The 72,089-nt window shown below is 37.0% G+C and overlaps 1 long non-coding RNA gene and 2 pseudogenes across 1 annotated transcript; 2 read left to right on the top strand and 1 right to left on the bottom strand.

The window, feature by feature from the left end:
• The first annotated feature begins 3,351 nt into the window (after positions 1 to 3,351).
• Positions 3,352 to 3,450, top strand: LOC132305745 (small nucleolar RNA R71; annotated as a pseudogene).
• A 32,155-nt stretch (positions 3,451 to 35,605) lies between these two features.
• Positions 35,606 to 37,687, top strand: LOC132303169 (uncharacterized). The gene is made up of 2 exons (XR_009481103.1): positions 35,606 to 35,949; positions 37,491 to 37,687. It is a non-coding gene; the product is annotated as an uncharacterized LOC132303169 (long non-coding RNA).
• A 20,859-nt stretch (positions 37,688 to 58,546) lies between these two features.
• Positions 58,547 to 58,645, bottom strand: LOC132305683 (small nucleolar RNA R71; annotated as a pseudogene).
• Positions 58,646 to 72,089: the final 13,444 nt, after the last annotated feature.

Below are 72,089 nucleotides of genomic sequence, written 5' to 3'. Positions count from 1 at the left end.
TTCCTCCATACTAATTTTAGGTCTAAACAGTTGCATACCTAGTTAATATAGTTTAAACGAAGTACTAATTCACTGTACAGTCCCAACACGCACAAAATCACACAGTATGAAGTTTATGGCCAAGAGCAGGCTCTAAAAAACTTAGAGCCTACTCCTTTTATGTTAGAGCCGGCCCCTTAACTTAGGGAGCCTGCTCTTTGCAGCATGGAGCCTGCTCCATGCCCCTTGGAGCCGGCTCTATGCCCCTTGGAGTCGGCTCTTTGTGTGAGGGAGCTGGCTCTCTCATTTTGAGAGCCTACTCTCTCCGTTTCCGGCGTGTTCTGCATTTTTCCACTTTATTTTCCTCGCATCCGGCGACACCCAGACCTCTATAAATATTTTAATACTTGTTCTAAGGTTCCATTAATGTTCTAGATTAACCCTAAATCAATGGTACACAACCACGGCATGAATTGAACACACCGGTTGAAAACAAGGACAATAGAACTTTTAGTTAGAATTTTTGAAGCAATTCAACACAAATTCCTTCTCTGAACTTAAATACTGATTTTAATCCTTGTTTTAGGTTTAAATCTTAGACCCAGATTAAGTACAAGGCATAAATATGCATTAAAGATCTAAGTTAAACAAAACTTAAACGCAACAATTGGAGGAAACAAAACAGAGCAATAACGATGTAACAAAACAGTTCATACAATGAGGTTAAATAAAATTCAATCATGCATAAAAGAGTTGTTATATGCTTATTTAAATCTTTTTTAGCCTTTATTTAATTCCTGGAGTCTAACTAGGCATGCACAGAACACGAATTAAAGGGAAGGAGAAGAACAGAGACTTGCCTCTGATTTTCGGTTAGAAAACTAAAACTGTCGTCTCTGAATGTTCCATTAATCGTCCTAGACTGTAGTTCCACCTCTGTTGCTATTGGTTTCACCTATGAGCAACCTCTCCTTCCTCCTCCTTGGTCCAACCTAGCCTTCCTCTCCTATCTCTATCTTTTCCCCTCTGTATCTCACTGACTCTCTGTTTACAGACTTGTGCTTATGTTTTTCTAAAACCCTAAACCCCAGTAATCTTATGTATTTATAGGCTCTAAACAACAATCCTACCCTATGTAAAATTAGAGACAAAACCCTAATTTTAAATCCTACACCAACCCTAAGTCGGCTACGTTCAACCATAAAACCCTAGCTTAAAATATTCCATAGTTAAACCAACATAAAAATTAATTAAACAGTTACCACAAATCAAATAAACAATTAACAATCAAAGGAAACAATTTAATCAACTACGTACATACAAACAGTTTAAACAATTAACTAATTAAAAATGCACACAAAATAATTTAATTAACAGTAATTGATCAAATAAAAATACAATTTAAATTAATTAATCAAATAATCAAATAAAAATACAAATTAAATAATTAATTAAATTCCAGGTCTATCCTTTAAATATTAAGGGTATTACATGATATTTCTCTACAACATTCACTTCTTCATGCTTGTCAAATGAATTGGGGGTCGGATTGAAGATATTCAACTTCACCTTCATGTGGCCAAATGAGATCTCCATTATCCTCGTCCTATAATTAATGTTGGCATTCGCGATTGCCAAGAAAGGACAGCCAAGGATAACGGGAATTTGGCTCTTAGGATTCAGGACCGGTTCCGTGTCAATGATAACGAAATCAACGGGGAAGAAGAATTTGTCAATCTTAATCAATACATCCTCAATGATACCCCTAGGCTTTTTGATGGATCGGTCGGCAAGTTGCAAAACCACCGATGTCAGTTTCAAGTCTCCTAAGCCTAATTTGACATATACCGAATATGGAAGAAGATTAACACTTGCTCCTAAGTAAAGAAGAGCCTGATTAATGATATGATCTCCAATGATGCATGAAGTGGTAGGTGAACAGGGGTCCTTAAACTTCAGAAGAATGTTATGCTGCAAAATTGAGACCACTTTCCTAGGTGCTTGGCTTTTGTTCTTCCTCTTTTGGGTGCATAAGTCTTTCAGAAACTTGGCATAAGCTGGAATTTGCTTGATTGCATCCAAAAGTAAAAGATTGACGTTCAGTTGCCTAAACACATCCATAATTTCATTTGTTTTGGCCTTTTGCTTATCAATTGGAATGGATCATTTAAAGGCATCCGGGAATGGAACTCTTAGCTCAAAAACCTTTTCAGACATTTTCTTTGAAGTCTCTTCAACACAAGAAGTTTTGAGATCATGTTGCAAATTTTTCTTTTCAAAATCACTTTTCAAGATATTTTCATTTAAAAGATCATGCATATGCAATGAAGGATGAATATGATGTGAAACGGGACGGGTGTCAACTTGTGGTTGCACCGGTTCACTCTCTTCATTGGACATACCCACTTGGTTGTCCACAATCTTCCCACTTCTCAAGGTAGTCACCGCATTGACATGCTCTATTGTGTGACCTTCCGATGAGGAATGAGTTTCCACAGCACATTATTGCTTTTGTGGGGCATTCAAAGGCATTTTCCCTTTCTCTCTAGCATTTAAATTACTAGTTATTTGCCCTACTGGGTTTCTAGCTTAGCAATGGATTGAGAATGAGAATGAAGCAATTGAGTGTTCGCCTCTAGAGTGCCTATAGTGGTCAAAAATTTCTCTTCAAAAGTAGGACTCCTAGCATTTCCTTGAGAATATGATGGTTGATTAGGAAAATGAGAATTAGCAAATTGATTTCCCTGTGATTGAAATAATGATCTAAAACCATGGGAACCCTGACTTTGCATTAGAGGTGGAACATATTTCCCTTAGAAACCACCTTGGGGAGGGTTTGAGCTTTCCCATTGGTTTCTCCAAGAGAAATTCGGGTGATTCCTCCAACTAGGATTATAATGATTTCCATAAGGATTGTTCCCTTGATTAACAAAAGCTGCATTGACTTATTCATGATGCTCATTTTGCACATATCCATGGGGACAATTGGAAGTAGAATGTAAAACACTAGAATAATTCATTCATGTCTTATTGGATGTATGATGGGAATGGTTAGGGACGGAAGATACTTGATTTTCCGAGTTTTGGTTGATCAAAAATTGATCAAACCTTTGAGATAAGGATTTCATCTCGGCGGCTATTTCATTGGAATGGTCAACTTGATGTAAGCCAACACTCTTCCTTCCACTTGAATTCCTACCCTTCTTGGAAGATAAAGTTCAATGCAAGGAATTTTCACTCATGCTCTCATAAAGACGCCACACGTTATCCTCATGCCTATCAATATAAGAGCCACCCATGGAAGCATCAACCATGCCCTTATAATTATTCGATAAGCTCTCAAAGAAATATTGAACTAATTGTCATTTGGGCATGTCATGATGTGGGCACTTCCTAAGCAATTCATTGAATCTTTCCCATGCCTTATAGAACATTTCCCCATCCCCGTGTGAAAACTCTCGAATTGAGGTTCTCATGGCATTGGTCTTAGAAACCAGATAGTACTTTTTCAAGAACTCTTGTTGCATTCCTGCCCAAGAAGTTATTGAAAAAGGCCTAAGATTGTCAAACCAATATTTTGCCTTGTCTTTAAATGGAAAAAGTTTAAGTCTTGAGACCTCTTTCGGCATATCCGTGTATCTCACGATGGAACATACTTCAAGAAACTCATCCAAATGCTTGTAAGGTTCTTCACTTGGAAGTCCATGATAGTTAGGAAGCATTTGAATGGTTTATGGTTTGATCTCATAGTGGTGTGCTCTAAATGGTGGCAATTGAATGCATATGGCCGCATTGTATTCATTAGGCACATAGTGATCTCTTAAAGCAAGGGGAGGATTAGCAATTGGAGGTGAAACATGGGCACCTTGATTGCCTTGAATGATGGGAGGTGGTGGAGCATAGATTGGCCTTAGCATTCCCAATGGAACTTGGCCTTGTTGTCATGGTGGGTGAACGAATGGCCTCGGCATGCCTAATGGTACTTGCATGTTATCATGATGCACATTGGGGTGGAGGATACCTTGTTGGTCTATGTGACCAAGGTTTTCCACATAGTCCTCATTATGTCCTTCCATTGATGAAATGGATTGACTAGAACTTCCTCTTCCCCTAGGGTTTCGAACAACGGATTCAAGATGAAAATTTAGAGGGACAAGAGTAGGTTTCAATGATCTACGACCATGCATGCACAACAAAATACAACAAGCAACAAGTAATTAACAAACACTTCACCTTCGCAACAAATCAACAATCAACAAACTTCCTCCACATACAATGATCCCATACTCCCATGCTATCAACGATATGCAAAGAAAAGTAAATTGCCTCTATTTGGGCTCATAATTTATCTAAGAATTGAAATACAAGCCTCCATGCGGGCCGATAATTTAACTAGAGATTGAGTTAAGAAAGAGCTCATAAGGGGTCTTTTAGCACTTCAATTCAATTTTCAATTTTAGCCTTGCAAATTTTTTAGATTTCAGCTTTTTCCGTGCTTTCGCTTAGCTTTTTGCTTGAAATGCTCCTTTACTCACCTTCTTTTCAATGCACCTAGTCAAACAAGAACCAACACAATAAGTAACCAAAATGAAAACAATGTAAAGACACGATCAAAATAGTACTAATTCCTAATTGATTCCACAAATACGATGTTGCCTTCAATCAATCCCCGGCAATGGCGCCAAAAACTTGGTGGGTTTTAAGGCGTCGCACCCCAAATCCAAAGTTTGTACACCAAAAGATAGTGATGTAGAGCTATGATGAATGTGGCCAAGTTTTACATTTAGAAATTGCCACTACTACCTTTCACTAAAAATATAGTTAGGGCAAGTAGGGATCATCCCAAGGGATTGGTGGGTCGTATTAGGTTGTGGAATTGAGATTAGGGTTAGTTGGTCGAGTGATCAAAAGATTGGTTGGTGGTTGAATTATACTAAGATGCAATTTAAACTAAAGTAGACAATGAAATGTAATGGAGGGAAAATAAGAGAGAGATCTTGGGGTTTAGAGATCACCACTAAGCATAGCTTTTCTACACCCTTAATGAATGATTAATGAGGGGAAAAACATGTATTGCAACATTGAATGTGTGTGTGGTTGTTTCAATAAGCATGGATGACAAATTAAGCATATATTGTCTAAGCAACATGGTGGATAGCACAATATATCAAACTAAGCATTAATCTTTTCTTTAAGCTCACAATCCAAACACATCACAAGGTTAGAGATATATGCTACTTGCTTTCATAAGTATGGAACATCAAATAACAAGCATGGATTGTCTTCCCATTTAAGACCTAAACTACAACTACACTACAATTAAGCTAATGACATGAAATTAAACTAATTAAACTAAGGGAGAGGCATGAGTATGAACCATCAAACAAACCACAAGAACATTCCATTAAGCACTATGTCTTGACAATCTTTAGATTTATAGCATTAATACACATAGACATGCATCAATAACATAAGAAATAGAGATAAACACATGAACATCTATTCTAGCATACATAGACATATGGATAGAATGAAATGATCAATTGGAAGCATTAAACAACATAAATCATTGAATAAACAAGATCTATATATATAAAAATGTCAAAACATGTATCACAAAACAAATCCCCTCAAAAATAAATAAATCAAGATGTAGAAAGCATGCTTAGGGCTAACTCTAGCCACAAGAGGATGTCTAGCCACTCATGGATGGTGTCCCCCAACCTTCAAAGGCTAACTCCATAGTAGAGATTGCTCCTCTTCTTGGTTAATGGAAGAACTCCAAGCTTGTGTCTCTAGCCTCCTTCTTTCTTTTCTTCTTCCATAAGAATATGAAAATTATGTCTCTATCTACTCTCAAGTATATATCTCAAAAAATGGCTCATATTCCTTATATAGGTAGGTTAAATATCACCCCAAATGAGCTGGGCTCGTAGACCAATATTCTTTCCAATGATTGGATATGAGACAACTTTTAGTGAGCTGGAAATTGGATTTTCTCGGGATTTGGGAAGTTCGATCGATCGAACTTGTGGTGAGATCGATCGAACATGGCTGAGATCCATCAAATTTAAGCTGAATCGATCCTCTATGGCAGCGCCTTTTTGGATAAAAACAAATCTGAGATATTTTGAAGATATTTTTGGGAAAAAGACAAATGTGGTAGGTAGGGTGGTACAAGTGGATAAGATGGAATTTTTTTGATCAATCGGAAGAAAGTTAGATCGATCGAACTTTGTGGGATCTTTGGAAAAGGATAAAAGAGCTTGGATCCATCTTGAAATACTGAGATCGATGAACTTTTGATCGATCGAATATATTCTGAGATTAATCAAACATGCTGAATTTCTTGCACTTGCTTCCTTTTGCTCCCACTTTGTTCCTTTCTTTGATTCATCTCAAGATTGCTTCAATTATGCTCTTATTTAGCTGAGTTAGCTTATTTTGGGGATAAGTACCTGAAAATGGAAATAATACAAAATTAATCTAAAGTTGGAAAATAAGATAGATAAAGGATCTAGAATACCTAAGCTTAAGGGGTTTAAATGCGTACTTTTCAATGCTCATCATGTTGTAGATCCGTAGGGATAATCTGTTGTACGCCAAGTTCAAGAAATGTGAATTTTGGCTACCGAAAGTGAAGTTCCTTGGACATGTTGTGTCAAGGGGCGGTGTTGCAATGGATCTGTCGAAGATTGAGTCGGTGATGGATTAGAAGCATCCAAAGATAGTGTTTGAGATTCAGAGTTTCCTTGGCCTAGCCAACTACTACCAAAGATTTGTTCGGGATTTATCTTGTTTAGTGGCACCTATGACTCGACTTACCTGCAAGGGAGTCAAGTTTGTGAACGAGGCATGTGAGTTTATTTTTTAGGAATTGAAGGTCAGGTTGACTTCGACCCCAGTTTTGATCATTCCTGAACGTGGTTTGGGTTACATGATCTTTTACAATGCTTCGCGGGAAGGTTTGGGTTGTGTCTTGATGCAAACGGAGCGGGTGGTTGCTTATGGGTCTCGACAGTTGAAGACTCACGAGTTAAACTATCCGACACATGATTTAGAGTTAGCAGCAGTTATTTTTTCCCTAAAAGGATGGAGACACTATTTGTACAATGAGAAGTTTGAGGTTTTCTCCGATCACAAGAGTCTCAAGTATCTTTTCTCTCAGAAGGATTTAAACTTGTGACAGCACAGATGGGTTGAGTTTATGGAAGATTATAACTTTGAGTTACAGTACCATCCGGGTAAGGCCAATGTAGTAGCCGATGCATTGAGTAAGAAGTCGCAGGGAATTCTTGCTGTCATTTCTATTCACAGATAGAGGATACTAGAAGAGCTTGCAGATCTTGGTTTATAGTGTTATTATAATGACCTGGTCTTTCCTCCTTTTCCATTTTCGGTGTTTTTCTTTTTTCGTCTTTTTCCTATTTTGTCTTTTCCTTATTTCGTCTTTTAGTCGTTTTTCATTTTTCCTTGCATAACCTCACTTGTTATGCTCGGATTTGATTTCGATTTTGCATGCATTCATGATATTTGATTTCCATGACATTGGTATTTTTACTTTTCTTGAAAAGCATGCTAGATTAGTACTTTTCTTGTAAAGGGCATGAATGCATACTTTAGTGTAATTATTTATAACTTTTGGGATTTTAGTGTAATTATGTAAAATAATTATTTTTCATTTTGGGGACCTTTTCGCAAATTTATTTTGGAAGATATTTTAAAAAAGGACCATTTTGTAATTTTTGGAAAGTGTGACAAGTGTCACACCTCATGGAGCCATTTGTTGGCATTTAGGTGAAGAGACTTAGCACCATGACTTCTTGACGTTTGGTGGGTGGAGATTCATCCATGTGTTGGCCTTTGATTAGTGCACATGTAGCCTTTGATTTGTGACAAGTGTGGGCTTGGGATTTAGTCTTGGAAGGGGCATTCGATTATTGACAAGTGTAGGATCAAGGTTTAGTCTTACATTGTGTGTGTGAGAGAAGTAGTGCAAGAGCACATAGTGAGTGGAGGATTTCTAGCCCTTCTACTCACCATTTTACACTTTACCTTCTTCATTTCATTATCTCTCATGAACCCTAGCAAATCCACCATTGGAGGAAAGCTTAGTTCATAGCTTCTCCCTTTAATTTTGGCTTACTTCCTTTCACCTTAGAGTAAAAACCTTGGGAGAGAAAAGATTCCTCTCACTCTCCTCTTCAATAACCCTAAACTTTGTTTTCCATTTTGTGCTTGGTAGCTTGGATTATAGAGATTCAATTCTCTATTGAGGTAGGGGTGGTAGTATGTTTATATTCTAAGTGTTTTATAGTCCGTGTGGTTTAATATATATTGTGTACATGCTTTTAATATGATAGTATTGCATATTATAGGAAACCCTCACTTTTTGACTTAGGGTTTATTGATTTAAGCATGTATGATATGTGTAAACCATGTGTAGGAGGATTATATAATTTAGTAGCATGCTGAATTCTAGAAATTTCACATGTGTTAGTGATGTGGGACACTTGTAGAATTATTGATGTTGTATGCAATCTCTATTGATATGAATTGCTATATTTGTTATTACAATAATTTTATGCCCTTGTGAATTACTAATTGTAATTATCTAGGAGCTTATTGTTATGATGTTGATAATTGGTATATAGAGCTTGTTATTGGGGCAAGACTTGAATTGATACATTTGTGATATTGTATTGTGCATAATATCATGATGTGAATTTGTCATTTGGCATGCCACTCTAGATTTGGAACCCTAAGACATGGTTTGTATGGTTTCAAAATACTTGTGCATGGGAGGTGGTTTGTATGCCTTATTATTATATATATATATATATATATAAGTTTTGAACTTGATATATATTTTGGAATCTTTTGGGACATTGTTACATATGACATGGCTAAAGTTTGGCTTTACTGCAAGAGGTATGAGTTCGCCCCAATAGAGATAGTGCGCACTAGGATGGTCTTCCCAGCGGGTTAATGCCTGGAATAACCGTATTGATCTTGGTTAAGTCCGAGATGTGATGTCCAAGTCTTCTATTACTTGTTTTGGCATTAAATTTCAAGTTGACAACCAATGTTTAATTGTAACTTGAAATTCTTGTTATTGGTGAATTGATGTTATTGAGTACATTGATAATTATTTGTGTTGCTAAACAATCATTTAAGTTAGTTTAAGATGATCCCTTAGAACACCTCGAACATAGATGTTAAGTGGAATGATCCCTTGTATTCGTCTATATTGATCTTGCAATGATATTGCAACTTTAGGGTATACGCATATGCTTCTCCTACAAGTAACTTGATTACTCACCCTAGTGGTTTTGGTTGTTTTTTAGGTAAGGAGATTATGTTCATGGATGCTCATCATCCTTAGAGGCTTTTGAGCTATTTGAAGCATTTTTATATATTAACATGCAAGTATTAAGCATGACTTGACTTTTGATATCATATTTTGAATGCCATGGGTGTATGGTACTTTTGGAGCTTTAGTAGCTTTCTTCATATGTAATAACACTCAAATGTTTGCTTTTGACATTTTAAGTATGTATGTAAAGAGGCCAAGGGCCAAGCATGTATACTTTTGTACTTGGACACTTTTGGTATCAACCTTTGCATCAAAAGTGTATTTAAACTAAGGTTTGAGGTTTGACATATGAAAATCTTATAAATGATGTGTATGAGGCCATAGGCCATTGTTTTATATTTATTTATTCATATCAAAGTTGTTGACATGTTCACCTTCTCAAAACTCATGAAAAATCAGTTTTACGTGTTCATTGTGAACCAAAACATCATGGGATTCAAAGTTGAGGTTGAACCTTCCTTTTTAGCAGCTTTTTGTGGTGTTTCAGTGGACTAAATCTTCATTTCGGTCGACCGATGGCAAATGGAATTGCCAATGCACAGTAAAATCACATTCCAGTTGCCAAATGCACTGTTCATAAGCCATTTCGGTCGACCGAACCTTTATTTCGGTCTACCGAAGCAACACGAACCTTTTTTTCATGATTTCAGGTCTTAGCAGTTCCATTTTGGTCATCCAAAAGTCCATTTCGGTCGACCAAAGTAGCCTGATCCCGAGCCTAGTCTCTGTGGAGTTCCAGCACTGATCATCTAACTTCAAAGGGTCATAACTTCTTCATTTCTAATCCAAATGGGGTGATTCTTAAGCCTAAACTCAAGTATTTTGAGTCATATTTCCAATGGTACCAATCCCATTCTCAAATTCCAAACACAGTGGGAGTTATGTATGTTTTAGTGAAATAGTGTCAGTTTTCACTTCAACCGGGACGGGGCATTTTGTGGGATTCTTAGCCAAAGTCTATGAAACCTCTTGGAATGTTGCAAAATGATTAGATTAGGTTGGATTAACCTTGTTTGACTTGTTTAGAGTCAAGTTTCTCCTTTTAATAGTGAATTAACCTTTTTGCCCCTTAGATAGCAAATTTTGTCCTTTTTGACCTTTGTTTCCGTTTTTGTCCTCTTTAAGTTCCGTGACCTCATGGAAGGTCACATTTGTGTCTTAGGAGTGACTCCTATCTCTAGAGACCTTGGTTTATCATTTGTTTCAGCATTTCAAATCCGTTATCGGATCAACTTTCGGTTCATCACTGACGCACCGGGTTGAAAAACTTGGGCTGTCACAGTTATTAGGATGTTTTGCCAGCTATTTTGTTTAGCCTTATGGCTCAACCAGCACTTATTAGTAGATTTATTAAGGTACAGTTGGAGGTTGGAGAGATGAAGGCCATCCATGTTCGAATTTCAAGTGGCGAGAATGTAGAGGGTTGGACCTTACATTCAGATGGTGGTCTCAGGTACAAGGGGATGATATTCATTCCTTTGTCTTATCGTGAAGATGTTCTTTAGGATTTTCACCACTCTCTGCTCGTAGTTTATCCTGGTGGTACAAAGATGTATCACAATCTGCGGTGACAGTTTTGGTCGGAGGGTATGAAACGGGATGTTTCACATTTTGTGGCTCGATACCTTACTTGTCAGTATGTGAAGGCAGAGCATCAGCAACCGGCAGGATTGTTGCAACCATTACCAGTAGCTAAGTGGAAATGGGAGCATATCACTATAGATTTTGTAACGGGACTTCCGAGGTCTCAGGCAGGGAATGATACCATTTGGGTCATAGTTGACAGGTTAACTAAGATGGCACACTTCTTGCCCATAGCAGTGACAGATAGTGCAAAAAGACTGAGTGGACTGTATGTGAGGTAGATTGTTAGGCTTCATGGAGTTTCTGTATCCATTGTTTCGGATAGGGATCCGGGGTTCACATCTCACTTTTGGCAGAGTTTTCAGGAGATTCTAGATATGGGGCTTCATTTTAGCACGGCATTCCATCCTCAGACTGATGGTCAGTCGGAACGCACCATACAGATATTGGAGGATATGTTACAAGCTTGCATCTTGGATTCTGGGGGTAGTTGGGAGGACTACTTGCCTTTGGTTGAGTTTGCCTACAACAAGAGTTATGAGGCCAGTAGTGGCATGGTACCTTTTGAGGCATTATATGGCAGACCTTGCAGATCTCCCGTTTGTTGGACCGAGGTTGGTGATACCGTTGCCTTGGGTCCTAACATTGTCATTGAGACTACAAAGAAAATCAAGTTGATTCGGCAGCAGTTGGCTACCGCACAGAGCAGACAGAAGAGTTACACTGACAGGAGGAGGCGATCCTTGTCTTTTGAGGTAGGGAACCATGTCTTTCTTAAGATTTCTCCACGCAAGGGGCTTCTGAGATTTCGATAGACTGGCAAGTTATCTCCTAGGTTCATTGGACCAATTGAGATTTTGAAGCGCATCGGTAAGGTTGCTTATCGTTTGGCGTTACCACCAGACCTAGATAGGGTTCACGACGTCTTTCATGTCTTTATGTTGAGGAAGTACGAACCGGACCCATCGCATGTTCTGCGGTGGACTGATGTGGTTGTTGATGAGGACGTGACCTACGAGGAAGGTCCGATCTAGATTCTTGATTCACGGGAGCAGGTCTTACGGACCAAGACCATTCCATTGGTCAAGGTCTTGTGGAAACACCACGGCATTGAGGAGGCTACCTAGGAGCTCGAGCAGGAGGTTCGCTCTCGGTATCCCCATTTGTTCTTCCTTTCAGGTACGTCTTGATTTTAGAGATACAATCCCTTTAAGGTGGGGAGGTTGTAATGACTCGGTCTTTTCCCTCCTTCCCTTTTTTCGTATTTTTCTTTTTTTTTTCTATTTTCATCTTTTTCCTATTTTGTTTTTTTCCCTATTTCGTCTTTTCCCGTTTATCATTTTCGTTGCATAACCTCACTTTTGTGTTTGGATTTGATTCTGCCTTTACATATATCTATGATATTTAATTTCCTTGATATCTACTGAGGATCCCAAAGACGGCATGGGCCGGATCTAACCCACATGATGAAGAATGGGCCGGGCAAATGACATAGGCCCAAACCAAGTCGTCATGAGGCAAGCCCAATGCCGAAGAGTAAGGATAAGGGCCTAGATGACGAATGGATCAATGGATGCAAAAGCCTCAATGATGGGCCTGATGGAGGAAGTTAGTTAGGGATCTTCTAGAACATTGTAAACAATCTATAAATAGGTAAAAAATGAAGAAAAAAGGGGATTGAAATTCTTGAAGTGTAATGAAACTCTGTCAATTTAGAGAGAGAAAATTTCTTGCATCTTCAATGGCACCATCCATGGGAATCGATGAGAATTCGTTGATGATTCACTCAGATTGATTTGATCTAGTGGTATAGCGCTTGAAGATGAAGCCTGATCATTGAAGGTAGAATTAAGATCGGTGAAATTGTGATCGAAGAAATTGGCATTCGATCTACGCAGTTCTGATTTGTGCTTGTTTTAGAGAGTTGTGCGGTCCAGAGTCGCTGAAATTGCTGAATTTGGCAAGTTCTTCACTAGAGCAATTCAAATCTGGATAATCCCGATCATAATTCAGCTACACTAGAATCTAGATCTAGAGTGTCAGCATTGGCAAAACTCAGATCTGATCAGAAATTTGCGGTTGATGACTTTGCTACTATCCGGAATGATGATCGGAGAAGAGAGTTCGAATCCGGTGGAGATTAACTAGCAGATGAAGCTTGATGAACTGATGAACATAATCGAGGCACTGAGAAATGAAAATGCAAAGTTGAGAGTTGGAATGGAACATCGAGAGGTTCCGGTTGCGCCGCGACCGCCTCCGGTAGGTGAAAGAGTCGTGCGACCTGATGACGCACATCATGGTGAGCAAGAAAGAGATAACCGTGTCAATCTCCATCGCGAGGAGGTTAGGATGGAAAATTTACCGCCGAACGCTCGTCGAGCTGAGGATCGAGAAGGATCTGTACATCTCGATCCTCATCGTGAGCATATAAGGCGGGATGAAAATATAGCTCTTAATCCGCATCAGGAAAGGCACAATCGCAAACAGGATGTGGAGTTTGATTGTCACAAGATTAATTCACCATGGTTTACTGAGGAAAGGTCGTTCGATCCACCTTATCGGCCTTCAATGGCCACCTATGATTATAGGAGTTCGGAAAGAAGATCTATAGATCAAAGAGTTGTCACAAGGTTTGAAAGAGAGAATGAGGCCCTCCGTTCGGCAGCGAGGACGGTTGATTCACCGTTCATTGACAAGATCCTGAATGCTTTAAGCCCGAGGAAGTTTTCCATGCATGTTTTCATTCTGTTCAACGGAACGACCGATCCGATTGATCATGTCTATCATATTCAGCTGAAAATGGCACTGAACACAGAGAATGATCCTTTGATGTGCAAATGTTTTCCTACAAGCTTAGCTAGACCAGCACTCAACTAGTTTAAGAACCTGCCGAAGGGCTCAGTGGACAGCTTCCGTAGCTTGTATGATTGGTTCATAAGCCAATACTATGGGAATAAGTGCCCGGCAAAAGATATCTCCAGCTTGTTCACCATGAAACAGCATAACGATGAACGTCTCTAAGCTTTTGTTACCAGGTTTAACCTGACCAAGAGCATGGTGATAGAGTGCCATCCTTCCACAGCAGTTCAGGCGTTTAAGTTAGCTATGACCCGAGGGACACCGTTCCATACCAGTCTGGTGGTAAACATGCCGAAGGCAATAGACGAGCTGAATAAGAGAGCTAATGGTTTCGTATGCCTGGAAGAGGAAGAAGTAGCTAATTCTAGGAAGACATCTATCATCTCCACGGAAGAGAAATCCAAAGCGAAAATACGGCAGAAGCAAGTTCCTACGCAACGTCAGACTTCTTGGAAGGCAGAGAAGAGGCCTCGGGAGGATGACCTATTACTTCACTCAAAGTTACACTGGCAAGGCTATATCAAGAGAATAAAGATAAGTTTCGCCCTCCCTTGCCAATTAGACAACCTCTTGATCAATGGGATCAATCCAAACATTGTGCTTTTTATAGTGATTTTGGTCATCAGACTAATGAATGCAGGAACTTAAGGAGATAAGTGGAGATGCTGATCGCTAGGGGAGAGTTTGCAGGGTACATTCAAAGACCAGCCCAAGAACAGAATTGACCAATTGAGCAAGTCAAAAGAAATCAAAAGCCTAATCACCATAATACTCAGCCCATTCAGATTATAAATGCCATTCATGGTCAGCCTAAACGAGCTGAAGAGTCCGAAGAGTTGACCCGAACGCGTCTTTGATAAGCACAAATGAAGAGACGAATAGGTAGTGTCTACACTCTGCACCAACAAAGCTCAACAACGCCGATAAGGCTTGATAAGACAGACCTAATACGAGTTCAGATTCCTCATGAGGACCCTCTGGTTGTCAGTTTGACAGTGGCTCAGTGTTTAGTACAAAGAGTGCTAATTGATCCAGGGAGTAATGTAAATATCGTGCCAAGGGTTACCTTTGATCGCCTGGAAATCGATCCAAAGGAGTTGAAGTATAATGGAAACCCACTATTGGGGTTTGATGGCAAACGGGTAGAACCGATCGGCACAGTGGAGTTAATGGTACGCGCAGCTGAAAGAAATCTTATTGAAAGTTTCATAATGGTGGAGATCCATCCCTCCTATAATCTGCTGATGGGGAGGGGATCGATTCATAGGGTACAAGGAGTCCCATGGACCCTACATCAGGTGATGAGATGCATAAGTCCAGACGAGAGCAAGGTGATAGATATCTATGGAGATCAGGTCGCAGCAAAAGAGTGTTACTCGGTGACTCTGAAAGCTGCAGGGAAGGGAAAAGCTCTTGCCCGATCTGCTGATGAGCAATTGCAATTACAGAAGCCTCCCCTCAGCATGAATGGAGAGGAGGATCTTCCGGTGCTAACCGAGGAACCACTGGTTGAAGTTCAAATTGATTATTTAAGCCCAGATTAGACCACGAAGGTAGGTTCTGGGCTTTCCGAGGAAGAAAAACGTCAATTAGTTGATTTCCTCTCCCAAAACGCCAATGTATTCGCTTGGAGCCATCTCGACATGCCAGGGATCGACCCATCAGTCTCTTGCCATTCTCTTAATGTAGATTCGAACGTCAAACCAGTGAGGCAGAAGCAGAGAAGGTTTGCCTCGGAATGCAACCAGATCATTGCAGATGAAGTTAATCGATTGATGAAGGCTGGGTTCGTTAGAGAAGTACAGTACCCGGACTGGTTATCGAATGTGGTTGTAGTGCAAAAAAAGAATGGAAAATGGAGAGTTTCCATTGATTTCACTAATCTGAACAAAGCCTGCCCGAAGGATAGTTTTCCACTTCTAAAGATTGATTAAATGGTGGATGCAACAACCGAGTATGAGCGACTGACCCTTCTGGATGCCTATTCAGGCTATAATCAAATCCCAATGGACCCAGATGATGAGGAAAAGACATCTTTTGTCACCGAATAAAGGATCTATTGTTACAAGGTTATGCCGTTCGGACTGAAGAATGCCGGAGCCACGTACCAGAGGTTGGTTAGCAAGATTTTTAAAGATCAAATGGGCAAGATAGTAGAGGCTTACATTGATGACATGGTGCTCAAAAGCAAACAGAAGGATCATCACTTAAAACATTTACAGGAGGTGTTCAGCGTGCTGAGAAAGTATGGAATGAGGCTGAATCCGACTAAATACTCGTTCGGCATTGGATCCAGGTAATTCCTTGGCTACGTGGTCAACAAAAGAGGAATTAAGGTTAGCCCAGCTCAAGCGGAAGCGTTGCTAAAAAATGCTGAACCAAGAGCTATCAAAGAGATCCAAGCTCTCACCGGGCGCATAGCGACATTGAGTCATTTTATTTCTAAATTATCCGACCGATGCAAACTATTCTTCGATACAATCAGGGGTCATGGAAAACAATCCTGGGGGGATGAGCAAAGGCAAGCGCTGATCAAGCTAAAAGAATATATGCGGAACCCACCAATCCTGAACGCCCCAATGCCAAGCGAAAAGCTTTTCCTGTACCTCGGAGTTTCTAACATTGCGACCAGTGGTGTGCTAATACGATGTGCTGAGGGTAAGCAATTCCCAATTTTCTATGTCAGTAAAACATTGACCGAGCCAGAGAGAAGATATTCGAAGGCCAAACGAGTAATCCTATCTTTGGTAAATGACAAAAAGGAAGCTCAGGCATTACTTTAAGTCTCATCCTATAGTCGTTCTAACCACATTTCTTATAAGGGTGATCTTGTATAAGCCCGATCTGTCCGGACGAATAATGAAGTGGGCAATAGAGCTTAGTTCTTTCGACATAGCTTATGAACCCTGAACGGCTATTAAGGGGCAAGTTGTGGCTGATTTCTTACTAGAATGTGATGTAGATGAGCCGGATGAATGCCTTGAAGAATCTTCATGGAAGCTCTTCGTCGATGGCTCTTTAAATCAGATGGGGGCTGGCATCGGAATCAAGTTACAAACACCAGAAGGCACTACGCTGAGCCAAGTGATCAGGCTTGAGTTCAAAGCAACCAATAATAAAGCAGAGTATAAAGCGCTGCTAGCTGGTTTAAGGTTGGCCAAGGAGCTAAGGGTTAAAAGTTTAGTTGCCTTCAGTGATTCGTAGTTAATAATTCGGCAAGTGACTGGAGAGTATGGCATAAAGGATGAGACAATGAAGGCATACCGTTCTGCCATTATGAAATAAATTAGAAGCTTCGATCAGATTAGGTTTATTGAGTTGCTGAGGGAGCATAATGAAGATGAAGATCGGTTAGCTTGCAGTGTATCAAGTTCAAGTGAAACACTAGCAAAGGTAATTCCAATTGGGGTGCTATGCCAGCCATCTATCCTTGAGGAACCATCCAGTTCGGATCCCTGGCATGTGAACATTATACCATACGAACCGAGCTGGATAGATCTAATTATTACGTATATACGGGATGGTGTTTTGCCCGAATAGAGGGATGAGGCAAGAAGGATCAGATCAAATGCCGCAAAGTATGCCATAGTGCACAACTAACTTTACAGAAGGTCTTATTTAGGACCATACTTAAAATGTGTAACCCCTGCCGAAGCTCAGCAGATACTGCGGACTATCCATGAAGGGGTTTATGGCAATCATTCAGAGGGAAGGTCTTTAGCACATAAGGCGATGACACAGGGTTACTTTTGGCCGAACATGGCATGAGACGCAGAAGAATTTTTACGAAGGTGGGATAAGTGTCAACGGTTCGGACCACTGATCGACCAACCACCAGAAGATTTGCACGTAATAGCCAAACCATGGCCTTTCACGCAATGGGGGATGGATGTGGTTGGCCGATTATTGACCGCCAAATCGCAAAACAAGTACGTTCTGCTTGCAACAGACTTCTTTACCAAATGGGTGGAGGCAGAACCATACCCCAGTGTGACTCAGACTCATGTGAGACGCTTTATTTAGAATAATATCATTTGTCGATTTGGTGTGCCGAGGGCGATCGTCATGGATAATGGAACTAACCTTGATAGCAAGCAGGTGAGGGAGTTACTAAACGAATATGGAATTAATCAAAAGTTAGCAACAGTCAGCCACCCACAGACGAATGGTCAGGCTGAAATCACAAAAAGAACGATCTTTGCTTGTATAAAGAATAAGGTTGAAGAAGAGAAAGGGAAATGGTTGAATGAACTCCCAAACGTCCTGTGGGTATATAGAACGACTCCAAGATGACCGACCAGGCAAATCCCATTCACCATGGCATATGGTACTGAGGCAGTAATACCAGTAGAACACCAAGTTCCTACCATTCAGAGTTTAGCGTGGAATCAGGAGCAGAATGATCATATGCTGAAATTCAACCTCAACTTGCTTGAAGATAAGAGGAATGCTGCGGCGATAAGGCTCGCGTCATATCAACAAACGATCATGAACAGTCACAACAGAAAGGTGAGGCATAGGGGTTTTGCACCTGGTGATTTGGTTCTGAAAAGAAAAGTCGGTATTATTAAGAAAATGGTGTCACGATAGGAAGGTTCGTATAGAGTTGCAGAGGTTGTCGGAAGGGGGTTATATGTCTTAGAAACCATGACTGGAAGGCTGGTAAACAAACTTTGGAATGCCACTTCTTTAAAAAGGTATTATCAATGAAAATTGAGTTTCAGTTTAGCTAATGTCTACCTTCAGATGTATACTTGCAAGAGAGCAAAAATTTTGAAAAAAAAAAATTTTATAAAAAAAAAAAGGTATAGTCGTCCTTTAAGTAAGGTGACTCAGTATGAGCAAAGCCGAGTGGCAAGTGGCATTCTAGCCTAGCGCCAGGCACTTAAGCATAGTAAGTGGCAATTGACACCACGAGCCAAACGCCAAACACTTGCCAAAAATAGTAAAGAGTCAAGTGGCAAATGGCATTCTAGCCGAGCGCTAGGTACTTAAGCATAGTAAGTGGCAACTGGCACTACTAGCCGAACGCCAAACACTTGCTTAAAAAATAATAAAGAGCCAAGTGGCAAGTGGCATTCTAGCCGAGTGCTAGGCACTTAAGTATAGTAAGTGGCAACTGGTACCACGAGCCAAACGCCAAACACTTGCCAAAAATAGTAAAGAGCCAAGTGGCAAGTGGCATTCTAGCCGAGAGCCAGGCACTTAAGCATAGTAAATGGCAACTGGCACTACGAGCCGAACGCCAAACACTTGCCAAAAATAATAAAGAGCCAAGTGGCATTCTAGCCAAGTGTCGGGCACTTAAGCATAGTAAGTGGTAACTGGCACCACGAGCCGAACGCCAAACACTTGCTAAAAAATAATAATAAAAAAAGAAGAAGGAGCTTGCCGAGCGCCAAGCATTTACTAAAAGTAATAAAAAAGACAAGTGGTTGGTGTTATGAGCCAAAGGCCATACAACTTGTGTTAAACAAAAATTATTATTAAGTACTACCAAAAGATGCAGAGATTCAGATCAGATGTAGTCAAAAAGTATCTTTTCATTCATTATAAGCTGAGAGATTACAAAGATATACATAAGACGGGTATAATCAAGCTCTATCTGTCTCCTGGTTCACCTGCTCACCCTCGGCAGCCTCCTCAGAACGGTTAGTATTCCCCTCCCCATCATTGGTAATGACATCCCTGTGAAAGGGGGAGTCAAGCTGAATCACCTCTTCAGTCTGCTGAGTTCCACCTTCACCAATAGTCACAAGTGGAGCCACAGTAGAGAGATGAGGTATGTCTAAAGGCTGAATGGGAGAAGGAACAGGGATAACTCCAGATGAGGTAATCCCATCACATTCTTCAAAAATGTGTTCGGCAGGAGTAGGGTCTGGATCAGCATAGACTCCTGGAGGATCAATTCCCAGCTCCTTGTCAACATCATCTAGGCCTGTGCCTGAAACTGTCTGACCCTCAGCTAAAAGGCGATCGTTAAAGCCTTCTCGGTATCCTGGCATACATGAGGGCCCCAGCGCGGTAGAAATGGCTATGCAGAGCCATCATCCCTCCATGGACCCTGCCGATGACACCGAGCAAGGCATTACGTTCATCCAGGGCCCTCTTTTCAGATGCCATACGCTCTGCTTATTCATCATGAAGCAGGCATTGAAGATTGTCTCATTCGACTTTTAGCGCTTCACGCTCGATCTGCCAGACACTCTTCTCAATCAGAAGGGCATCTTTTTCGTTCTGAAGGGAGTCTATTTTTTTCTTCAGACTATCCCTTTCCTTCTCAACCTTTTCCAGCTGCACCATGAGTTCAGTATTTTTGGTGCTAATGATCTTATTTTCTTTGTGACCCACCTCAATGTCTTTGGCGAACTTTCGTACCTTAGAATTGGCAGCCTCGACATGCTTTTGCATGGCCATCATGCCAAAAAGAGTCTATAAAACAATACATAAGTACTAATTAAGCCGAACGTACATCTGGAGGAATTACAATGAAAAAATACTTCTGGAGGAATTACAATGAAAAAACATTTCAAATGCAACAAAGAGAAAGGAGATGAATTACCTCCATGGCTGCAAGAGGAAAACGGCTGAAGACCTCTTTATGGGACAGAGATTTGGCGACTTCAATATCCTTAGGAGACCACATGTTCTTATAATAGGCCATGGCTGTCTGACCTTCCTTGAACATGGTTTCGCTCGGCTTCACAACCGAACCATCAACTGGGACCAATTTTGGGGTCCACGGAGCCTCACCAGAAAAGGAGCCAGCTGCAGTGCCGGATCCGGAAGGAGCAGTTAGCCTAACCTGAGGTGGGATAGGCAAACCTGGCCCCGGAGGTACGAATCCTCCTTGTCAGAGGAGCATCATCAGGGCTGCCTTTGCTTTCAGGCTGAGGTCTTTTTCCCCATTCTTTATCTTGGACAGATGCAACGGGGGCAGTGGTACTCCGAGCTTGAGGGACGGAGTTTTGGATAACAGGCAGAACGTTGACGACCGGACGAACAGTCACCACGTTCGGGGTAGTGCTGGAGGTGGTGGCAGATGAAGATGCCAAAACTGGAGAAGAAGAAGCTACAAGAGTAGTATTGATCCTGGGAGGATCCTTCCTCCTGCTGAAGGATGGAATCTGAAGTTGGGTCATTGTGCTGCTGAGAAGGGATATGTCACTTAAGTTCTCGGATGTGAGGAGTTCTGAATAGGAAGAGATGTCGTTCAGAACGTACTCCTTCAGATAATTAGTCATATCCCTGCAAATATTATAACTAAGTTCATTATCCTGTGGGATATCCAAAGAATTGCAAAGAAACGAACAGAATCGAGGGATGCAAATTTCACAAGGGCAGTCTGCCTTATGGGTTTTGTATTTTTTATATGAAGACATGGAGCATTCGCTGAAGGCTGTAGGGATAGGATAGTCCTTGGCAACCGTAGCAAACCAAGCACCCCAAACGCCAACAATACCCTTTTTCCACCCCTTTTTCAGAATTAAGCTTGTCTGTACAGATGGATTTCTTTTCAAAGGGGTAAAGATGGTAATATGCATCCTCCAGCCTGATTTTGCTGACCTTGTAGCAAAGGAGAAGATTAATCAAGTCAAGATCTAGGCCTCTGTCACGATTCAGAAGTAACAGAACGGACAAAACCCTAAGAAAATTGGGGTTGACTTAAAGAGGAAAAAGTTTCAACCTATTGAACACGTAGCAAAAGAAAGGGTGGAGAGGGAATCTATTAATATTGAGGTGATAAAGGGAAAACAAGACTTTGCCGGGAAGAAGACCGGCACCGGTTCTGATATTAACATCTTTGGGACATTCTTTAAGGTGAATGTTGGAAGGGAGATGGAGCTTCATACGCAGAATATCCAAATCTATAGGCATGATGCTGACCGTAATGATCTTTGGGAAAATGTGCAAATACTTTAAGAAAAATAAACAAAACTAACCTTGAAAAGATGAAGATCAGCGAGGGATGTTGCAAAAGGTTTGAAAGAAAAACCTTTCACTTGATTCGCCGAAGAATATTTGGATTGACTAGAAAAATCCGAGTTGCCTTGAGAGGACGAACTAAAATCGATTGACAGTGATTTATGGGGGGTATGACAAGGGAAGATGTGGTTATGAAGAGTGGTTTATAAAGGGGAAGTGGTCCCATTAACCGAGACATCAGGGAGTTAAGAAGATTCAAATATTAAAGGCATTAATTCCGAGGCCGACCGCTCGATGCCCCACCTGATCGTCTCGAGCCGTCGAATCATCATTAGCTGTCAAAGTCATCATTAGATCTATTGATAATCACACCCTAATTAATAAGGGAGTGATTATGGGGGCAGATGAGGATCCCAAAGACGGCGTGGGCCGGATCTAACCCACATGATGAAAAATGGGCCGAGCAAATGACATAGGCCCAAACCAAGTCATCATGAGGCAAGCCCAATGCCGAAGAGTAAGGATAAGGGCCTAGATGACGAATGGATCAATGGATACAAAAGCCTCAGTTATGGACCTGATGGAGGAAGTTAGTTAGGGATCTTCTAGAACATTGTAAACGATCTATAAATAGGTAAAAAATAAAGGAAAAAGGGGATTAAAATTCTTGAAGTGTAATGAAACTCTGTCAATTTAGAGAGAGAAAATTTCTTTCATCTTCATCTACATTTTTACTTTTGTAGAAAAGCATGCTAGATGTTTACTTTTCTTGTAAAGGGCATGGATGCATAATTTCTTGGAAATATTCTTGACTTTTGAGGTTTTAGTGTAATTATGTAAAGTAATTATTTTTCGTTTTAGGGACCATTTTGTAATTTAATTTCGAAGATATTTCGAAAAATAACCTTTTTGCAATTTCTGAAAAGTGTGACAAGTGTCATACTCCTATGTTGCCACTTGTTGGCATTTGGCTGGAAAGACTTGGAAGCATAATCTTGTAACACATGGAGGGTGGAGATTCACTCACTTGTTAGCCTAGGATTGGAGCACTTGTTGGCTTGGATGGTTGACAAGTGTAGGCTTAGGATTAAGCCTAGGAAGGAGCCATGGATTAGTGACAAGTGTAGGCATCTAATTTAGTCTTGCATTGTGTATGTGTGAGAGGTAGTGTAAAAGCACATAGTGAGTGGAGAATCCCACCACATTTAGTTTAGGGTTTGTGTTTTTATTTCATTTTATCTCTTTCCTCTCAAACCCTAACCTAGCCACCATTGAAGCAAAGCTTAGTTTAGAGCTTTAAGCTTCATTTTGGCCTCCTTCCACTCACCTTAGACCTATAAGCTTTGAATAATTTTGCTTCCTCTCACTCTCCTCTATAAAACCCTAGTTTGGTTTACCATTTTAAGCTTGCTTCTTGGTTTATAGAGATTTAATTCTCTATTAAGGTAGGGGTGATTTATATTTATGATATTGTTGTTATATTTGTTTTATAACTTGGTTCATATGGAATACATGTCTTTGATCCAAATTTTTAAGTTTATAGTTAAGGGTACCTTGCAAGAAATTAAGCTAAGTCATGATTTTTGGGAAGGCCATGACTTGATTTATAACTTATGTTAATTTGAAGTCATTTAGGGTTGTCTTGAAATCTAGAGAAATTAATCAATTAATTTAATTAATTTTCATTTATATGTTCCCATGATTTAAATTATGTTTTGAAGGGATATATGTAATGATCATGATAGGTTTTCTAACATATATTAAATTGAGTATGTTTGGATGAGAAATGAAATATAGAGAAATTAGTTGTTTTATTAAATTAATTTCTGTGATACCCCTCGATTCTAGGACCACGGGTGATCAAGTCCGGGCACAGATCTGAGAGATACCAAACAATTAATATGTAAACAAGCAAGAATAAAATTTGAATTAAGAATAAAATAACAAAACGCTGAAAGAATTCTAAAATAAAAATCCTCAACTTAAAATAATAAATTAATAACATTTAAATCCTTCAAATCTGTACAACTCGGGAATCCATCTAGTGGACCCCTAATAATTCCAACTGGTAAAACATTTACAGAATTAAAATCCAAAATCAAAATAAGAAAGAAAATCCTATGTAGTCGGAAGAGTGAGTGACTGTATCTGCATCACCACGATCAAACCCTAAGCCTGGTACTCATGAACACCTGAAAAATAAAGGTGGGTCAGGCCCACATGCAAGTTCCATCCTACTACAATCCGTACATAAACCCGATACACAGATACATCCTAGATAGCTCGGCAATATCTACAATAGTCCATAGATATATAAATACACACTATAGGATGCTCACTAGCCTATAACATAGTTCAGCCTGGGTAGAATGTGACATATAAAGCACACTTTTCAGCGGCCAATTACCTAGACCTACCAGGGAACATTAGCTATATCTAGCTACTCAACCTTTGCCATATACGCACCCTAACCGTGATCAGGAGACTCAAGCTCGTATCACGGTACCATAAATATATATATAAATTCCTTCCTAATGCAGAAAGATAAAACAAACATCCGTTATGTCGTTCAACTGTTTTAGTTGACAGGACATGCATCCATGTAGGATTTAACTATTTTAGTTAATCCATTCCGTATGTATGAAAGAGGTAGGACTTAGCTTTTTGATCTAATCCATCCCTGATATGTCACCGTCCTATACCGGTACATATAATGCAAATGATTCACAAATGATGCACATCCATAAGAACATCAAGTATATCCAGAAACCAGCATAATAGAAAGCAGATATTGGTAAGATCCTATCATGCATCCAGTATATGATTATAATCATAATAACTCCATTTAAATTGTTATTCTAATGATATACAATTTAAAACATCCACATCCATATAATTGATCGAACAGAAAATATAACAGTTCATCAATCAATATCCATAGCATGATATAATGATAACAGAGTTAAAACTGAGCACATTATACTAGAATGCCAAAAATACCTCTATACTAGTACAGTTAATTTGCTAAAATAACACTAGTAAACAAACCTGCACCATACCCGACGGCATGTCAATTAATGCTTAAATTACACGACGTCCCTTTAATCCTCACTATAAATCCCGTGTCTAATATAATGACACTTAAAAACTACACGGAGTACATCTTATGAAACCCCAAAAGTATTCCCATACAAGTCCATTTAGTTCGCTAAAATAAATCTAGCAACTAAAACTCCTAAAACCCCTGTCGGCATAAATCTTTTTAGCTAGAATTAAATGACGACCCTAACCACAGCATAACCAACCTTCCTAGATCTGAAACATGTCATTTATATCATTTATAAAACCCCAACAACTACTTTTATCTCAGTTCATCAAATTTGCTAAAACCGCCAGCAATACCGTCTTCCTTCCTTCTTGACAGCATGCACATTAATATTCTATTAATCATGATGTCTTCTACAATTAGAACCCCAACTTATACTAATTGTTTTAAGGGTCCAATAGGTTAATTTTTAATCATTTACAACCTCTCATAACTCTCCAGAAATTACATTCAAGCCTTGAAGTCAGAAAAACTACCAAAAATACCCCCCAAGGGGTTACTATTCAAGGGAGCCGGCTCCCCACCTTGGGAACCGGCTCTTTATCATCCAGAGCCGGCTCTCCCTCATGGAGAGCCGGCTCTTCATGCTTGAGAGCCGGCTCCCTCACTTAGGGAGCCGGCTCTTTCCCCCTAAGAGCCGCCTCTGCTCCCCTGTGAGCTGCCTCTGCTCTGTTGCTTCGTCCGGTTACCTTCTGTGTTTCTGGCGAAGCTCCCTATCCTATCCCCAACTCTTTATAGCATCTTTAGGATTTTATTTAAGTTTCTTACAGACCTAGAACCTCTCATACTCCAGTGTAAATCAAACGACAGAAATTAAACTCACAACAGAACAGTTTAAGCAACAACGGGTTTAAACTTTAAAAACACAGAACAGATTTCAGAAATCATCTAGCATGCATAAAATCCGTTTTTAATAGTTTAATTAAGTTCCTGGAGTCTATATAAGATGAACAGAACGCAAGTTTATAGGGAAAGATATAGTCTGAAACTCGCCTTTGAGATTTTTGAATTAAAATCCCTACGCCGTCTTCCTAGATTTTCCGGCGATCCCGCACTGTTCTAACTTATTTGCTTCCTCCTTGGTTCCTCATATGAACAACACTCTTATCCTTCCTTGGTTCAACCCACTGTCCACGGCTGAAATCCCATCTGGTGGTTCTATCAGTTTCAAGCGCCCCACTGTTTTTCCCTCAAACACCCATTACATGTCTCTATATCTCCCTATCCCACAATATGTGAAAAGGGTTTTGTTTTCCTATCCCTAACAGACATATAAGATTATATATATAGACACTTACTAAGACCTAATTCCAATTCCTAGCTAACTATAAGTCGGCTTATTTATCTCTATAAAAGAAAACCCTAATCCTATATAACCATACAAAAAAATATATACCAAATAAGTCTTATTAAAACATACGTCTTATTAAAACATACGTCATTTAATCCTACTTTTAAGTAAAAAAAAAAAAAAAAAAAAAAAAAAAAAAAAAAAAAATTAAATTAAAGCAAAATAACAAATAAGTCCAATAATTTAAATAAAAATGAAAAAAACCCAAAATATTCCCATTTTATCCTTTTGAAAACTAGGGGTATTACAATTTCTATCCTTATTGTATTCATGAATTGATTATGAATTTCATGTTGATTACATGATTAAGTCTTGATTTTAAACTTGTATAATACTTGTGAGAGTATATTCCTATCATTGAACAAAATTGTTACAAGTTCGACAAGTTGCTTAGTATTAATTGTCTCAGGTAACTGAGTAATTCAAGATTTGCCATCTATGTTCCATTCATAAATGGTCTTGCCATGAAAAGATTTCTGTGTGTGAAAATAATCTTCTTCATACAAGATATCTTGAGGCGTGGGTCTGGGATAATAATATCGACTCGGAGCAGGGGCTGTATTGGAGTGGATATTTTTATCATAGACAATTCTGTTAAACTCAGGTAACTGAGTAAAATCTTTTAGAACTTCCTCAATATGAGGTAACACATTTTCAGAATCAGAACCAATTTCAGATTCATCATGGGATAAAGTCTGAATTTTAAGTCCTTGAATTTTCTGAGTAAGAAGAGTAAGAAATTCTTCATTCTTCTTAGGATGTGTCAGATTGAAGCCTTGAACTTCAATTGCAGGTTTCACCAATGCTTTGGATAAGGAAGCTTCTGGAGGAGAAGGTTCTTCAGAAATACACTTAGTATTAATTGTCTTTAATACCGTGTCTATTCCTGTTTCAATTCTCCCAAGCTGGGACCCTATCGTTTGTAAGCAAACATTGGTATAATTGTTCTGTTTGTAAACGTGAGTAATGTCCTTCCTAGTAGCAGTACTAGTTGGATCAATTACTTTCGGTTGGCTATAAGCCTTGGTTTCCACTTTAGAACCGCTGTCAGGGTCAATTCTTTTCAGAATTAAATGTTCAGGGGGAGGATGGACAGAGTGGAAAACCTTATCTTCAGTTGTGGTCCATGGTTTGAGGAAATCATCCAATATGTTAATATTAACAAGAGAATGATTGGTCATGTAAAACCAAGAAACAAAAGGTATAACCATTTTGCGTTCTTGTAGGAAATCATAAAATTGGGTTTTAAAAAGCTGTAACTGATTTTGGTCAAAACTTTTGAAATACCAACTTCTGAATTCTTTATACTGATCCTGTTGAAATTCAGCATTAATGGCAATTCTATCAGGGACAAAATCCATTAAAACTAATATTCTTGCGGGTCATTAATGTCTGTGGGATCTTCAAACTGATCCTTTACAGATTCATTTCCGATTCCCATTTCAGATGGAGTTGGGCTGAATTCAATTCCAAATTGGCGACGAGACATACCTATTGGTGCTTTCTCGTAAACTCCGCGTGGAATTTGATTCGGGGATTATTGTATTCCTTTCAGCTTGAGCTTGGAATCAACTGCTTCAGGGAGTCCTTCTTTACGATAATCTGACGAGATCGAATGTCGAGAAGGAGGACAAGAAACACGATAAGGAAGATGACTTCCGTTAGATGATGTCGATCTGGATAGATCGATGGATTTTCTGAAATTCAGAAAAACATCACCATCCTGGTCCTGAATAACACAGTCTAAGCTATGATTAGCAATCGGCTGTGCTGGGACGGCATTAGAAATCGTCTAGTGTTCAGGAAATGTTATCTCACTCCAAGGAATCATCCTTTTTGTGGCAACATTTGATGTGTACATGTTAGTATCCCATAACGCTGTTACTCCTTTAGAGTCTTTGCGGATGGCATTGGGACACATAGTATCAAGTACTTTGTAATGGATGCGATAAATAACACTTATCACTTCCGATCCAGGTAAATAATCATATCCATAAGTCTGTACCCTAAGACTAACTGCCTCATGGATATTTTTATCTGTTAAAGATAAATTCAGACTAGGATAGACATCAAAGTAAACCGGTCCATGACATAGACTGGTTTCCAGTGCACCCATCAAAGAAGGGTGAAATTTCAGACATCGAGCATCCCTAAGGGTTGCTTGAATACAAGCATCCATACCTAACAAGGTTAAAGGTTTAAAAGCAATTTGAATTAAACCTATATGGATGTACTTATATTTATGCATGTGCCTCTGAAGGTCACGGGAAGACAATAATTTAATTATTGTATCCTTAGTGCTTAATTGCATGGTCTGTTCCATGGTCTTAATAGTCCATAGATCAGCTAAATTAAGCATTCCGATTTTGTAAATGCTTTTTGCACTTACTGGAGGGATAGTCCATTTGTTCAATTGATTTTGAACATTGGTCCATTCCACTACTTCAGTATTTTTTACCAGTTCTGAATCCTGGTTATCCTGTAGTCCTGAAGAGGAGGACGAAGAGGGTTGTAACATGGCTGTTAATTATTGTTAATACTTTAAGGTGTGCATAGCATAAATATTATAATATTATGTAGTGAACAGTAAGTTACTATTCTGTCGTCGTTCTGCTTAAGAGAGATTCTATTACTCGTCTGTCAACGATTTACTGGAAACAATACCCTGTGCAGCAATTTAATGCAAAAACGGGTTAAACATTCCAACGCGACTTTTGGACGACCCATAATTGAATCTGGAATAAACATAAGTTAGACAGAATAATATTCATATTGTTCATTACATAATGACGATAATAATCATGCTACCAGAACCTAAAATATTAACAATAAGAATTTAAGCCAACATGGCTCTGATACCAATTCAAGCCCTCCTCCATCAGATCAGAAAGAAAACAATGGAATATATGGATAAGATTCCAAAGTTAACTATTCCGGAACCCGAAATCTTTAACCCCTTTGAACTTGTTAAAGATATGATCAGAAAACAACAACCATTAATTACCGAAGCAGATTTAATAGTTAAATGCATGGATTTTATGAGGAATAAATTTGTTAAATCCTTTGAATCCTCTACCCCAACAGTAAGAGATGATGCATCCATGGTATCAGTCTCTAGCCAGACCAGTCAAGATGGAAATCAGTTTTCTTGTCTTGCAGGTTATGCTCAGGATCCCAATGAAGATCTTAATTCCGAAGATGAGATTTCAATCGCAGATTATTGGGATTCTCTCACAGGACATTTGAAGGACAAGATGAATCCACCCAAAAAGTAAAGATTCCTCTTATCCTGCCGACAGAAGAAGCCAAAGAACTTTTCCCCAAAGTCTTTGATTCAACAGTATTTCCTTTATCAGATGTCTACTTTCCATCAGATAAGGAGACAGCACTTAGTGGTGGGCCGACCGACTGCATTATTCCAGCACACGATCCCATGCACTATGCGGACTTCAAATTATTAATTTCAAGTCCATTTTATGTATAAATAGAAGGCAATGTTTCCCTTCAATGTATCTTTCAATTTTCTCTTCTCTCTTTTGTAATATTTCTCAGTACTATCTTGGAAGTTGAATAAAGAAAGTTTTCTGTAAGTCTGTATATCTGTCTACATTTTGTTATTTATATTTTGTCGATATATTTAGTCGATCCTTTGCATCTTTGCATTGAATTGGTATCAGAGCCATGTTGGCTTAAATGCACAATTAATTTTTAAAATAACACAATTGCCTTTCAAATTTCCTTTCTAAATTTTAATATTTCAACATAGTTAATTTATTTAACACATATAAAAAGAAAAGAAAAAATAACCATTAAAAAAATTATTTATATTGCCTCCCAACTAATTAACTTCCAACCACCACAACAACTCAATTTATGTTTGATTCATTTTTTTAAAAATAAATAAATAGACAATAAATTCTCCATATAAATTAAGGTGAAGAGTCAAACCATCAAATAATTAAATTCAAATATATAATGTTAAAAGAATCTAAATAGAATCTGAGAGTCAATGATTGATGTGCATTCGCGATAGCAAGAGAAATAAATCAATAATAGTCAAAATAAATAAAAAATAAAAAATAATGTGTACACTTTAATTCTTTTCCACACTACTTTAATTTTTCTTTCCTATTATCATTATATTGACATCCAAGCATTGTCACTAGTATATGTTTATTAGAGACCAAAATGCAAGTACAATTATTTGAATAGTCAGGAAAAATATTGATGCTTTCTTCTTCGAAATAAATTTTTTAAACATGTATCCTTCCTCTATTGATGATAGCTTCTTCTGTGAATTCCTTGGTAGCCTGGTAATTGGGTTGTTCTCATTGTCTTTGGAAGGCCGGCTTTGAATCTTCACATCTCTCGAAAAAAAAATAATAATAAAATGTGCATACCAACCAAAAAAAAAATTAATAATAAAAAACCACTTGGAAATAAAAACTGATAAAAAATAGTGAGGAAAAAAAAAAGACATCTAAAAACAAATATATATATATATATATATATATATATATATATATATATATATGTAATGAATCCGAAGTAATGAAATAAATTGAAGTCCATATATTATATTATCAATGCAAAAAAAAAATAATAATAATAATAATAAATAAAATAAAATAAAATTGAGTCACAATCAATACTTTGGCATCCATGAAAAGGTGCCATTAAACAAACATTTGAGAGTTAGATCTTTTTCACATTTGGCCCCTGCGTAGAAACTGAGGTATAATTTCTCTTCCATAAACGACAATGTATTCTTACTTTTTGTAAGTGTGAAAAAAAAAAAAAAAAAAAAAAAAAAAAAAAAAAAATACAGCATATCAAAATCTACTAAAATTTGTATCAATGACTTTATTAATTTTTGGGGTAAAGTACAAACATTTTTTATATATTTTTTATTTGTTATTTTAATATATTTATAGTGTCATAATGTCATTTTTTTTTACATGTTGTTATAATCTCAAGTTGAAGAGGGTTGTTAAATTTTAATTAATTAAAGAGGTGATTTAGTTTAAATAGGTAATTGAAGAGGTGTTTGAATTTTGGAAAAATAAGTCTAATTGGACATAGAAGATATGATTTAGTTTCATGAAAAATATTATTTATTTTAAAAATTATATAAAAAAGTATGCAAATAGGAAAAATGTCTTACACGTTTATAATAGTACTAGCAAAATTCACAATATATATATATATATATATATATATATATATATATATAATGACTATGAAATAAAGAATACATAAAAATAAAATAAAAAATTAAGAGCTGGTGTTTGATGAAACTCTTTGTTTATAAGTTGTGTTTGTTAAAAAAAAAAAAAAAAGAAGAAGAAGAAGAAGAAAAGAAAAGTATAAAAAGATTTGTTTTTAATTAAGATGTTTTCATATCTTTTATAACTTTGTTTATTAAAATAATATAAAAATTGTATTGAATATTTAAATATTGTGATATAAGAATTCAATACCAACCATAAAAAATGTACAAAAGGAAAAACTTTGAATGACTATTTTATCACCTCGGCCTTTGAAGCTGTAACGACCCGGAAATTTCCCTCCTTTTCTTTTTCGGTAAATTTATTTTTTTCGTCTTTTTCCTATTTCGTCCTTTAGTCATTTTTTTTTTTTCGTTTTTTCTTGCATAACCTCACTTTTTGCGCTCGGATTTGATTCCGGCTTTACATACATCTATTATATTTCATTTCCATGATATCTACATTTTCACTTTTGTAGAAAACCATGTTAGATGCTTACTTCTTTTGTAAAGGGCATAAAAACAAGACTTTTTGTAATTATCCATAACTTAAGGGGTTTTTGGGTAATTAAGTAAAGTAATTATTTTTCGGTTTAGGGACCATTTAGCAATTTAATTTGGAAGATATTTTTAAAAAGGACCTTTTTGCAATTTCCGGAAATGTGACAAGTGTCACTTTCCTAAGGTGCCATTTGTTGATTTTGTAGTAAAGCCACTTGTAGGCTTAATCCTTTAACACATAGAGGGTGGAGATTCAACCATTTATTGGCCTAGGATTGGAACACATGTTAGCATAGATAGTTGACAAGTGTATGCTCAATATTTGATCTTGGAAGCTCACTTAGATTCATTACAAGTGTAGGCTTCACAATTAGTCTTGGAAGTGTGTGTGTGAGAAGTAGTGCAAGAGCACCTAATGAGTGGAGATCTCCACCACTTTTATTTAAGGTTTTCTAGTACATTTTAATTGATTCACCACCTTTCTTCCAAGAACCTTAAGAAATCTCTGTTGACCTTAAGGATTTTATCCAATGACAATCTAGGTGTTTTGATGATAACAAACTATTAATGGTGTTTATGGACTAATGTTCACATTGGGTGTTGTAGATGATTCACATTCAAAGAAGAACCTCAATGAAGATCATAAAGACCATTACAAGTATTCCATTACTCAAGATCACATCTATGGAAAGTAAAGGAGTCAAAGGAACTTGAAGTTGCAAGGAACCAAATGCAAAGTCCATCCAAAGATAACTTGGACTACAATGAGCAAGAAAGCAACTCAAAGAAAGGAAGAAAGCGAGTCTACCTAAAAGCCTACACGATCATAGACAAAGCATGAAGAAAGGGGTAGATAGGATGGTGAGTGTTTAGGATTCAATGTCAACGTATTTATGAATCTATTTGAAGCTCATCTTTATAGGATCATGCATATCATCATTATCATTCATATATTTATTAGCAATAGACTATGAACTTCATTACATATGACATGTGGAGTCTTTACTAAAGAGTGAGTTAGTTCAAGCCTTTTTAAGCATTGAAAGAACTCATCACTTAACCTAGAAATTCAAGGACCATGCACATTAATCATAATATTTATTTTGGTCTCTAAAAAGAAAAGGAAAATGCATTGAAATTCATTTTTCAACTTTAAAGCCTTTGTTGCCATAATTTGGTAAATATCTCTAGGACATAATACACATGAAATTTATCATCTTCATATGTCCCTAGACTCTTAGAAATTGGACTTGAACTGAATTGAACAATTCATCAAAGTCCTAGGTGCTAGAAAGATGGATATTTCATAAGAAGCAATTTTCAGCCCAGAAAATTTCCAGACCAGCCTTTACTAAAACTGCTATAACTATTTTTGTAGTTGAAATTTTTAAGTAAGGTCAGTGGCATTGGAAAGCTGACTTCGAGCCCTTGAATTTAGACTCAAATTTCACCTAAAAAGGTTTTGAATTGAGTGAGATATAACCATCACAAGGTGGCTGATCCTGGTCTGCGAGATTTCTGACCAGGTTGCACTAAAACGGCTATAACCATTTCGGCGGTTGGAATTTTTGAGTAAAGCTGAAGGCATTAGAAAGATGACTTTAAGGCAATGAATTTAGACTTAAATTTCACCTCATTTGGAGTTAAATGGACCGAGTTATGTCCATTTGAAGTTATGCTCTTTTATGTCCAATAGCAAAATTTCAAGAGGAAGCTTGTTCATGTCGACGCCTACTAAGCTCATGTCAACGGGTATCTAAGCAGTAGCAAATTTCAATTTGAAGCTTATTTATGTCGACTGGTCTGCACATACATCAACTGGTTTATGAAGAAGATGTCAACTGGTTTGCAAATACATCAACTGGTTTATGTAGTAGATGTCAACCGGTTTGGAACATACATCAACCAGTTCAGGCCAAGATGTCAATCGGTTTATCCACATGTCAACCGGTTTGGTCACAGATCTGCAGATTCAAATTGTAACGGCTCTATTCTACTCGACCCTCGTGCATTCCACTCCCAACAGCTATATTGAGCTTGGAAACTCTATAAACAGAGTGGGGAATGTCTTAATAACTAAGAGACATCATTTGAAAGACATCATATTGCATTAAAGAGAGCTTTTGTTCTCCAATCTTCTCTTCATCTCTCTCATTCACTCTTATTCTATCTTGAGAGATTCTAGCAAAGATTAAAAGGGCTTTTGCTCTTACTTTAATCTTCAGAGTTTTTGCTCTATTATTCACTTGAGAGATTATAAAAGCTTACATTCTTCACTTATATCATCTTCTCTCATTCATATCATTTATAGAGTTTGAGCTTCACTTATATTCATATATACTCTAGTTGAGAGCTAAAGTTTGTACGTCAATCTTTGAGAGATATTTCTTGTGAGCTTGCACTTGTATATCTATCTTAAGAGAGATTCAATCTTGTATTTCAATTACAATCTTTTCTACAAACTTGTAAGGGTTGGTGTGACCCAAAAGAAGCCTAGGAGAAGGGTGTTCTCCTAGCAAGGAAAAGAAGCAAGGTCTTGCTTCATGTAAAGGTTTGCTCTCCACCCGCAAGGAGAAGCTATATTGGATTGGGAAGTCTCAAGAGGGATCTTGAGCCGAGGAGTAGGAGTTTTCGAACCTCGCAAAAATCGCCGTGTTATAGTTTGCAATTTCTCTTCCCTCATCTCTCTTATAATTATGCTTTAATTGCTTATTCCATATCTTGATCTCATATCTTGATTATTGCATAATTACTTAAATTGTTGAATAGAAATTGTATTTCTATATATTGCGAAAATTATCCATTGTTTGGCATTGACTCTATTCACCTCCCCTCTAGAGTCAATTCTTGGGCAACAACCTCCATTGAAGCTAAGCTTGAATTAAAGCTTTGAGCTTCATTTTGATAACCTTCCACTCACCTTAGAACCTTGAACTTATAATACAATAGTATCCTCTCACTCTCCTCTATATAAAACCTAGCTTGGTTCTCCATTTTGAGCTTGTTGCATAGGATTATAGAGATTCAATTCTCTATTGAGGTAAGGGTGTTATAATTTATTTTTTAAGTGATTTAATTATTCTTATAGTGATATCCATATTGTATGCATGTCTTGTATTGAAATAAGAAATAAATGAATTAATTGATTTAAATTCTACTTAATTATACCATGCTTAAATTACATTTTTGACTTGATATTGGCATGTGAAGACCTGCATTTTTATCATTTTTTCGAACATTTTAGCATTCATGCATTTTATTTTTATTGTCAAAAATATGACTATTTTGCAAATGTGAATAAACATCATTATGTGTTAAGAAATATTATAGACTATATTATGCAAATAGCATATTTGTCAATTAGTATTTCATAAAGGGCATTATGAACTTTTTGTTTTACAAATGGAATACATGGTATTTGATAATTTGATCAAGGGCAAAGTAGACTTTTACTATGCAAAATAACATAATTGGCATTTGTTTAGTTGTGAAAGGATATTTTTGACTTTTATCATGCAAATGGCATGAATGGTATTTAGTAAGAAATAAAAGAACTTTTGAGTCATTTCTTATGATTTTGGTTTTGATCCATGGAGGGAATGACATGTGTAGGTGTACGTGGTTGCACCATATCCATTCATTTTATAACATATAGTATGCCTAGTGTTTTGTTCTTAGAAACCATTTTAGCAAAACCCAATTTTCGTGCATTCTATTTCCTTTCCATAGTGATACATTTTAAGCTAAATTTTGGAAGCTTTATGTTGGGATTTTGATGGGGCTTTGTGAAGGAAAAATATTTCTTAGATAGTGAGGGTTCTTTTGATATCAAACTTGAGTCCATTTCTTTTGTTGCTGGGTTTGGAAAGTGGTGTTAAAAGAAGAGAGTTTTGGTTGTAAACAAAGAAGGAAAGTGTTCTTCACCTTCTAGTTGCTGATTTTGATCCATTTTTGGTGTGGCTATGAATTGTTGAGCAAGTGTTCAAGCTTCCCTTGAGGTAGGATTGTCTAACCCTCAATTCCTTTGCCTTTAGTGAGTTATCTCTTTCAATTTGAGTTGCAAAGTGTATAAACAACCTAAACTGATGCTGAAACTGCTTGGCTGAAATTGCATGCTGCTATTTTGCTCTAATTCATATAAATTCGTAATTTATCATGCAGAGATGATTTGATATTATGATAATATAGTGAATTAGCTTTCATTGAGAATTGGTTTCACATAAATTGGTTGAGAAATGAATTTACCATGAATTTTTGAAGTTAGAGGGTTCTTGCTGGGCATTCTGGGTTGGGGCAGATTATGTCCGAGTTTTTTTCATCAAACTTGCTTTAGATGGTATGGTATTTTGATGAAATAAAATTTTATCTTAAAAATATAGTCTTTTAACTTTCAGTAGCCTTTGGATTCACTCCATTTGGACGAAAATTGAATTTACTATGAATTTTTGAAGATGGAAGCTACAGGCTGGAAATCAGTGTCTGACGAATTTTTATTTCGAAATTGTGAATTAAAACTGTTCCAATTGGGAAGGTATTTTGTTAAACTAAATTGACACTTTCAAAGTACATTGTTTAAGCTTTCATTAGGCTTTCGACTCACTCAATTTGACTTAGAATTGAATTTGTTATGAATTTTCAAAGATGGAAGCTACAGGCTGGAAATCAGTTTCTGGCAGATTTTAGTTCGAACTTTTAGGTCAAAACTGTTCCAATTGGGAAGGGATTTTGTTAAACTAAATTGACACTCTCAAAGTACATTGTTTAAGCTTTCATTAGGCTTTGGAATCACTCAATTTGACTTATAATTGAATTTGTTATGAATTTTCAAATATGGAAGTAACATGCTGCATGTGAACTGCTTATTGTTTAGCCTTGACTTATAATTGAATTTGTTATGAATTTTCAAAGATGGAAGTAACATGCTGCATGTGAACTGTTTACTGTTTAGAAACTTTGGAACATGACACAAATGTGCATTCATCTTGCATGGTCATGGGGTTAAGGTTAGAATGGAAAAAGGAAGTGAAAGTTCAGTAAAATGATTTTGAAAACCGGATAACAGGGAGGTGCCTTGTATCCGTGAGTTAGGAAAGTGGGATTGATTCAATGATTTCAAAACCGGATAAGGAGTTGCCTTATCTGTGCAGTTATGGAAATCTAGAGAAGACGTAGGAGTTGCCTACACATAATTGTGTCACTAGGCCCCAAATGATTACAAGGAGTTACCTTGGATCAGGAATAGATGATCAATTCTCTTCTCGTGGTACAGGGAGCAGCTCTGGCCGGATTACATTAACTTTTTGTAATGGAAATTGGATTTTGGGAAGTGAGAAGTGTCTGTGGCATTAGCATTAGCATCCGCATTGCATGACACTTCATTTTATTATCCTACATGACATTATTTCTTTCCCGAGTTTATATGATCCCATTATCCTTTATCTATTCTTTGTTTGGATTCACGGAGGTATTAAGGAGTGCGCTTTAAGCAATTCCTGCTGAGCTGTAGTTGCTCATTCCTATCTTATTCAAATCTTTTCAGGTCATAGCATGGATGGTGTGGAGGGTGTTCCTCCTCAGCTATAGCCAGAGTCGGGCTGGTGTTGTTGTGTTATATTCCACATAATAGACTATGTTTTGTATTATATTTCCTAGAATTTTCCTGGCATGTACTAAATTTTCTTTCAGACTTTAAAACTTTAAAGTTTTAATATTTGCATCTTATCTATTTATTTTCAATCTTGATTTTATAAAGAGAAATAGATAGGTGGATGTGTGGTTCAGACAGATTACAGGGATATTCAGTGATTTTGAGACTGTGATTATTTGTGTGTTGTGTTCACAATCCGGACTACGGTCTAGGGGCGTGACATGGCATGTCCATGAGTTACTACTTGTCATATGTTTAATTGGAATCATTTGGACAACTCTTGAAATCTAGATAAATTACTTAATTAGTTTAATTAATTTCTATCTTATTGTTCTAATGATTTAGTCATTTAATTCATGGATCTTGTTGTGTTTTATCATATATCATGACTTGGTGCTCTACTCATTGATTTTGGAAACTTGGGATATTATTAAGAACATGACTTGGCTAGGACTTGGTTCTAGTACGGGAGATAGAGAGCTCCCTACATTATAGTGCGCACTAGGGGAAAGGTACCCATGGGTTAATAGCCCTAAAATGATCTCAAGAGTACGGTTTTAATCTGGGCAATGTCCAAGTATCCACTTTGTTTGATTTCGCATTTAAATTCCAAGTTGTTAACTTTGTGAAATTACATCTCATCATGCTACGTTGAAAGTTTTAATGTCACTTTAGTAGCATGGATTAAATTATATCAAATTGCAAACTTTGTAATATGTTGAACTTGTGCATGCTCATTCCCTACGAGTAAACTTGTTTACTCACCCCGAAGTTACCGGGTGTTTTTCAGGTAAAGAAGTAATATTGTGGGATGCACAACAATCATAGACTTGCTAGACTTCTTGGAGTATTTTTGCTATGCTAGAATATACACATGTTAGCATATCTTGTTTCATTTTGCTTAGTAGGTTTTTGAGGTGTTTTAGTCGACCGAAACTCCATTTCGGTCGACCGATGGTTAATGGTTTTGTATTTGAACAGTAAAACTCAATTCCAGTAGCCAAATCTACTATTCAAGAGTCATTTCGGTCGACCGAACCTTTATTTCGGTCTACCGAAGCAGCAAGCACCTTTTCTTCATGATTTCAGCTCTCAGCATGTCCATTTTGGTAGTCCGAAACTCCATTTCGGTCGACCAAAATAGCAAGAAACCGAGCATAGCTTCTGTTGAGTTTCAGCACTGATCTTCCAACTTCAAAGGGTCATAACTTCTTCATTTCTAATCCAAATGGGGTGATTCTTGAGCCTAAACTCAAGAATTATTAGTCATATTTCTAATGGTACCAATCCCATCCTCAGATTCAAAATATAGTGAGAGATATCCATGTTTTAGTGAGGTTGGGTCAGTTTTCGCTTAAACCGGAAAAGGGCATTTTTGTGGGATTCTTACCCAAAGTTCTTAGAACCTCTTGGAATGTTAGGAAATGGTTAGATTAGGTTGTATTCACCTTGTCTGAGTTGTTTAGAGTCAAATTTCTCCTTTTAATTGTGAATTGACCACTTTGCCCTTGTTTGACGGATTTAACTCGTTTTAACTCTAGTTTCCTCTTTTGTTCTCTTTAGCTTCCGTGACCTCATGGAATATCACATTGGTGTCTTAGAGATGATTTATATCTCAAATGACTATAGTTTATCTTCCGCTTCCGCATTCTGAATCCGTTAACGGGTTAATCCTCGGTTCATCACTTACCCACCGGGTTGAAGAAAACCCAGGTTGTTACAAGTGGTATCAGAGCTCCTAGGTTCGAAAACCTTAGGACGACGGGTTTTGGGTGCATATCATGTTTTTGTTGGTGTACTTTGATTTTATTCATATGCCTTGATAAAATGTTTTAGTATTATAATATGTTTACATACTTAGTTTGATAATATGTGTATGTGTTTACGTATTTAAGTGCCTAAAAGTTTTCAGTATTTATTTAGCATGTTGTATATGCTTACCTGCTTTAGCATGACTATATGTCACATATATTGACATGCTTCTTGTTTCGTGCATTCATAGCATGAGTTGCATTCGGTCATGATAACTTGTGTCATTTTTTACCTCTTTCTTCTCGTACGTTTAACATCATGGTTGTCACATGTGGAGAGTCTTCGCGTTAGGGCATTGAGGAACAGGTGGATGACACCGAGTTTACGAGGGGTCCAGGAAGGCCAAGGATTCCAGTTCATGGCACGGTTCCTAATCCACAACGAGCGCCGACTTATGAAGAGCAGATCGCACAAGGAGTGGCTCTGGGGATGTCAGAGTCCATTCAGCAGATGTTTTGTCAGCATATTGCAAGGATGCAAATTCCAGTACTGGCACCAGCACCGGCACCAATTGTTAATGAGGCATTGGATTACTTCATGAAGTTACAGAGGGTTAAGATCGACCAGTTTACAGGGAGTATGGATCCACTTGCTTCGGAGGCATGGCTAGATCTTATGGTACGCAAGCTTGATAGCATAGCAGTGCCTACAGACCGATTGAGGATCTCCTTGACAGCCTCTATGTTCATAGGAGATGCCAATATCTGGTGGAGGTCTATGACCAATGTCCACAATATTGAGTTGATGACTTGGAATGAGTTCAGAGGTTTGTTCTTCGAGCGCTTCTTTCCTAGGGCTATGAGGCTGGAGATGAGGATACAGTTCATAGGTCTTTATCAGGGCACTATGAGTGTCATTGAGTATGAGACACGATTTACTTCTCTCTCTCGTTATGCCGAGGACATGGTGGCGACAGATGAGGCTAGGGCAATGAAATTTCAGGACGGACTACATCTTGACATTAGGTCACGGGTCTCAATACTTGATTTGAGGACTTACAGAGAAATAGTCCAGAGGGCCATGCTAGCTGAGGCAGAGGAACGGAATAAGTTATGGATCAGGGGTACACACAAGTAGCCTCGCAGTGACACTCCGTCATCCTCTGGGAATCAGTGGAAGAAGGCTAAGGTCGGGGATAGTTCACACACTCAGGGACAGGCACAACAGGCTTGGTCTACACCCACAGTTCTTGTATCTTCGGGATCAACCCGGGGAGTGATTTGTCACTATTGTCAGCAGCCAGGGCATATCAAGCCTCGTTGTCCACAGCTTCAGCCACAGACTAGTCAATCATAGGCTAGTAAGCCTACAGCTTCGACGAAAGGATTTCAGGGGACTATCAAACTATTGCAAGTAGCCCGGTCACATGAGGAAGGACTGCCCTCATCCACGGAGCAGAGCACAGGGTGGCACTGGTTCACAAGCCACACCAGCACAGTCTATAGTTGTTCAGTCGGGTTTCAGGGTACCTTAGGCACCACAACCAGTGGCGCTGCCAGTTAGTTCTTATCCGGGTAGAGGTCTTACGCCTACTACTTCTGGACATCAGTTAGGCCACCAGGGCAGTTCTCAGCATTCAGGGGCTGAGGGACGAGCTTATGCATTGCCACAGGCCGATACCTCCGCAGGGATTTCTACAGTTCGAGGTTTTTTTCCAATCTTCAGTTCTTGGGCTAGAGTCCTTGTTGACACAGGTGCATCACATTCATTCAGATCTGCATCATTTGCATATTCCTTAGGTCTGGAGGTCACGCAGTGGGATGGTTTCCTTAGTGTTTTTAGACCATGTTTGTCGGGATTATGCTATCGAGATAGCTGAGCGGACTTTAGAGTTCGATTTCATCATTTTCGATATGACAGGCTTTGACGTCATTCTCGGGATGGACTGGTTGTCTTTCTTTCATGCCACAATTGATTGCTTCTGCGGGTGAGTGTCTGTTTGCACTCCTACGGGAGATCGTTTTCACTTCGTGGGAGATCGGAGCGATTCCCACTCGACGATGATTTTCAGTATTGGTGACTGGATTTGCCACAGGTCCTACTTGGCTAGTTTACTAGTCGATGAGGATAGTTATTTGGGCTGTGCTCTTCCAACAGTTGTTGAGGATTTTGTTGATGTCTTTCCAGAGGAGCTGATAGAGTTACCCCCTTTTCAGGAAGTTGTCTTTGCCATCGACGTCATTCCCGGTATAGCGCCCATCTCTATAGCACTATACCGTATGGCACCGGCAGAGCTTGATGAGCTTAAAGCTCAATTGGATGATTTGAAAGCTAAGGGCTTTATTCGTCCTAGTGCTTCACCCTGGGGAGCACCGATTCTTTTTGCGAAGAAGAAGGATGGGTCCTTGAGACTTTGTATCCATTATAGCAAGCTGAACCACATCACAATAAAAAATAGGTATCATTTGCCTAGGATTGATGACTTGTTTAATCAATTGAAGGGAGCGACATGCTTTTCGAAGATTGATTTGAGGTCGGGTTACTATCAGTTGAGGGTTAAGGATGAGGATGTATCCAAGACCGTTTTCCGCACACGGTATGGACATTATGAGTTTCTAGTGATGCCATTTGGTTTGACCAATGCTCCAGCAGCTTTCATGGACTTGATGAACCGTGTATTCAGTGACCATCTTGATCAGTTCATTGCGGTCTTCGTTGACGACATTCTTGTATACTCAACTTCGGTAGAAGAACATGAGTATCATTTGAGGACAGTATTGCAGATCCTTAGGGATAATCAGTTGTATGCCAAGTTCAAAAAATGCGAATTTTAGCTATCGGCGGTGAAATTCCTTGGACACGTAGTGTCAGGGAGTGGTGTTGCAGTAGATCCGTCAAAGATCGAATCAGTGATGGATTGGGAACATCCGTAGACAGTGTTTGAGATTCGGAGTTTTCTTGGCCTAGCTGGCTACTACCGGAGATTTGTTCCGGATTTCTCTTATTTAGCGGCACCTATGACTCGACTTACCGGCAAGGGGGTTAAGTTCGTATGGAACGAGGCTTGTGAGTTTGCTTTTCAGGAGTTGAAGGTCAGGTTGACATCAGCTCCAGTTTTGATCATTCCTGATCGTGGTTTGGGTTATGTGATCTTTTGTGATACTTCGCGAGAAGGCTTGGGTTGTGTCTTGATGCAGACAGAGCGGGTAGTTACTTATGGGTCTCGATAGTTGAAGACTCACGAGTTGAACTATCCAACACATGATTTGGAGTTGGCAGCAGTTATCTTTGCCCTAAAAGGGTGGACACACTATTTGTACGGGGAGAAGTTTGAAGTTTTCTCCGACCATAAGAGTCTCAAGTATCTCTTCTCTCAAAAGGATTTGAACTTGAGACAGTGCAGATGGGTTGAGTTTATGGAGGACTATGACTTTGAGTTATAGCACCATCCAGGTAAGGCCAATATGGTGGCCGATACATTGAGTAGGAAGTGACGGAGGACTCTTCCTAGCATTTCCATTCACAGATGGAAGATGTTAGAAGAACTTGTAGATATTGGTTTACAGTCTTACGAGGACGCTTCATTGGCTATTTTGTTCAGCCTTGTGGCTCAACCGAATCTTGTTAGCAGAGTTATTGAGGCACAGTTAGAGAATAGGGAGATGAAGGCTATCCATGCTCGGATTTCAGGCGGCGAGAATGTAAAGGGTTGGACCTTACATTCAGACGGTGGTTTCAGGTACAAGGGGATGATGTTTGTTCCTTTATCTTGTCGTGAAGACGTTCTTCGAGATTTTCACCACTCTCGACTTGCAGTTCATCCTGGTGGTATGAAGATGTATCACAATCTACGGCGATAGTTTTGGTGGCAGGGCATGAAACGGGATGTTTCACAGTTTGTGGCTCGATGCCTTACTTGTCAGCAAGTGAAGGCAGAACATCAGAGACCAGCTGAATCATTACAACCATTACCAGTAGTTGAATGGAAATGGGAGCATATCACTATGGATTTTGTGACAGGACTTCCGAGGTCCCAAGCAGGGAATGATGCCATTTGGGTCATAGTTGACAGGTTGACTAAGACGGCACACTTCTTGCCTATGGCAGTGACAGACAGTGCAGAGAGATTGAGTAGGCTGCATGTGAGACAGATTGTCAAGCTTCACGGGGTTCCTGTATCCATTGTTTCGGATAGGGATCTGCGGTTCACATCTCATTTTTGGCAGAGTTTTTAGGAGGCTCTCGATACAGGGCTTCATTTTAGTACGGCATTCCATCCTCAGACTGATGGTCAGTTAGAGTGCACCATTCAGGTATTGGAGGATATGTTACGGGCTTGTATCTTAGATTTTAGTGGTAGTTGGGAGGACTACTTTCCTTTGGTTGAGTTTGCCTACAACAACAGTTACCAAGCCAGTATTGGCATGGCACCTTTTGAGGCATTGTATGGCAGGCCTTGCAGATCTCCAGTTTGTTGGACCGAGGTCGGTGATACCATTGCCTTGGGTCCCGACATCGTCATTGAGATTACAGAGAAAATCAAGTTGATTCGGCAGCGGTTGGTTACCGCACAAAGCAGACAGCAGAATTACGCCGACAGGAGGAAACGATCCTTGTCTTTTGAGGTAGGAGACTATGTCTTTCTTAAGATTTCTCCACGCAAGGGACTTCTGAGATTTCGACAGACTGGCAAGTTGTCTCCTAGGTTCATTGGGCCATTTGAGATTTTGGAACGCGTCGGTGAAGTTGCTTATCGTTTAGCATTGCTGCCAGACCTAGATAGGGTTCACGACGTCTTTTGTGTCTCTATGCTGAGGAAGTACGAACCGGATCCATCACATGTTTTACGATGGATAGATGTTGTAGTTGATGAGGACGTGACCTACGAGGAAGGTCCAATCCAGATTCCTGATTCACGGGAACAGGTCTTGCGGACTAAGACCATTCCATTGGTTAAGGTCTTATGGAGACATCATGGCGTTGAGGAGGCTACCTGGGAGCTCGAGCAGGAGGTTTACTCTCGGTATCCCCATTTGTTCTCTCTTTCAAGTATGATTCGATTTCAAGGATGAAATCCCTTTAAGGAGGGTAAGTTGTAACGACCTAGAAATTTCCCTCATTTTCATTTTTGGTAAATTCATTTTTTTTCGTCTTTTCCCTATTTCGTCCTTTAGTCATTTTTTTTTTTCATTTTTCCTTGCATAACCTCACTTTTTTATGATAGGATTTGATTCCGGCTTTGCATACATCCATTATATTTCATTTCCATGATATCTACATTTTCACTTTTGTAGAAAACCATGTTAAATGCTTACTTCTCTTGTAAAGGGCTTAAAAACAAGACTTTTTGTAATTATCCATAACTTGAGGGGTTTTTGGGTAATTAAGTAAAGTAATTATTTTTTGCCTTAGGGACCATTTAGCAATTTTATTTGGAAGACATTTTCAAAAAGGACCTTTTTGCAATTTCCAGAAATATGACAAGTGTCACTTTCCTAAGGCGCCATTGGTTGATTTTGTAGTGAAGTCACTTGTAGGCTTAATCCTTTGACACATGGAGGGTGGAGATTCAACCATTTGTTGGCCTAGGATTGGAATACATGTTAGCATAGATAGTTGACAAGTGTAGGCTCAATATTTGATCTTGGAAGCTCACTTAGATTCATTACAAGTGTAGGCTTCACAATTAGTCTTGGAAGTGTGCGTGTGAGAGGTAATGCAAGAGCACCTAGTGAGTGGAGATCCCCACCACTTTTACTTAAGGTTTTCTAGTACATTTTAATTGATTCACCACATTTCTTCCAAGAACCTTAAGAAATCTCCATTGAAGCTAAGCTTGAATTAAAGCTTTGAGCTTCATTTTGATAACCTTCCATCACCTTAGAACCTTGAACTTGGAATACAATAGTATCCTCTCACTCTCCTCTATATAAAACCTAGCTTGGTTCTCCATTTTGAGCTTGTTGCATAGGATTATAGAGATTCAATTCTCTATTGAGGTTGGGTGTTATAATTTATTTTTCAAGTGATTTAATTATTCTTGTAGTGATATCCATGTTGTATGCATGTCTTGTATTGAAATAAGAAATAAATGAATTAATTGATTTAAATTCTACTTAATTGTATCATGCTTAAATTCCATTTTTAACTTGATATATAGCATGTCCATGAGTTACTACTTGTCATATATTTAATTGGAATAATTTGGACAACTCTTGAAATCTAGAGAAATTACTTAATTAGTTTAATTAATTTCTATCTTATTGTTCTAATTATTTAGTCATTCAATTCATGGATCTTGTTGTGTTTTATCACATATCATGACTTGTCGCTCTACTTGTTGATTTTGGAAACTTGGGATATTATCAAGAACATGACTTGGCTAGGACTTAGTTCTAGTACGGGAGATAGAGAGCTCCCTACACTATAGTGTCACTAGGGGAAAGGTACCCATGGGTTAATAGCCCTAAAGTGATCTCAAGAGTATGGTTTTAATTCGAGCAATATCCAAGTATCCACTTTGGTTTGATTTCGCATTTAAATTCCAAGTTGTTAACTTTGTGAAATTACATCTCATCATGCTACGTTGAAAGTTTTAATGTCACTTTAATAGCATGGATTGAATTATATCAAATTGCAAACTTTGTAATATGTTAAACTTGTGTATGCTCATTCCCTACGAGTAAACTTGTTTACTCACCCTGAAGTTACCGGATGTTTTTTAGGTAAAGAAGCAATATTGTGGGATGCACAACAATCATAGACCTGCTAGACTTCTTGGAGTATTTTTGCTATGCTAGAATATGCACATGTTAGCATATCTTGTTCCATTTTGCTTAGTATGACAAAATATGTATTTGTTGTCCAAAATATGTAATGTACACTTAAGTATACCTTTTGATGCTCTATGGATGTGTTGTAATATGGCCAAGAGCCAAACATGTTTCCTTTAGTATTTGTATTCAGTTGGTGCATTAATTTGCCTTAAAATCATACTTTAGCTAAATTGGAGGTTTAACATATGAAAATTATGTAAATGAAGTGTATGAGGCCATGAGCCAATGTTTTGTATTCATTCATTCATATCTAGGTTGTGAGTATGTTCACACACTTGAATCCTCATGAAAATTAGTTTTAAACTTCATTTTTGGACTAAGTCATCATAGAAATTCAAAGCATAGATTGAACCTTAGCACTTTATGCATTTAGCAGCTTTTTCAGCAGGTTTTCGAGGTGTTTCAGTCGACTGAAACTCCATTTCGGTCGACCGATGGTTAATGGTTTTGTATTTGAACAGTAAAACTCAATTCCAGTAGCCAAATCTACTGTTCAAGAGTCACTTCGGTCGACCGAACCTTTATTTCGGTCTACCGAAGTAGCAAGCACCTTTTCTTCATGATTTCAGCTCTCAGCATGTCCATTTCGGTAGTCTGAAACTCCATTTTGGTCAACCGAAATAGCAAGAAACCAAGCATAGCTTTTGTTGAGTTTCAGCACATTTCTTCCAACTTCAAAGGGTAATAACATCTTCATTTCTAATCCAAATGGGGTCATTCTTGAGCCTAAACTCAAGGATTTTTAGTAAGCTTCCCAATGGTACTAATACCATCCTCAGATTCAAAACACAATGAGAGATATCCATGTTTTGGTGAGGTGGGGTCAGTTTTCGCTTAAACCGGGAAAGGGCATTTTTGTGGGATTCTTACCCATAGTTCTTAGAACCACTTGGAATGTTAGGAAATGGTCAGATAAGGTTGTATTCACCTTGTTTGACTTTTTTAGAGTCAAATTTCTCCTTTTAATTGTGAATTGACTATTTTGCCTATGTTTGACCGATTTAATCCGTTTTAACTCTAGTTTCTTCTTTTGTTCTCTTTAGCTTCCGTGACCTCATGGTATGTCATATTGGTATCTTAGAGATGATTTATATCTCAAATGACTATAGTTTATCTTCCACATCCGCATTTTGGATCCGTTAACGGGTCAATTCTTGGTTCATCACTTACCCACCGGGTTGAAGAAAACTCGGGTCGTTACAGAAGTAGACATTAAAAAAGAAAAAAAGAATAGTATTTGTGTCCAATTCAAATTAGATGAACTTTATCCTACCTGTTAAGGTGGTCCTATAGAATTTCACCACCTGTCCAAAATTTAAAGACAGGTATCGCCCATCTATTCAGGCTTAACCCCTTTTTTCTCCTTTTTCTTTTCCTTCTTAGCTCATCTCTCTCTCTCTTTCTCTCTCAAATATGCCACTTTCCTCCCTCCTCCTCCTTGGTGGTTGTCTCGGCATGTTCATCGGCTGGAGTTTTTTTCTGGGGGGTTTTAACAAATTAGGTGATGAAGATCGGGGAATAGTGGCCATGGTTTGGTGCGTATAGTCATGTTTGTATAATTGTATTCATATATGTATATGCATGTTTATATATGTATGTATACGAGTGTGTGCCTATATATATACATATATATGTATATGTGTAGAGAGGGAAAGAAGAGAGAGGGTCGTCATGGGTTTGCTGAGATACAACGGACGGGTCTGAACGACAGCTCCAAATTTGTGCGTAAAAGTTAGGAATGAATTGAGAACAAAGGAGTTCAGAGAATTGAGAAATTAGGGATGGAGAAAGAAGTCAAAGCACGGCAAGAGAACTAAGAGTCTGAAAGGAGAGAGATTTGGAAATACTTCGATGGGTTTGTAATCGATCCCCACAAATTCCATGTTTGTATATTGTTGGTTTATATCCCTTCCATGTTCATCCTATGTGATTCTACCATATCCTCACAAGATTAAACTTTAAAATCAGTATCATTCTTTATATCCATCCATATAACCCAGTGAACCAATCTGATGGATGTGTCGATGGTGGTGGTCCAAGGATGAGGGAGGGCTTAAGTTGGTGATGCGTCGATTTTTATGTTGTCTATATATACATGGGTTCATGTATATTTTAGAGGAGATTTTTTGGAAGAAAAGAAAAAGGAATATATTTTTTCTCTGTTTAGATTTTTGGGTTTGCTTTCTCATCTAATGGAGGCTCCCATAAGACTATTTTTCTAAGGTTATTCATGGAGGCTTATGAGTGATTCCTAAAGGCAAGACCATTACCAAGAAGATGGAGATCCATGGAAAATGTGTCTAGCAAAAGGAATCTACAATAAGTGAGAACATTCACTTTAGAGGAGAGATCTAAGGTTTACTCAAACCTTGATGTAAGTTTCAATTTATCAATTGAATTATACATCATATTTTATTTTTGCATAAAACTTGTCTCTATGTGATGAATCAAGATCTATGTATGAAAAACCCTCAGAAAGTTTTTAAAACTTGCACATTTCCCAATAGTGGTATCAGAGCATGGTTTGATTCATTACTAAAGACCATGTTTTTATCAAAATCATCATTCATGGATCCAAATTATATATGTATAAATATATATTTATTGATGTATGATTTAATATGTTGATATATATTGATACATGATAATGTATGTATAATTGTGAATAAATGATGATGTATAATTGGGCCATGGATGAAGCTTATAGGTTAATTGAATGTAATTTTATCTTTGGATGAATGTAATTAAGGTTTTGATTTAGCCGTTTGAAAGTTCAATGATGTAATTTAATTTTTTTCATTGTATTTCAAATTGTAAATATTTATTAAAGCCATGTAATCTTCATCAAAGGATACTATAAAGCTTCAAGAAAGTCCAAAAGGGTTAAATTAGGTGTCAGCAATTTTCTAGATTTTTTTTCAGAATTTTTCAGAGTTTTCTGGAATTTTTTGAGTTTAATTTTAATTTTCTGGGATTTTAAATAATTTTCTGGAATTTTTTCGGCATTTTCCGGCAGCTGGAGCGCCGCCCGTGGCAAAGTGCGGCTTCGGAAAATGGCCGGCCGATCCGGTGTGGCGTGGTACATCAGCATTCCGTGCAACTGGATCAGCGGCCCTTGGATTAAACGATGGTAGCCAAAAATAATCCCATGTGACGCGGAGATGAAGAACTACAGGTGTACCTAATGAGAGTGCGCGTGAGCTGCACGCGCCGAAGATTGCGGTGCCAACAAGCGCGTGCCAGCGCGTAAAACGCGCTGGCAATTACCAGACGCACGTGCCCGCGCATGGGAGCGCGTGGCACGCGCTTTAAGCTCCCACCAGCGAGTGCAAGCGCGTGGGATCTCGTGGCACGCGCTGGGACCCTTCAGGGGTGCGTGCTAGCGCGTGCAAGACCTTCTAGGCGCGTTCTAAGGGCTGTTATACTTCTCATAGTGCGTTCCAGCTCCCTACAGGTGTTTACAAGCCGTTGGTGGACACCCGTACAACAAGAATATTATTTAAATGTTAAAAGCTGATTCCATTGGCAATTTAGTTTGCTTTTGTTTGTTGTTTATTTATTTATGTGATGCATGGAATAATTAATTGCTAATTATTATTGTTCATGCATTGGATCTAGGATTTTTATCTAAATGACTTGATTTATATTAATTGAATTATGAAAATTAATTAGATTTGATTACTAATTAATTAGAGGGCACTTATTGGGAAACATAAAAAAAATAAAAAATAAAAAAATTATTTTTGAAAATTATTTTTAAAGTGTACCTCAAATTAAATATTAATGAATCATTTAAAAATCCAGTTATTTTCTAAATTTAATTTGATTAAAATGAAGGCGTTTTGCATGTATTAGATCATGGATATGAATAAATGAAAAAACCCTAATTATGAATGATTAAAAATTGAGTGGGAGTAAGGATTTTTATACATTACCACATGGCCTTCGTTATTATAACCATTGTAATTAGATCTTCAAACATAAGGCCCCACGCATGATTTGAATAGTCTTAATATTACAAGAATGGTTGTATCATGAAAAGAAAAATATTAAATGTTCATTGTAATTAGATCTTTAAAAATAAGGACCTACGCATAATTTAAAGAGTCTAGATTATAATGACAAGATATTTAATGTTTTATTTTTTGTTGGAGAATTAATATAAGTTATACACTCTTCTAAAATTAATAATGTTAGCTCCCCAATGGAGTGGTCTTGTGACGACCTTGCTTTTTAGGCCAGCGTGTCCTGTGATGAACCGTAAGGATGATCCGATAACGGATCTGAAATGTAGAAGCGAAAACAGCAAACGAGACTCTAAGAAGTCAAAGTGAGCTTCCATGAGGTCGTGGAACTCAATGAGAACTGATGCGGAAGCAAAAAATCAAAAATATGACAAATAAGCTCCCAGGGGCAAAATAGTCATTTTTGAAAACTATAGATTCAGGTGCCACCGAGCACACCGCTGGAAGGACAACAAAAAACTAATCAAAATAGACTCAAGAATCGCATGATTCGGAGTCCGGACGAAGGAGAAACGGCATGACGAAGAAAAACGAGCACTTAAGGCAAAAAGGGTAAACTGGTAATTATTCAAGAAGAACCGGGTGCAACTGAGTACACCGTTGGAAAGACAGCGAAAAATTAGTCAAGCTCAAAAAAAAATTCACTTGAATCGGAGTCCGGACGAAGGAGAAAAGCCCAAAAGAAGAATTGACGTCGCGGCGGCCCGACGAGGGGGCCCATGCGCGCACCCATGCACGCCGCGTGCGCGCTGGGCGCACACACGGCTGCCAGCAACCCAAAAGCAGCTATGTGTTTTTTTTTCAAAAAAAAAAAAATAGAACAGAGGCTGAATTTGGAGGCCTAGATGATTTTTTTTGCAAAAACACAAAGAAGAAACCCCCCTCAAAATTGAGCTTTCTACATGACTCGCAAAAAAATTAAAAAAAAAAACGCAATGAAGGATGCCCGAAATTCCCCTCCATGAAATCTGGTCATGGAGGTCCAAAATGCTGCTAAATTGAAAAACTGAGAGCTGAACTTCGTAAGCGATTTCCGATAGCAAGACGACATTTTCTGAAAAAACACGGAAAAGAAACCCCCCCTAAAATCATGTTTTCTATTCAACCATGTTGAAAGAAGTAAATAAAACCATAGTGAAAATTTTATAATGCCCTTATATCAGAATATGCAAAAAAAAGTGCGAAATGAATTCACAGGAGGCTCAAATCACCAAGGATGAGGTTTTACCTGGAAACGACCATGCACGCAAACGTAACTTACCTATTAAGACGTGCTACATTGGTCCACGACTTAAAAATACCACCGATGCAAAATCCGACCCCCCAACGAGCAAAAAGGCAAAAATGGAACTTAGAATGAAAACTCGGATCCAAAAATACAAAACGGGATCAAATGACCGTTTGGCCCTTGGTCACACTTCAAACATGATTTATGAGACCCTATGAAAGAATGAGAATGGAATTCCCACACCCGATACAACCATGGTGAAGCAATGACTTGTGATTTTTCAAGATTTTCACAATATTTCATGAAGTTAAAAAGTACATAGAATACAATATAATGGTCATTGGCCTCCGGCCTCATCTCATACATATCAAATACATTGAAAGGAGTGTACTTAAGTACACATTACATACATGGAATCAAATATACATATTTTGACATATAAGTCTACAAAATGACATTTCATGCTAACATTTGCATGAAATGGAAACTTGAAAGCTACATGACATCCAAGGAATGCTAGGCTTCACGAACCAAGTCTTCGTACCTGAAATATACCCCAGTATCGTATGGGTGGGAAACATAAAGCTACTCGTAGCAGATGAGCATTAATCGACCTAGCATTTTATAAATTTATCACCTTAAGGTGAAACATGTTAAAGGGGTTCATGCCACCTAACGTCTATATCGAAATGAGACTCAGGGAGCATCCTAAGCTACCTTAGAGTGTTTTTAGCATAAATCACATCATCTATGCCATTTAAACAATATGGAAGCACGTTATACAAAGCAACAAGATATAGGTTCTTAAAGGTATTAACTTGCAATCTCGAATACAAAAACAACTAAAGTGATCATGTCACCTAGCGTCTATGTTCTAAATAAGTCTAATGAATCATCCTAGGCCATGCTGAACAATCAAAACGCAAATTACAACTTCAATGCAATCTAACCACATAAAAGCATATTATACAAGGCAACAAAATACAATTTCTTAAAGCTATCAGCTTGAAATCTAAAGCACGAAAACAACAGAAGTGGGTCATGCCACCTAACGTCTAAGTTATAAATGAATCAGTAGGATCTATCCTAAGCTTTGTTAGAACGTCAAAACACAATTTTCAATATCGATGCAATTTAACCAACATTGGAACTTCCAATACAACGCATAAAGCACAATTTCGCAAAGTTAACATCATATAACTTAAAATGGAACGACAAATAAGAAACAACAAGTTACAACATCATCTAGTTATCAACTTGAAAATGAAATACGAAATCAAACAAAGTGGATACTCGGATGTCACGCCGAATCAGACCGACAACATAGTTACTTTAGGGTTACTAGCCCATGGAAGTATTAATAATTCACCTTGCATATTGCATGATAGTATTAATAATTCACCTTGCATATTGTATGAATGCATTTATATTCAGATATTATGTCTAATCCATTTTAATCTGCTTGCTAACATATTCAATGTATTTGGACCTCATTTATATTGACTAGATAAGGAACTTAGATATTTTATTCACAACGTAAGGATACAAATGTATATATTACTCCTATACCTAATCATTTTACTTTAAGATACCCAAGAGAACATTAATACTTTTAATAAGTGAAATAAGGCAAATGATATGATTTGGTGCAATATTCTAGAGTTTATCTCAAATACGTTCCAAAGCTAACATTTACATTATTTTATTTTCTTCAAGCATTATGTTAAATATCAATGAGATATTTTGGTGAGTTTAGATAGAAAAAAAAAAGCCTAAATACTATGTCGAATTTAAATACCATCAAGATAGCCTAGGGATCTCCAGTAAAAGATCGAATTTTAGAAAATGATTGTTTATTATTTAAAAATTGAACTGAAGTTAACATAATTATTGCATTGTTACCAAACTCGTTCGACTCTTTTAGAGTGAACTAAATAAGGAACCAGTTTAAGTTCACACTCGCTGATATTCTTATAGAATTGGTAACAGATGAAGGGATAATCAAAAGTATAGGTGTTCCTATCAATCTAACCTAGTCTATACCATCTTCTTCTAGGCCCAAGTAAAAGGGCAAAGGAAAGGAGAAGAATGATAATAGGACTAAGCTAGCACAAAATATGGGTATCCAAAAGGTTAAAGGGAATAAGACAGTATATGTTGAGGGCAAAGGAAACTGTTTCTTTTGCTGCTAAATAAGACACTAAAGGATAAAGTGTCTAAGCAATGACGTGGCATAGGAAAATGTATATTTAATCATTGAGCCATGTTATGTGGTTTTATCTATTAATTCCTGATGGATAAATTCTGGAGCCACTAAATATATTTGCAATTCGTTGCAAGGATATCAGGAATCCAGAAGCCTCGATAATATAGATATATATTTGTCTTTTGACCTGATGCCAAGATTGTAACTAAGTTAGTGGGAGTATTACATCTGAAATTAAAGAGTATGAGGATATTAATATTAGAGAACTATCTTTATGCACAGATGTTAGACGCAATCTCATTCTTGTTTCACTTTTGGTTTATAAAAACTGTATTGTTATTTTGTAAAATTGGTTTTATAAAATTGAATAGATATGCGATTGCTTTTGGTGCATTGAAAGATGGTTAATATACTATAACCACAAGCTCTTAATATTTACAGGAAGTAGAAACTAATGTTGCATCTTCTAAATTGAATGTTAATAGAAAATTTGTTATTCCTGACTCATTGTATTTTTACTGTCTATTTTTTGGTTGCTATCAGTCAAAATGAAATTCAAAGATTGGTCAAAGAAGGTTTATAACCTAGGGAGGCAGGGGAGCCTAAACCAACTTGTGAATCATGTATTGAATGATAGATACCCCTAAGGGCTTTAATCAGCCAAATGAAATAGACATAAAGAACAATTGGAGTTGGTACACATTGACACGTATGGTCTTATGAACATCCAAGCAAGATTACTCACGTTTTGGATAAATTTACTTGATGCAACATAAGTCTTAAAATTTTGGTATATTCCGAAAGTGTCAAGACTAATGTGGAGCATAAATTAGGTAAATTTATCAAAACACTTCGATCTAATCATAGATATGAGTATTTCTTGGGATAGTGCAAAGACTATAAGGTCAATGAGGGTGTTGTGTACCAATTTTTTCGCAATTGACGCTCAATGAATTGAGCTGTCAAATAGGAATAACAGAATTTTGCTTATTATGGTTAGATTTATGATTTGATATGTTTTATTATCTCTTTCATTTTAGAGTTTAGCCTTAACAATATCGATGTACATTATGAACTGCATTCCATCTTAGTCTGTCCCAAGGATATCTTTTGAGTTGTGTTTTTTACTAAATCTTAGTTTGAATCACATGCACATATGGGGTAGTCTTACACATGTGCGCTTGATATGGACAAGTAAGTTGGAAGCAAATCATATGCATGATAGATTTGATAGCTACTCTAAAGGCACTAGGATGGATTATTTTATGATCTCAATGATAAAAGTCAATTGTTTACAGTCACTGTTTATCTATAGGAGGATCATATTACGAATCACATGCCTAATAGAATAATGTTAGAGAATATGGTATGAGTACCAGATGTACCACATGTGAACACACTTATTATAAAAATTAAGAATAATATATGAATTCCCTATTGATGTGTCAACATCATCTAGTACACAGATTCTTGCATCGATACATTGTTGTAGTGGGAGGATTATCATCCAATCTGACAGAATCATATTTTTAAGTGAGACCTTTATGGACATCCCTGTCAAACATGAGTTAGACCCAGGAAGCTACACGGAAACATGAACCGATATGGATACAGATCGTTTTGGCAAGTTGCTATAAAATCAGAGTTGGAATCTATGTATTCTAATAAAATCTGGGATCTTGTAGAACTTTCTAGTAGGGTGAGACCTATAGAAGGCAAGTTAATCTACGAAAGGATACCAGAAGATTTCTTAGTAAATATATCATGAGTATACAAGGGAACGTCATTATTTTTCCAATTCTATATATTGATTGATGAGTGCTGAAAAGTGCGCATTTAAACCCCTTAAGCTTAGATATTCTAGAACCTTTATCTATCTTATTTTCCTGCTTTAGATTGATTTTGTATTATTTTTATTTTTGGGTACTTATCCCCAAAATAAGCTAACTCCGCTAAATAAGAGCATAATTAAAGCAATCTTGAGATGAATCAAAGAAAGGAGCAAAGTGGGAGCAAAAGGAAGCAAGTGATGGAAATTCAGCAAGTTCGATCGATCTCAGAAAATATTGGATCGATCGAAAGTTCATCGATCTCAGTATTTCAAGATGGATCCAAGCTCTTTTGTCCTTATCCAAAGATCCCACAAAGTTCGATCGATCCAACTTTCTTCCAATCGATCGAAAAGATTCCATCTTATCCAGTTGTAACACCCTACCTACCACACTTGTCTCTTTCCCAAAAATATCTTTAAAATATCTCAGATTTGTCTTTATCCAAAAAGGTGCCGTCATAAAGGATCAATCCAGCTTAAGTTCGATAGATCTCAGCCATGTTCGATCGATCTCACCATAAGTTCGATCAATCGAACTTCCCAAAGTGCAAGAAAATTCAATTTCCAGCTCATTAAAAGTTATCTCATGTCCAATCATTAGAAGGAATATTGGTGTACGAGCCCAGCTCATTGGGGGTGACAATTAACCTACCTATATAAGGAATATGAGCCAATACATTGATACAGATTTAGACATACACTAGAGACACAACTTCCATATCATATTTTTAGTGAGGAAGAAAAGAAGAGAGGAGGCTAGAGACACAAGCTTGGAGTTTTTCCATCAACCAAGAAGAGGAGCAATCTCTACCATGGAGTTAGCCCTTGAGGGTTGGAGGACATCATCCATGAGTGGCTAGACATCCTCTTGGGGCTAGAGTTAGCCCTAAGCATGCTTTCTACATCTTGATTTATGTAATTTTTAGGAGATTTTTGTTGTGATACATGTTTTGACACTTTTATATACATAGATCTTGTTTATTCAATGATTTGTGTGGTTTAATGCTTCCAATTGATCATTTCATTCTATCCATATGTCTATGTATGCTAGAATAGATGTTCACATGTTTGTCTCTAGATTTTGTGTTATTGATGCATGTCTATGTGTATTGATACTATAGATCTAGAGATTGTCAAGACATAGTGCTTAATAGAATGCTTTTGTGGTATATTTGATGGTTCATACTCATTTCTTGATGGATTGTGCCTCTCCCTTAGTTTAATTAGTTTAATTTCATGTCATTAGCTTAATTATAGTGTAGTTGTAGTTTAGATGCTAAATGGGAGGACAATCCATGCTTGTTGTTTTATGTTCTATACTTACGAAAACAAGTAGCATCTGTCTCAAACCTTGTGATGTGTTTGGATTGTGAGCTTAAAGAAAGGATTAATGGTTTAGTTTGATATATTGTGCTATCCACCATGTTGTATAGGCAATATGTACTTAATTGGTCATCCATGCTTGTTGAAACAACCACACACACACACTATTGTTGCAATACATGTTGTCCCCCTCATTAATCATTCATTAAGGGTGTAGAAAAGCTTTGCTTAGTGGTGACCTCTAAATTCCAAGATCTCTCTCTCTTATTTTCTCTCCATTACATTTAATTGTTGACTTTAGTTTAAATTGCATCTTAGTGTAATTCAACTACCAATCAATCTTTTGATCATTCGACCTACTAACCTTAATTTCGATTCCACAACCAAATACGATCCACCAATCCCTTGGGACAATCCCTACTCGCCCTAACTATATTTTTAGTGAAAGGTAGTAGTGGCAAATTAAAAATATAAAACTTGGCCACACTCACCATAGTCCAACATCTTCTCTTTTGCTAAGCTTTGGTCAAACGACACACCAAGTTTTTGGCACCGTTGCTGGGGATTGATTGAAGGCAACGTCGTATTTGTGGAATCAATTAGGAATTAGTACTCTTTTGATCATGTCTATACTTTATTTTCATTTTCATTTTGGTTACTTATTGTGTTGGTTCTTGTTTGACTATGTGTATTAAGCTAGAAGGTGAGCAAGGGAGCATTTTAAGCAAGGAGCTAAGCAAAAGCAAGGAAAGAGCTAAAATCTAAAATTGAATTGAAGTACTAAAAGACCCTTTGTGAGCTCTTTCTTAACTCACTCTTTAGTTAAATCGTTGGCCCGTGTGGAGGCTTGTAATTCAATTCTTAGATAAATCGTGAGCCTACATGGAGGCAATTTTATTCTTTGCATATTGTTGAAAGCATAGGAGTATGGGATCATTGTATGTGGAGGAAGTTTGTTGACTGTTGATTTGTTGCGAAGGTGAAGTGATTGTTCATTAATTGTTGCTTGTTGTGTTTTGTTGTGCATACATGGTTGTAGATCATTGAAACCTACTCTTGTCCCTCTTAATTTTCATCTTGAATCCGTTGTTCGAAACCCTAGGGGAAGAGGAAGTTCTTGTCAATCCATTTCGTCAATGGAAGTACATAATGAGGACCATGTGGAGGACCTTGGTCACATAGACCAATAAGGTATCCTCCACCCCAATGTGCATCATGATAACATGCAAGTACCATTAGGCATGCCGAGGCCATTCATTCACCCACCACAACAACAAGGCCAAGTTCCATTAGGAATGCCAAGGCCAATGTTTGCTCCACAACCTCCCATCATCCAAGGCAATCAAGGTGCCCATGTTGCACCTCCAATTGCTAATCCTCCCCTTGCTTTAAGAGATCACTATGTGCCTAATGAATACAATGCACCCATATGCATTCAATTGCCACTATTTAGAGCACACCACTATGAGATCAAACCACAAACCATTCAAATGCTTCCTAACTATCATGGACTTCCAAGTGAAGAACCTTACAAGCATTTGGATGAGTTTCTTGAAGTATGTTCCATCGTGAGATACATGGACATGCCTGAAGAGGTCTTAAGGCTTAAACTTTTTCCATTCACCCTTAAAGACAAGGCAAAATACTGGTTTAATAATCTTAGGCCTTTTTCAATAACTTCTTTGGCAGAGATGCAACAAGAGTTGTTGAAGAAGTACTATCCGGTTTCTAAGACCAATGCCATGAGAACCTCAATTCGAGAGTTTTCACAGGGGGATGGGGAAACGTTCCATGAGGCATAGGAAAGATTCAATGAATTGCTTAGGAAGTGTCCACATCATGACATGCCCAAATAGCAATTACTTTAATATTTCTTTAAGAGCTTATCGGACAATTACAAGGGTATGGTTGATGCTTCCATGGGTAGCTCTTACATTGATAGGCATGAGGATGACGTGTGGCATCTTTATGAGAGTATGAGTGAAAATTCTTTGCATCAAACTTTATCTTCTAAGAATGGTAGGAATTCAAGTGGATGGAAGAGTGTTGGCTTACATCAAGTTGACCATTCCAATGAAATAGCTGCCGAGATGAAATCTTTATCTCAAAGGTTTGATCAATTCTTGATCAACCAAAACTCAGCAAATCAAGTATCTTCTGTCCCTAACCATTCCCATCATGCATCCAACGAGACATGTATGACTTGTTTAAGTGTTTTACATTCTACTTCCAATTGTCCCCATGGACATGTGCAAAGTGAGCATCATGAACAAGTCAATGCAGCTTTTGTTAATCAAGGGAACAATCCTTATGGCAATCATTATAATCCTAGTTGGAGGAATCACCCGAACTTCTCTTGGAGAAACCAAGGGGAAGGCTCAAACCCTTCCCAAGGTGGTTTCCAAGGGAAGTATGTTCCGCCTCCGATACAAAGCCAAGGTTCCCAAGGTTTTAGATCATCATTTCAATCGCATGGTAATTAATTTTCTAATTCTCATTTTCCTAATCAACCATCATATTCTCAAGGAAATTCTAGGAGTCTCACTTTTGAAGAGAAAGTTTTGACCGCTCTAAGCACTCTAGAGGCAAATACTCAATTGCTTCATTCTCATTCTTAATCCATTGCTAAGCTAGAAATCCAAGTAGGGCAAATAGCTAGTAATTTAAATGCTAGAGAGAAAGGGAAAATGCCTTTGAATGCCCCACCCAAGCAATAATGTGTTATGGAGACTCATTCCTCATCGGAAGGTCACACAATTGAGCATGTCAATGCGATGACTACCTTGAGAAGTGGGAAGATTGTGGACAACCAAGTGGGTATGTCCAATGAAGAGAGTGAACCGGTGCAACTCAAAGTTGACACCCGTCCCGTTTCTTATCATATTCCTCCTTCATTGCATATGCATGATCATTCAAGTGAGAAAGTGTTGAAAAGTGATTTTGAAAAGAAAAATTTGCAAAATGATTTCAAAACTTCTTGTGTTGAAGAGAATTCAAAGAAAATTTTTGAAAATTTTTTTGAGCCAAGAGCTCCATTTCCGGATGCCTTAAAAGGATCCATTTCAATTGACAAGCAAAAGGCCAAAACAAATGAAATTATGGATGTGTTTAGGCAAGTGAAAGTCAATCTTCCACTTTTGGATGCAATCAAGCAAATTCTGATTTATGCCAAGTTTTTGAAAGACTTATGCACCCAAAAGAGGAAGAATAAAAGCCAAACACCTAGGAAAGTGGTCTTAACCAAGCAAGTAAGCTCAATTTTGCAGCATAACACTCTTCCAAAGTTCAAAGACCCCGGTTCACCTACCATTTCATGCATCATTGGAGATCATATCATTAATTGGGCTCTTCTTGACTTAGGAGCAAGTGTTAACCTTCTTCCATATTCGGTATATGTCAAATTAGGCTTAGGAGACTTGAAACCGACGTTGGTGGTTTTGCAACTTGCCGACTGATCCATTAAAAAGACTAGGGGTATCATTGAGGATGTATTGATTAAGATTGATAAACTTTTCTTTCCCGTTAATTTCGTTGTCATTGACACGGAGCCGGTCCTGAATCCTAAAAGCCAAATTCCCGTTATCCTTGGCCGTCCTTTCTTGGCAACCGCGAATGCCAACATTAATTGTAGGACGGGGATAATGAAGATCTCATTTGGCTACATGAAAGTGAAGTTGAATATCTTCAATCTAACCCCCAATTCATTTGACAAGCATGAAGAAGTGAATGTTGTAGAGAAATATCATGACCATGAATGTGAAGGAATAGAGTCTTTGCTTGAAACCAAAATTTCAAAAAGTTTATCTTCAACCTTGAATTCCAAGAAAGTTGTTTCAAAAGCTTATTTTGAAAGGGCATAAAGCCCAAAGATCATTTTGACCAAGGACCAAAAATTTCTTTTGAGCCTAATCCAACAAGTTCCTTAAGGAACCATTTGTTGGGTGGAGTTCAAAGCACTTATCACCCCATCAAGGAGGGGATGCATTACAAGATGTTTGATTCGGGTTAAAAGAGCCCAATGTTTTGCTAGAGACATTAAAGACTAGTACATTTCGTAGGGTGTCACAACCCTATTCCTCCCTTATTTCTATTTTAAATTTCATTTCTTGCGAAGTCTAGATATTTGCTTTAGGTTTATATACATTGGTAGGAACTGTGATTAGGATTGCATACACTTTCATGTTGAAAATGAGCATTTTGCATCAGTCCGATCGATCGAACTCCATACCTGCATCCAATCACCTCTCTGTCCAATCGTTCGACGAAAACCTGCATATTTCAGTTCTCTGTCCCATCATTTAAACTTGTTCCTAGATCGATCTTTAGTTCTTCGATCGATCCAACTTCATCTTGGATCGATCTGCAATCTCAACACTTAGAAATTTTTTTAACCTGCATCCAACCTGCATACTTCACCTCGCTATCCCATCGATCGAACATGTCTGTAGGTTTTTTCATGTTCGATCGATCGAAGTTCTTCTGAGATCGATCTTGGAAAGATCGATCTTTATTCTTTGATTTACTGTTTTGATTTAAGTTTGATTTTTGTTTTGAATTTTAAATTTAAACAAAAAAAAAAAAAAAACAATTTTGTCTTTTAAGTGAAGAGAGATCGATTGAAGTTCGATCGATTTGAGATTTCAGTTCGATCGATCGAATTGGTAAAGGAATGTTTTTTAAAAAATTAAACCTAAGGTTATTAGATCGATACCACAGATCGATCTAACACCCTCATCTTCATCCCTCGCCGCTGCAACTCACTTCCCCACCTCCGGCGAACCCTCCGGCGACTCCATCTCATCTTGAATCTCTCCACCTCATCTCGGATCTTAGATTTCATCTCCCTCTCATCTCATCTCTCGGTTTTGGGTAAGATCCGAGATCCCTCTTTTGATTTCAAGCTTTATTTTCATGAATTCATGTTTTATATGTTAGATCTATGATGTTTTGATGATGAATCTTGCCATTGATAAAGCTTTAAAGCTATGTATATATGTGTATATATATGTATATATATAGTTTTATATTTTTTTGATTTTAATTGTGATTTTGGGGGTCACGGGCCTAGGAAAATGACCAAATTTGTTGATTTGTTGTGTAGAGGGGCCCACAAGCTTGTTTGTGAGGCCCTCGTGCCGTCCACATCACAGATCTGTGATTTTTCGAATTTCATCTCATAGTTCGATCGATTGAACTTTTTCTCAAATCGATCTGTAACAGATCGATCTCACTTATTCGAGATCGATCGAACTTGCACCGATCTTACTTATTCGAGATCGATCAAACTTGCATCGATCGAACTTGCATCGATCTCACATTTTTGTGATCGATTGAACTTCACATATTTGCATCACACATTTCACACACCATCTCTTGTGTTTTATGCTATCTCATACATGCCCAATGCCTGTGTTTTCCACATTGGATGCATTCCATACTTATACTGTCTAGTATGCTTCACATCAAGTCATTTATTATTTGTCACTTGCATAGATTCATGTTCCTTATCTGTTTTGTCTATCTTATTTGACATACATGATTTTATAAACTGTGCTTTAATTCATTATACCGGCACTGACTTCCTTTTTGCAAGTTTTCCTTTTATTTTGCAGGCCATGGCTAGGGTCAAGACTGTTGCTCGTCAACATTATCACCGTAGAGGACCCAAAGCATCACTCTCCGATTGGGTCGCCTGTTCATGATGAGGAGCAGGCTCAGGATCATCATTCTCCCGCTCCAGCAGCACATGAGGCTTTAGTTCAGATACCCAGTTTCAGAGAGCGTCTTCAGACTCTGGAGGATGGCATGATTTCCATCTGGGCTGATATTGCTTCACTCCACATGGATGTCATAGCTACATTACATGATCTATCCAGGGACATCCGCAGAGCACGCCCTGCCCATCATTCCTCCTCCACTTAATATATCCATATCTTCTTCTCCTATTATATATCTATGATATCTGTCATATTTTTTTTTGCTACTGTTATATACTTGCGGCTAGTCTGTTGGTCTAGACACTGGATGTACTGTACTATACTTTATTTCTCTTTTATGTATACTTTGTTTATGGATGTCATATATGCGTATTGATATATCTGTCTATGATTGACTCCATTAGGTGCATCCCAGCGACTTCAGTGAGAGAGAGTACTGCCCGAATTTTTCAGGACCACCTTTTTCCTATCTCCTTACTTTAATTTCTTATCCCATTTACACTTGCATGTCCACTGTGCACTTGTTATTATCTCCTTTGTTGTCTAATGAACTTTTATCCAGTGCCATCTTTTCAGGACCACAGTTAATCCCAAGTTTGGGGGGGCTATGCCACCTACTTTAGATACTTGTGTCCTGGCCATTCTTTGCTTAGCTACACTAGTATACTCTTTCCTATGCTCTTTGCACATTAAGGACATTATGTCATTTAAGTTTGGGGGGGGGGGTAATGGTGTTAATTGCAGTATTTGCTTTCAATTCAAAATTTTGAGCATGACTTATGTATTTAAGGAATTTTCTATGATTGGTCCATAACTAGCTATGATTTTGATCTTTTGAGGACTATATTGCTTAAAATTTAAAAATTGCTTGACTTGAGAGTCCAACATTCCTTGTATGCCTTGTGGATGCCATTTAGGAGTAAAATTTTTGAAAGATTGATATCTTGCTTGCACTTGTGGTCCACATCATCATGATTTTGTGATTGTTTTGAGATTCACTCTAGTATTCTACACTAGCACAGGCACACACTAACATTCATTTGTGGGGTACATGCTTTGTTGATTATTGAATTGGTTATATCCCAATTGGGTTAGTAGTGCATTGAAAGCTTTCATTTTGATAAAGGTGGATAACAAACCCTTTTCACTAACGGATTCTAGCCTCATCAAGCACTGAACTTCTCGCACCGAAAGATGGAGGGCCCAAACTCTAGGTTAATAATTGAATTCAAAAAAAAAAAAAAAAAGTTGCAAAAGTAATAAACAGTGAGGACTCCTCCCAAAAAAATGAGAAGTGGGAAATGATTAGATGTAGGTTGTTTTGATTTGTAGCCTAGTTGATTTGAGCTTGTAAGTCCTTAGGGGTGTTTGAACACCTAGTGCCCTAAAGCCGTCTAGTTTGGGAGTCATTGACCTAACGCTCAACCTCATGAATGGCTAGAAAGCTTAATAGATCAACACATTGCACCATGCTTCCATCTTTGATCTTCAAAAAAAAAAAAAAAAAAAAAATCGAGTGAAAAGAATAAGCGCGCCTAGTTTAATAAAGCTTTAATAAAATGTCCACTTTTTGTCTTGATGATCGGTACTAGATTTGTGTGTTAGTTTGAGGATAAGGATGTGATCATTTGTTTAGTTGGCTTAAATAGCAACACACTTGATACCAATCCACTCAAAAAGGATTCTAGAGTTGTTTTGATTTTCATGATCATTTTCTTAATGTGTTGAGGACCATACTTGCTTACTTGATGTTGAAATTTTGGGAGATTGTTTGGAAAGGGTTGAAAAATTGCATACTTGAGGTAGTTTTCTCCCAATGCTTGTTTACTATATTGGTGCCTCTTTTGTGAGAATGAGCTTAATGTTTGTGGGTATCATTTCTGGAAACCCTCACGAGACTTCACTCGTCCACTAGGGGTAACCTAGGGTTTTAAAAGGCTTGTTGTAAATGCTAAATGTAATCGTGTTCCCTACGAAAGTGGCGTTATCCGATTATTGCTTTCTAGTTCATAGTTGTATAGTTGTTCATTTCATTCCTTTACTTTCTAGTTTATTGCTAGGGGCTAACAATATTTAAGTTTGGGGGTGTGATGAGCGCTGAAAAGTGCGCATTTAAACCCCTTAAACTTAGGTATTCTAGAACCTTTATCTATCTTATTTTCCCGCTTTAGATTGATTTTGTATTATTTTCACTTTCAGGTACTTAGCCCCAAAATAAGCTAACTCAGCTAAATAAGAGCATAATTGAAGCAATCTTGAGATGAATCAAAGAAAGGAGCAAAGTGGGAGCAAAAGGAAGCAAGTGGTGGAAATTCAGCAAGTTCGATCGATCTCAGAAAATATTCAATCGATCGAAAGTTCATCGATCTCAGCATTTCAAGATAGATCCAAGCTCTTTTGTCCTTATCCAAAGATCTCACAAAGTTCGATCGATCCAACTTTCTTCCGATCGATCGAAAAGATTCCATCTCATCCAGTTGTACCACCCTATCTACCACACTTGTCTCTTTCCCAAAACTGTCTTAAAAATATCTCATTTGTCTTTATCCAAAAAGGCGCCGCCATAAAGGATCGATCCAGCTTAAGTTCGATAGATCTTAGCCATGTTCGATCGATCTCAGCTATGTTCGATCGATCTCACCTCAAGTTCGATCGATCAAACTTCCCAAAGTGCAAGAAAATTCAATTTCTAACTCATTAAAAGTTGTCTCATGTCCAATCACTGGAAGGAATATTGGTGTACGAGCCCAGCTTATTGGGGGTGACATTTAACCTACCTATATAAAGAATATGAGCCAATACATTGATATAGATATAGACATACACTAGAGACACAACTTCCATATCATATTCTTAGTGGGGAAGAAAAGAAGAGAGGAGGCTAGAGACACAAGCTTGGAGTTCTTCCATCAACCAAGAAGAGGAGCAATCTCTACCATGGAGTTAACCCTTGAGGGTTAGAGGACATCATCCATGAGTGGCTTGACATCCTCCTAGGGCTAGAGTTAGCCCTAAGAATGCTTTCTACATCTTGATTTACGTATTTTTGAGGAGATTTGTATTGTGATACATGTTTTGACACTTTTATATACATAGATCTTGTTTATTCAATGATTTGTGTGGTTTAATGCTTTCAATTGATCATTTCATTCTATCCATATGTCTATGTATGCTAGAATAGATGTTCATGTGTTTGTCTCTAGATTTTGTGTTATTGATGCATGTCTATGTGTATTGATGCTATAGATCTAGAGATTGTCAAGACATAGTGCTTAATAGAATACTCTTGTGATTTATTTGATGGTTCATACTCATTTCTTGATGGATTGTACCTCTCCCTTAGTTTAATTAGTTTAATTTCATGTCATTAGCTTAATTGTAGTGTAGTTGTAGTTTAGATGCTAAATGGGAGGACAATCTATGCTTGTTGTTTGATATTCCATATTTATGAAAACAAGTAGCATATGTTTCTAACCTTGTGATGTGCTTGGATTGTGAGCCTAAAGAAAGGATTAATGGCTTAGTTTGATATATTATGCTATCCACCATGTTGCTTAGACAATATATACTTAATTGATCATCCATGCTTATTGAAACAACCACACACATACACTATTGTTGCAATACATGTTTTCCCCCTCATTAATCATTCATTAAGGGTGTAAAAAATCTATGCTTAGTGGTGACCTCTTAATCTCAAGATCTTTCTCTCTTATTTTCTCTCCATTACATTTAATTGTTGACTTTAGTTTAAATTGCATCTTAGTGTAATTCAACCACCAACCAATCTTTTGATCACTCGACCTACTAACCCTAATTTCAATTCCACAACCTAATACGACCCACCAATCCCTTGGGATGATCCCTACTCGCCCTAACTATATTTTTAGTGAAAGGTAGTAGTGGCAAATTATAAATGTAAAACTTGGCCACACTCACCATAGTCCAACATCTTCTCTTTTACTAAGCTTTGGTCAAACGACACACCATTGATGATATCCTACTCATTTATAATGATGTGGAAGTTTCGTCATCAGTAAAGAGGTAGTTGTTTAATTACTTTGTAATGAGGGATTTTGAAGATGTAAGCTATATTCCTAGGATCAAGCTTCTGCAAGATTGGGTTAAAAGGAAAATAGGCTTATCTTAATAAACCTACATTGATAAAGTTTTGACCAGGTTTGGTATGCAAAAATCAAAGAATGAGTTTTTGCTTTATTGACATGGATTGCACTATCTAGTAAGTAGTTTTCCAAGACTAACAGAGGAGATTGAGCAAATGAGAGTGGAATAGTATGCTTTGGCATATGTGATTCTCATATATGCCATAATTTATACCAAACAGGATATTCGCTACATAGTAGGGATAGTCATCAGTCCAATCCCGGACATAATAACTGGTCTGTTGTGAAAAATATCATAAAGCCTTAGGAAAACTAATAATCTCATACTCATTTATGGATGTGATGATATGTTTCTAGTCAGGTATGCTGTTTTTGATTTTTAATCAGATGTAGATACTATGAGGTTCATGACTTGGTGTATGTTCACTCAATGGAAGGGAAATTAGTTGGTAGAGTGTTAAGCAGATTTCAACTACTTACTCAAACCTGAAGGTGGAGTATGTTGCAGCCTTAAAGGCAGCAAAAGAAGCCTTTTACTTTGATCTCACTGATTTAGAGGTAGTGAAGCAAACTAGCCTACCTATCGAGCTATATTGCGACAATAGTGCAGAAGTAGTCTAAACCTATGACCCAAGGTTCTATAGAGGAACAAGGTACACTAATAGGAAGTATCATATCTTACATAATATTGTCCGGTAATAAAATGTACTCATGGCTAGGACATTGCATTGGAACACAACTTTGTTGATCCATTTACAAAGGTGTCATCGATCAATAGTTTTGATCAACACCTGGATAACATTTGAGTTAGATGCAATTAGAATTGGCTATGAGGGCAAGTGGGAGCTGATGGGATTTATATGCCCTTGCATAGCGAATTCCTATTTGGATTAAAGTGACATATGTTCCTGACGTATCTGAAATATTTATACTTTATACAATAGGTGAATTCAATGTATTATGTTTCGATTAATTATGGAATTGATAGTGTCCACTTGATTATAAGAGATATTTATATATGTATGTGATGGTGATCAATACATGAATATAAATAGTAATCATATATTGTTCATAATCATATATTGTTCATAGTAATCAAATTAATTAAGACTTGAACTGGATCCACGTTAGGTTGAGATATATTGTGAGAGCCGTCATATGCAATTGCTCCCTATCACTGTCATGACATTTGACTCTTAAGTATGAGAGAAGTATAGACTCTTTTATTAATTAGTAATTACTTTGATTTATTTGGCGGAATCTTCTGAATCCTTAGACCGGCATTTTGGGTAATTATGTAATTAATAGTTAGAGGGTTATATTTTCAATATTTGCATCATTACTACTTGTATTTATTTTGTATTGATTATGGTTGATCACAAAGTAAATTCGAAAACCTTCGTATGTTTTTAGACAAAATGATTTATTATATATTTATTTATTTAAATTATTATTTTTTGTCAAACAAATGTTTTATTGTGATCGAGCCAGAAATAATTAAAGGTACAAAAATAAATATATTAATTAAGTAGTCGGATTGATGGCTTTATTTATCCGATAACTAATTATGCATAGAGGGGTCAAAGTGCAACATTGACTTACAGGTTATTTATTATTTAATTGGAGTTCAATTAATTTCTTTTAGTGGAGTAGAAATTAATTGAATTGGGTCCATGGACCAGATCAATTATTAATTCATAGCCAAGAAAATAATAAGCTAAATATGATTCTCACTCATAGCCCAATTTGATATTGAAATTATATTAGATTTGAGATATGTGAATTAGAGATTGAGAAGGATTTATTGTTTCCTTTTCTTATTTTTATGTTGCCTATATATACATGGGTTCATGTATATTTTAGAGGAGATTTTTTGGAAGAAAAGAAAAATGAATATATTTTTTCTTTCTCTAGGTTTTAGGGTTTGCTTTATCATCTAACAGAAGCTCCCACAAGCCTATTTTTTCGAGATCATTCATGGAAGCTTATGAGTGATTCCTAAAGGTAAGACCATTACCAAGAAGATGGAGATCCATGGAAAAGGTATCTAGCAAAAGGAATCTACAATAAGTAAGAACATTCACTTTAGAGGAGAGATCTGAGGTTTACTCAAACCTTGATGTAAGTTTTAAATTTATTAATTGAATTATACATCATATTTTATTTTTGTATAAAACTTGTCTCTATGTAATGAATCAAGATCTATGTATGAAAAACCCTCAGAATTTTTTTAAAACTTGCACATTTCCCAACAATCCTCACAAGATTAAACTTTAAAATCAGTATCATTCTCTCTATCCGTCTATATAACCCAGTGAACCAATGTGATGGATGCGTGGATGATGGTGGTCCAAGGATGAGGGAGGGCTTAAGTTGGAGAGAGAGAAGAGGCTAAGAAGGAAAAAGAAAAAGAAAAAGAAAAAGAAAAAGAAAGAAGGAAAAAAAAACACGGGTTAAGCCCGAACAGATAGGCAATGCCCATAATCAAATTTTATTAGGCCCCATCAATGGATAGGATGAAGTTGGACACAAGCATTGTCCAAAAAAATATATAACTAATAAGGGAGGCGTTGTATTCTAATTTTAAATAAAAATGATAATTCTAATCTTAATTTTAAGTTAATAATTATTACTTTTAAAATGACACAATTGCCCTTCAGATTTCTTCTCTAATCTTTAATATTTTAAGTTTCTTTTGACAAAACTACACGACCAAAAAAACAATATATATTTGATCGGACAAAAAAGAAAAGGAAAAATAACTATTAAAAAATTTATTTATATTGCCTCCCAACTAATTAACTTCCAACCACCACAACAACTCAATTTCAATTTGATTCATTTTTTTTTTTTTTTTTTTTAAATAAATAGACAATAAATTCTCCATATAAAAGGTGAAGAGTCAAACCATCAAATAATTAAATTCAAACATATAATGTTAAAAGAATCTAAATAGAATCTTAGAGTCAATGATTGATGTTCATTCACAATGGCAAGAGAAATAAATCAATAATAGCCAAAAAAAGAATAAAAAATAATGTGTACACTTCAATTCTTTTCCACACTACTTTAATTTTTCTTTCCTATTATCATTATAATGACCTCCAAACATTGTCATTAGTATATGTTTTTTTAGAGACCAAAATGCAAGTACAATTATTTGAATAGTAAGGAAAAATATGGATGCTTTCTTCTTCGAAATAAAATTTTAAAATATATATCCTTCCTCATTGATGATAGTTTCTTCTGTGAATTCCTTCATAGCTTAGTGATTGGATTGCTACCATTGTCTTTGAAAGGCCGGCTTCAAATCTTCACATTAAAAAAAAAAAAAAAAAAAAAAAATCCCACTAGGAAATTAAAAAATGATAAAAATAGTGAGACAAAAAAAAAAAAAAAGACATCTAAAAACAAAAAAAAAAAAATTATGTAATGAATCCGAAGTAATGAAATAAATTGAAGTCCATATATTATATTATCAATGCAAAAAAAAAAAAAAAAAAAAAAAAAAAAAAAAAAAAAAAAAAATGAGTCACAATCAATACTTTGGCATCCATGAAAAGGTTCCATTAAACAAACATTTGAGAGTTAGATCTTTTTCACATTGCCCGTACGTAGAAACTAAGGTATAATTTCTCTCCCATTACCGACAATGATATCTTCTTACTTTTGGTAAGTGTAAAAAAATTAAAAAAATAAATAAAGCATATAAAAATCTACTAAAATTTGTATCAATGACTTTATTAAATTTTATTTTAGAGCTTATTTCAACAGAATTAGTCAAAAATTATTTATTCGTTCAGTTACAAATAATAGTAAATTAAAATAATCAGTTACACATTAAATAATTTAAAACAAAAATTGCAATAGATTAAAAAAATATATGTTTAGAAATATTCAAAAAATCTATACACTTTTATAAGTAACTATATGTATGTATTTATATATGGAAAGAGCCGGTATAGTATGTTCATTATACCTGGGAATTAGAAAAAAGAGGTACGAGAAATTGAACAACAAAATTCAAGCAGAATAGTAAATTTCTGCAATGAAATAAACACTAAAATCAAACAAAAACCTTGAATTTGAAAACAAACAAATTCAGAATTATAATTACCTGATAAACTAAAGGTTCAAAAGTTCAAAAGATGTTGAAAAGAAAGAAGCAAATACGAATATAAATTAGTGATTAATTTAAATAAATTGGTATAATGTTTAAAAATAAAAAATTTGCTTACACTTTTATAATAAAAATATAGATTATTTTTCATAATGATGGAACAGTTAGAAATTTCAAGAAATGTAAATGCATAACAGTTAATTAATACTGCAATGTTAACAAAAAAAAAAATAATAATAGTAAAAAAAAAAAAAAATTAATGCAAAGTATTTAATGAAAAATATTTTATATTTTTAAAAAATATAAAAATATTAAGAAATTCCTTATACTTTTAGAATAGTTTATATTTATATTTATATTATATATAAAAAATCTAAAGATGTTAAGAAATTCCTTACACTTTTTAACCGTGTGTGTGTGTATAATATATATTAGATAGATATAATATATATATAGATATAATATATATCTAGATATATATATAGATAGATAGATATAGACTAGCATAACAATGCGTGTGAAAACTTCTAAAATAATTATCATAAGTAGATAATTCCTTTTAAAGAAAATGAAATATATATATATATGTATATATTATAAATATATTTATAATATTTATTGATTGTAAATTAATTATATAATGAGAGTTTGTGAAAAGAAAAGATAAAAGCTTTCGAAAAGAATGATAATAATAATAGAATATTAAAAACAGAAAGATAATCAACGAAATACAGAAATATAATATGTGCAAGACAGAATATAAATAAGAAACTTTGAATAACTTTTGGATTGAAACTCGAAAACTTGGAATAACTTACAACTTTGACTACAACCTTGGATCTGAGCTGAGTTTCTTGGAGAAACTAAAACTAGAAATTAAAAATTACAACTTGAATTGAGAATTTGAAATGAAACTAAGAACTCAAACTTTGTTCTACCTTCCCTCGGATATCATGAGAAGCTAATATTTACAGGGCTCCAGGGGAGCTTTAAAGAGTCGTGGATTCCTTAGGATAAGGAAGCTGTTGACGACCATGTGCAAAGGCGGGATTGAAGTGATTGAAAGATGGTTGCTGACAACCATGTGCTTTGAGGATAGAACTATTCCTTGCCATGCATATTTAAAGTGGCTTTGGATTCCTTCAATGAAATTTTATTTGAAACTCTTGTGTGCCATGAACGCCAAAAGGTGCCAGAAGACTGATAATGGAGAACTGTAGATTAAGTCTTTTAGCTGTGAACTTTTGCCTTTTTTTTGAAGACCCTTTGAACACTTTGTTACTAGAGCTGTTGGCTGAAAATACTAAAATAGTCATCTTCATTGGCTTG

Source organism: Cornus florida, unplaced genomic scaffold (genome assembly GCF_030987335.1).
Source record: "Cornus florida cultivar Cherokee Brave unplaced genomic scaffold, ASM3098733v1 CherokeeBrave_3.0.0_Hap2_Chr04, whole genome shotgun sequence".
Lineage (NCBI taxonomy): Eukaryota > Viridiplantae > Streptophyta > Magnoliopsida > Cornales > Cornaceae > Cornus > Cornus florida.
The sequence above is the reverse complement of the archived record's forward strand: the minus strand, read 5'-3'. Positions and strand labels throughout refer to the sequence as shown.